Here is a 72089-nt window from a genome sequence, read left to right on the forward strand (position 1 = left end):
AGAACAGGAATGTCAAAGTCCTTGACTGGCCCAGCCAAAGCCCAGACTTGAATCCCATTGAAAATCTGTGGAAAGATTTGAAGATTGCTGTTCACCGCTGCTCCCCATCTAACTTGACAGAGCTTGAAGAAAATCTGCAAGGAAGAATGGGCGAAAATCCCCAAATCCAGATGTGCAAAGCTGATACAGACATAACCAAGACGATTCAAAGCTATAATTGACTCAGTGGTGTGAATACTTATGTAAATGAAATATTTCTGTATTTAATTTTCAATAAATGTGCAAAAAATTCAAAAACACGTTTTCACTTTGTCATTATGGGGTATTGTGTGTAGATGGGTGAGAAAAAAATATGAATTGAATCCATTCAGGCTGTATCACAACAAAATGTGTAATAAGTCAAGGGGTATGAATACTTCCTGAAGGCACTGTGCAAATCAGAAACTACGTCTTTCAGTTTCCTAATTGATTTTCAATTTAAGCCCAGATCCAATAGAATATGCATATCTGTTATTTCTCTAGTAGCCTACTGGGTAAATCAAGTCTGATCTAATGCAGTGGTTGTAGTTGTATACCCGACCCACAACCCAACCACTTTTGGGACCTTGAACCCTCCGCCCCTTTGGCCCCCTGCCCACAGGGTCACTACAGCCCTCTCAAGTCATAGGTCAGCCCCTGTGGGCATTACAGGCGTGTAGCCTGCCGGGTGGAATCCATGATTCGTTCCCCAGCTTGTCTGTAACATTACGTTGCCACGACAACACTATATTACGTGCTTTTAGAGGAAGTGGGTGGAGAAGGGCCTGACAGTAGACCTCCAAGGGACAGCAGTTCGTGGGTGTGTGTCTGAGTGTGCGTGCGTGCGTGTATGTGTTTGTGAGAGTGCATGCATGTCCGCCATGCAGACCTCCCTAAGGTCTAGAGTAGCGCAGCTCAGTTCAGCGTAGCACCGCAGCAATCTCCACGAAAAATGATTTCATCCTTATTGAGCCCCAATGCATACCTTATGCCTGCTCTGTGCAGGTTCATGTAGAGTGTGACTGTGTAGGCTGCAGGCTGTGTGGGGTTTCAGACTGCCTAAGCCCCAGCCCCACTGGCCCTAACCTGCAGTCCTGCAGCGCATGGTAAAGACATCAGGCCTTTCCCTTTGAAGGGGACCACTGAAACACAACAGCTCTCAACACGCTGTGTCTCTCTTTTCAACTAACCCTCTCCCTCCAAATTCCTGCAAGACCCTGCTCCCCTCTGCTTTTTCCATTTATTCCCTCACTTGCTCGCAGATCCCTCTTTCCCTCCCTTTCTACCTACTTCCCTGCTCTGTCACTCACTCACTCTACTTAACCCCCCTCCCTTCCTCACTTGACTTATTGCTCTCCCGCCCTCACACTCCTTCTTTCACTCCTTCTCTGGCTGTTTCCGTGAGTGCACAGACAGGTCATGAGGTACAGTATTCTCCGAGTGCTCCTAGAAAAGGTAGTGATAGGTGTCATGCAGTAGTCTGGAAACGGTGATACTGTTAAGCATAGGGAGAGAATATTGGTAAAGCATAGGAAGCATTGGTCGTTGACCAATTAGAGCCTACTTTATGACTAGACACGACCAATTTCAGTCTTTATTTCCATGATTGCTGCCCATATTAACTCTTGCGTGTGACATTGCGTGCTGTCCCGGGCTGATATAAATTGCGGTCTCTCTGTAGCAGAGAGAGTGAAAATAACTATCTTTAGCAGTGGAGGTTGCTGAGGGGAGGACGGATCATAATAAGCGGTGGAACTGCGCAAATGGAATGGCATCAAACCATGTGTTCGACGTATTCCATACTATTCCGCTCCAGCCGTTACCACAAGCCCATCCTCCCCAATTAAGGGGGCACCAACCTCCTGTGATCTATATATTCTATTAGTTGCACATCGATGACTGTCCACATTGCCCCTCTGTGACATTTTGGGTACGTCTCCCCTGCCGTAGAGGAATGCAGCGTGTCCGGCGTCTGTCAGAGACGTCACACATGCTCCTCCACTCAGCCATATGGTGCCCTGGCCTCTCCAGGAACGTGAACACTGTCACTGCACTGACCTCAGACCAGTTAGGGAAACCTATAATGTCATTGTCATGGTGGGAATGTTAATTCAGCTCTGGGGGAGGGAATCTAGGGTGTTAACTGTGGCTCTATTCCAGAGTTCGGGGTTGGGGTCAATTCCATCTCAATTAGATACATTTGAGAAGTGCCAGGCATTACCAATGCATTACCAAACAACATATAAGAGAGGAAAGGAGAAGCGATAAGAGGACAAGGAGGGATGGGGAGGAGAGGATATGATATGGTATGATATTGGGTGGAGTAGGGGGATTGGCTAGGAGTAGGCTGAGACAACAGATGGACGTGGCATCCCCTCTACTCCCTTCCTCCTCTCTTTCATCCCTTCATGTTTATTGGCTTTGTTAAACAGTTAACAATGTTACTTTGGGGATTTTTATGAGATCACGTTATGAGAGAGAGATTTTAAGTGTTCTCCCTCTAATTCTTTCTGTCTCCCTCCCCTCCCGTAGGACCTGAGCCCTAGGACCATGCCTCAGGACTACCTGGCCTGATGACTCCTGGCTGTCCCCAGTCCACCTGGCCGTGCTGCTGCTCCAGTTTCAACTGTTCTGCCTGCGGCTATGGAACCCTGACCTGTTCACTGGACGTGCTACCTTGTCCCGGACCTGCTGTTTTTGTCGCTCTCTCTCTCTCACCGCATCTGCTGTCTCGACCTCTGAATGCTCTGCTATGAAAAGCCAACTGACATTTATTCCTGAGGTACGGACCTGGTGCACCCGCTACAACCACTGTGATTATTATTTGACCCTGCTGGTCATCTATGAATGTTTGAGCATCTTGAAGAACAATCTGGCCTTAATGGCCATGTACTGGTATAATCTCCACCCGGCACAACCAGAAGAGGACTGGCCACCCCTCAGAGCCTGGTTCCTCTCTAGGTTTCTTCGTAGGTTCCTGTCTTTCTAGGGAGTTTTTCCTAGCCACCGTGCTTCTACATCTGCATTGCTTGCTGTTTGGGGATTCAGGATGGGTTTCTTGTATAGCACTTTGTGACATCGGCTGATGTAAAAAGGGCTTTACCTTCAGTGAGGTATCTGAGAAGTTATCGGTCAGATAACACATTGAGTAATGAATGAGTCTCGTTATCGAAATAATCTCCTTCGGTGGATAACTGACACTACCTATTAACAGAAAGGTGAGCTGACGGGGTGTTGCTCTCTCTACCGGACACTGTGTTCATCTGGCTCAATTGAATTTGACACACATCGTCCATCGACAGGGCAGACAGGGTTACCATCAATTCTTGTTCCATTAGAAAATATGAATATTAAATTGCATTATTATCAGAGGATGTCGCTATACTGCATTCTCTGTGGCTTGTTGAATATATCATTCACAGTGGTTTGAGATGGTAGCCTTGTGTATGATTCTCACATGTATGCTTGGGACTTCTGAAGCGTCATCACTTTATGCTCTATATCTTGTGTGTGGTTTGTGTGTGTGCGCGAGTGTGTTTGCTTGCGCATAATTGAAAAACACAGACAAGCAAGGCAGAGAGAAACTCCATAAACTCTTTGTTAACCCCCCACATACACACCTCACAGAGCAACCTCTGGTTAGGCATCCAAAGAGACCTATCCATAGAGATGTATTCCCACTCTCTCACACACACAGCCAGGCCACTAGCATGGAGGGTCAGTAGTCCGAATGGGGAACTTAAGACACATTTGTGATTTGAATCACTGGAATACTCTTCCCCGACCTCACACTATGAGCACCACTAGAGCCCATCGGGTTTCCGCCGCTCCAGGCCTTAAACCCACGCAGTCCTGTGTGACGCAATTTGCCAACTGGTGGGAACAATTTCCCGTGCTTTTGTCCGTTCCACATAAAGGCTGGACTCTCCTTCCTTGCCCCGTCTACCTCACTCCTTCGCTCGCTCTCCTTCCTATGGCATATGGTTTTTAGGTCCCGACTCAGCCCAGGGGATAAGGACTGTGTGTGTGTGTGTGTGTCTCTCTGTGTCTCTGTGTGTGTGTCTCTCTGTGTCTCTGTATTTGTGTCTCTCCGTGTCTGTGTCTGTCTGTCAGTCTCTCTGTGTTTGTGTCTCTCTGTGTCTCTGTGTTTGTGTCTCTGTGTCTCTGTATTTGTGTCTCTCTGTGTCTCTGTGTTTGTGTCTCTCTGTCTCTGTGTTTGTGTCTCTCCGTGTCTGTGTCTGTGTTTGTGTCTCTCCGTGTTTGTGTCTGTGTGTCTGTCTGTCAGTCTCTCTGTGTTTGTGTCTCTCTGTGTCTTTGTGTTTGTGTCTCTCCATGTCTGTGTCTCTGTGTCTGGCTGTCCGTCTCCCTGTGTCTCTCTGTGTCTGTGTCTGTGTGCTTGTAAAGCTGAGTCTGGTCCTTGCAGCGGCTCTCAGACTTTCACTCACTCAGCCCCTCTAATTCTCAGCAGCGGCAAGTTGCCAGGTATTTTACTGCCTAAGAACCATGTGTCTGTTGCGCTTGTAGCAGCATGGATGTTGTTAGCAAAGGAAAGATGTGAAAAGCAGCCTAAAGACGCACAGGGACCTGTGTGGATGCGCTTTGAACATGGCAATGCTTGTAGGGCATCCAAACTCATCACTCCCATGTCCCACCACCAAATGCCGACCTGACCGGGTGAACAATGCGAAGCTTGTGTGTCTGAGACATGGAGTGGTCCTGAATGCTCATGTTGTGAAACATGCTAGGCTTCTTAGCCACCACCTGTGAAACATGCTAGGCTTCTTAGCCACCACCTGTGAAACATGCTAGGCTTCTTAGCCACCACCTGTGAAACATGCTAGGCTTCTTAGCCACCACCTGTGAAACATGCTAGGCTTCTTAGCCACCACCTGTGAAACATGCTAGGCTTCTTAGCCACCACCTGTGAAACATGCTTGACCTGAGTGCTGAAGGTGTGTAAAACATGTGAACTGAACATTATTCATATGAAACATGATAGAACTCACGGCCACACGTGCGATAGGTGTGATACTTGCATGAACCGAATACTACATGTATGACAGAGGGGCAGAACTGTAGAGAGCATGTCCTTTTGCCTCGCTGAGTGTGACCTTGCATGGCTGGGTCAGAAGAAGTGAGGTTACGGTGAGGGTAGGAGCCAATATACAGGGGGGCCTGGGGAGTGTGTGTCAGAGGGCAGTGTAAAATGTGTTTTTATGGTCATATACACTGGATAGGTGCAGTGAAATTTGTTGTTTGACAGAGTTCGCCATAGTAGTACGGCACCACCTGGAGCAAATTATGGGTTAAGTACCTTGCTCAAAGGCACATCGACAGATTTTTCACCTTGTCGGTTCGGGTATTCGAACCAGCGACCTTTCAGTTGCTGCCCCAAGGCTGTAACCTAGGCTACCTGCCTTGAGAGTGTGTGTGGGTCTGTGCGTGTAATTAGAAGTGTGTGTGATAGAGTGCCGTATAATCAGGGGTCAGAGGTCACCTTCTGTCTGGTACCTCCTACTGTTCAGCTACAGCACACCTTAACACCACAAATTCTTTACCTTCTCAGAGACCACAGACCTCACAAAAACTGAGTAAACAATGAAACGGCATAGAAATTGAGTGGAATAGAGCATATAATATAAAAATAGACTAGGAATAGACTAATCTAGGGCACAGTTTGGCGAGCTGAGACAGAGCACCTCTTGTATTATTATGGTTTGTTTGTCTGGTTCGTACCCCATTTCTATTGGCATGACGAGGGAGTCTTGAAACAAAGGGCAGGCTAGATGCTAAAACCATGGTGTTGCTGGGCGCTCATATGGAATAGGTATTACTAGCATGTGTTCAGTGAAAACACATACCTGGGTGAACCCAACGGGGCTATGAAAGCACCCCTGGCTTTGAGACTGGGAATGGAGCTGCTGTCGGGGGCTCTAAATAAGTACATGCCAGGGAGAGACCTCTCGCTCTCCTCTCTCTCCAGATGGATAAACAGTTGAAAAGCACACCTAAGGAGCAAGATGCCTGAGAAAGTCACTGGGGCTGGGTGACTGCAGGTATTTAGGCAACTTCAGAGTAGATGTTGTGAAAAAGTTACTTTAATGTTGATATTGAACTCTTTTTCCACATTTCTGATTTAGCTTTGTGTGTTTTAGACCTGTTCTGTGGCACTGTTATCCTAGAGCGGATCCTCTATTACTATAGCTTATTAGTTTTTAACTATGATACTAAGGTTTGGGACACTGCAGAATGCCAGAAGGCAGGTATGACTGACAAAAGGGCTGCAATGCATATTATGACTTCGGATGACTCTGGGGAACATTTAGTACCCCTGATTGGCCACAATGATAAAACATGGATTTATTATCTGCTACCCCAGTCTACCAGCCCGGAATATATTTATCCTCTGTCATTTTATAAATAGTCTCATCAATATTTAAGTTTTAATGGAGTTTATGCTTTGTCTCAATTTCTTACGAGAAGAGAGCTGACGTGATATTTAGCAAGTGTCTAGTTTCTCTTGGGTGAATGTGGTGTTGATCTTTGTAAGAAAAACTGAGGGAAGGTGTGTTTGACATATTTCTGATCTTATAGTAACACGTCAACTTTAAGTGAGGGAAGATATGGAAAGGAAAGTAGAGGTAGTGGGAGAAGGAGGGAGGAGAGTGCTTGAGGGAGCAGAGACAGGGAGGGAGGAGAGAGAGGGAGGGAAAAATAGGCTGTGGGGAGAGTGAGGGTGAAGGTGAGGGAGAGAGGTAATGGGAGGAGAGTGAATAGGGATAGCAATGGAGGAATAGAGGTGTAGTGGGAGAGAGAATGAACGGGGAGAGAGATGGGAAGAGGGAGAGAGAGAGGGGTGGGGGGAAGGAGGGTGGTGGGTGGTGGGGGACCCCCACAGAGTTGCTGATAGATGTGGGGCTCCTGGGGTTAAGGGGAGGGCAGGCAGGCCTTGTGCCGGGCTGCAGAGTGGCAGCTACCTGCCGCTCATCACACACACACAGATAGAGAGAACAAGTAGACAATGCTAATGGTAGAGTGGGAAGGAAACATAAATACAAACCAACTAGCAACGAGAAGCTCGACAGTTCAAGACCTAGGCCTACTACTCACAAATGAATAAAGTTCAGCATTGTTAAATTGCCATCAATGAGAGATCATCAAATACATACACCCTTTCATTTTAATAGTCATTACATCTCTGTCTTGCTGCTTTTTGTTCTATGTTGCTCTGTCTGTATGCTATGTCTGTATGCTATGTCTTGCTTGTCCTATGTTGCTCTGCGTGTGCTCACTGCTCAATGGTTGTCTATATTGTAATTGTTTTTAATAACCTGCCCAGGGACTGCAGTTGAAAATTAGCCCGGCTGGCTAAAACCGGCACTTTTACTGAAACATTGATTAATGTGCACTGTCCCTGTAAAACTAAAATAAACTCAACTCAACTCTGTATAATCTTGCTGACCATTTGTTAGGGAGATTTTAGGAACTAAAGATTGCTTTAGTTCAATATAGTGTAAATGTCTGGCGTTTACTAACATAATCGTTCTTTCTTGTACCAATGTAATAGAGTATTAGACAGACACGGTGCCCTCTAGTGGTTCAGATGAGTAACTGCGGGCAGGGTGACAAGGACAATTGATCGTGTGATTTGTCAGTGACAGAGTACTGCGTCCATCCATTATTGTGTGCTTAAAAAGGTTAGTAGGCACTCACTTGCATGAGATGAGACGCATGATTGAGAGATGGATTGATGCATTTGTAGTATCTATGTAGTCCAAATAATTTCTGGCCTATTCAGTCTGTTCATTGGTTTGACAAATAACTAATCAGAACAGACAACGCATAGGCTAAATAACAATATTAGACACCAGTACAATTAAATAAGTTAAATAAGTAAATAAGTTTTTTTTCATAATATAAATTACAAAAATGGGACAATAGCCGGGGGTATAGACAGTTTGCATTTGCAGTTTTAAAGCTCATTTCCTGTAATTCAATTTTTTGTGTGTGTGTCATGGCTTATGACGTGCTCATATGATATCTGGGGATGGGGGGCGACCTCCAGGGGGCCCACAAACCGCACTGCGGGGGGTGTGGTAAGCCAGTCAGTAAAGTTAGGGTAGGTCCTACACATTCATTTAAAAGATAAACTTCAAATGATGTCAATCAAATATTAAAATGAGTGGCATGCCTTTGCGTGTCTGTCTGACCATCACGTGGCTGAAACTAAACTCTGGATCCGACCACCAGAAAGTCTGTGCTTGCTGGACCACAGCCTAATTAATTGCAGACAATCAATTAACCAGATGGTCTTCTTGGTGATGAGCATGTTCTAGGTCCCATATAATAAAGGGTGGGGTGGAGTCTGCATGTAAGGGGGCTTTGATAAGTCTCTTAACCAAAATAAAATAATTGACTGATTCATTTGAAGACATGTCCCCTCCAATGGCCCATTCACCCATTCGAGGTGAGAATGTCCTCTCACACAACTCATTAATAAATTGTTCTGTCTGGTCTCTCTCATAATTAAGTAAGTTTTCGTTTAAGAAGTCTGTTGCATTCGGGACAGTGAATGATCAATTGGATAGGTTAATCAATAGGCTATTGTTTCAGTTGAATGTAAGGTCCCATTTTGCAAAGATATACATGTACCCTTATGTTTGTTTATCTACCCTGGTTCTCTTCTCTGAGTCGTGAATAATGATGAGTGAGAAAGTTACAGAAGAACAAATATCATACCCCCAGGGCATGCTTACCACTCACCATTACAATACCAGGGGGGTTTAGCATGGGGGGGTTATTTGTGTTTCTATTAATGATATATACCCATTGCTTCTTAAAGAATATAACTTATAAATGGCCCATGAGCTTTGTTCAACTGTCGTACCCCATCAGAACCCAAAATATAAACTTGTTTTACTCCAATTTCTGTAAACAGCGTAAATGTAAACAAACACTGTATAGCCTCAAAACATGGTTAAAATTATACATTTATACAAAATTATACAGTCCTTGCATCCATAGCTCTGACTATGAATGTGAGAGTAGTTCGATTTCTCCAGCTAAATCCTTTAGCTTTTTGGTGATACAGGGGTGGGGAGTACGCTTTGTTATTGTTTCAATTATGGATTCTATCTTGAAGTAGGCTACTGGAGATTAATGCATCTCCCTTTATCAAATGCAGGGAGGGGGTGTTTTAAAAACGCTAATCGCCTGTAATCCTGTTATTATGTCAGTCTCTCACTTTTCTCAGGCAATACACAAGATACGCATTTTACAAGTCTGCACTCATCCCAGTGACACATCTGTTTCATCCTTAAAACAAAAAATCGAACAAATCTATAGGTATAATCAAGTTTGTAGCTGTAAACTATAGCAAAATCATTTGCATTGATGACATGCGGCCATTGTACTAAAATAGATTGCAAATTTGAGTTTGAATTTTTCTCTTTCAATTTGGAATAGATTTTAATATAGGATAAATTACCAGGAACGTTCCGTTAACTCTTTTTTTATTTCATTAATTCCTTCGGTAATTCGGCGCAGAAGCGTCATTGCGCACTGGGTATGTAAGACTCCTCCTGCTTCTCCCCGCAAGTGTTGACTTTTCCTCAGGTGAATATATGTTTTAAATGCAGGGGGAGGGGGGTGGCTTTTGTTCTGCAGAAAAAGGGGGCTTGTTCCTCGCAGATCGTCCTTCCATTTTAACCAGGGGTGTGAGTGCGAACAAGGGGTTGACATTGGAGCCTGCGATGGGAGGAGAGGAGGGGAGACTGGAGAGTCGCCAGTCCTGCACTACCGATCAATGAGGCAACATCACCCGCTCTGAACGCAAGGGACGCGCACGTTATCCACCACCGAGAACCCCGATATATAAACTCTCTACAACCGGCTAAACTGGAAGATAGCTACTGAGGATTCTCTGAAGGAATTACAAAGAGATAAATATTACAGCGAATGAACTGTCATCTCCATTGGCATAGGATGACCTTGTTTGCTTTTGCATTTGTATCCTTATTATTAGAAAACCCACCAGCGCTTTTGCCAAAACTTGAACGCACCTTTTCTAAGTGCACTTAAACGTTGGTAAACTAGAGGGCCGCCTGACCAACAGACAGACACTTATCAATAATCATTCATCATTGTTATCAATGATCATTTTCAGTTTCGCATTTTACTGTCAAGGTTGACGATAATTCGTGAGCGTCAGTCTTTTCAAAACAGGCTATGGACATTTATTTGACGTGAAATGTAGCCCATTTTTTACAAAGACAAACAATTACCGCGTCCTCCAGCCTTGGTCGTTTGGGATTTTAATGAAGTCTTTGAAGAGCGAGGATTGCAACCGAAACCAGTGTTTCACAAAGCTTATCTTTACCAAATAACCTCGTTTTTGGAACACTGCAAGCCCTGTCAGCTGCATTTATCGAAGGAACAATCAACACAATCAACATGAGACGCCTCCCATCCCAGTTGAGTTATCTGTGAGTATTTCCTGCAACTCTCAATTCTCCTTCTGTTGATTAATGTGTGATTTACGTGCCCTAATGTATAATAACTCATTTATGTTTCTCTTTTTCAGGTTCCTACACTTCTTTGCATTCTGCTACTATGCTCAGGTATGTCCATATGCATGATTTGAAATATAACATTTCTTTTTATGATTGATTATGATTTTAAATATCTCACGCGTTTTCGATTCATTTACAAATAATTTACAAACTGTTCAGTCTCAGTGGATTTATTCATTATTGGATAAAACTTTAAATCTCCTTGGACGACATGTCGTTATTTTAGCATCTTGAAAATTCGTAGAACATCAAATGTAAATTGTTAAAACATATGGTTTCTGTGACTGAAAGCACGGGGTAATAATAGCGAGCAGTGAGGGAGAGAGAGATGATGGATCGTCATATCGTTTGTGATATAACATATCAGCTGGGTCCCAAGGCGCAAGGGGCAGCGGGCGCGTTGCATGCCGCCCGCGTCACAGCTTGGCATGTATCTTGCGAACATACTTCCCTCGCGCAGGATGCGTGGGCACAGAAGGGGCATCGCGTGGGGAAAGGCAAGTCTGAAAAATCTCTTGGGGTTCAAATATTGCAATATTGCAGAAGTTTCCGTCATTGTTCCTTAGCTGTCGTCCCTTGAAACAGACACGAGGGCGTATGGCTAAGTGTCAAATAGGGAAACGTTTAAGATAATCATTAATATGCCCACTTGCTCCATTTTATTGTGAGTGAAATATTAAACATTTATTATGTATAGCCTATTTGATATTTTAGACATGTTTAGTATCTATCTAACACCACGCTATATGCCTACACTCACTTTTACGCACAAGCTGTTGCACCTTGCGACCACTTTTTCATTTCAAGGTTTTCCTACGTTAAAAATTATGCATACATAATTTAAGGAACTGTTGGCCTTTGCATTAAGATTAAATCATTATGGTCTATTGCATTTTATCAAGTGATGCGTTATTAGGCCTATAGCCTATAATGGCAAGTAGGCCTAAATAAAATTGGAAACATATTTCCAAATTGGCTTCTTTTGGTTTTAGAGCAAAATTAGGATATTATTGCTTAAAACATAGGCAGCTGTAATTAGCTTACTTTGAAGCCATTTTTTTCAAATACTGATTGTGATGACATTTAATTTCTGACAGGTAACCAATCAGTCCTCGCCTAATTTCACGCAGCATGTAAGCGAACAGAGCAAGGTGACGGACCGTGTGAGCCGCAGGTTAATTCGGACCTACCAGCTTTACAGCCGAACCAGCGGGAAGCACGTGCAGGTTCTGCCCAACAAGAAGATCAACGCCATGGCAGACGATGGAGACATATACGGTAAGCCCAATATACACACTTTGTGGACCTGTTTCAAATTCCTCACACTTTTTCTCAGTTTTAACTAGCCAAAATGCACTAAGTTTAAAACTCTAAACTAACTTACTAAAATAAACGTAGGCCCTATGGCTATAACAGTGTTGGGCTATGCCTATAGGCATATAGGGTCTAAAGGCCCATTTTCTTTGTATTACAATCATGTGTAAGAACCCACTGGGTAAAAACTGGTTGAATCATCATTTCATCCCCAAAAATCAATGTGATGACGTTGAATCAACGTGAAAAACGTATCAATGTAAGGGCATTTCATATATTTTTCACCCAACTTTAAACATAAATCCAATGACATGGTGACATTTTTGTTGATTTCACGGTGACAACTCAACAAAATGTAGGCCTAAATACAAACTAGACATTGAACTGACATCTATGCCCAGTGGGAGGTTAGTAACCTAATACTTATAAAGCGACTAAATTAATTAAACAGAGGTAGTTTTTCTCTCTTTTTTTACGTTAAGTAACACGCCACTGTATCTATCAGGTATGTTTGAGAAGAGGCCGCGGACCTCAAATTTAAATTGGATTGAATATTGTGCTGTAGGTGATTCTCCAGAGAAACTCATGTCTGGAAGAGCGATTATAAATAATTTTACCTTAACATTCTGAACATTTCCTGCATAGCTCTCTCTCTCTTTACTCTGACCAGCTTTATAAGAAAAATAGACTGCGCTGAATTTCCAACTAGCCCGCTTGCATTTTACGCACAGTTTCCCCTGGACAGCCAGGCTACATTTATCTATTATCTTTGCATATTCACAAAGATGGATATTTTGTTCAAACTTGGAATTTCTATTTTAAAATAAAATGTTTATTTTATTTTATTGCCATTAAATGGTTTTAGAATTACATATAATTTGGCAGCAAACTGGACCTTAGGCTCTGTGTGTATCCTGCTGTAGGCCCTGTCTAATGTGGTTTATTGAGTGTGTGTGTTTGTGGTTTGCACCAGGGGGTGTGGAGGTGCTCCGGTCACCTGTGCCTGTGCCACCTTTACCCTGGTAGCAGCTTGTATGTGTGGGTCTGCAGCTGTGGCTTGCATGAGGCGTTTATTATTTAGTCCAACCATCTGATAATAACTGTAACTCAATGACCACAGTGTGCATGAATCAAAGAGGGGTTGGAATCTCTAATAAGACACATACAAGGGGTTAACATTTTGAAATGTCAGTAGTCCTATTTGTTGAATTTTGATCTGTTTAACAAGAATAGATGCTGAGCAGTAAAACCTTCAGATGCACCATGGGTTATTTATTTCTGCCAATGTTGGTCTATGAATGTGTGTGTCATCGTCATGTAGGTAGGGGGGTGGGAATAATAACGGTTTGTAAGCCTATGAAAAGTTGATTTATAATGGCTAGGTAGGCATTGTGTACCTCCGTGGAAGGCAACAACATAATAGATAAGCAAATTTTAGTTTGATAAACCCACACCTTATTTTACAACCATAGAAGCAGCTGTGAGACTTACAGTACACATAGACACATAGATAAACCATTGAACACACTTCTATTTATGTGTTTTCTTTCTTCTGATTCCAAGTGTGATCTATGAATGTGGTGCTTATGTGTGAAGTGAGTAGAAATTTAAAAAATGTAAAAAAATAAATAAAGTTGATAGTCCTTCCAGGATGGCCTCTTCAGTTTTCAAAGAATTGAGGTACACATGTTTTTGTCATTCTGCAAGAATTTAAGCTTGCGTAAATCCTCAGGAATGGTCCCCACAGGTTTTCTGTGTGTGTGTGTGTGTGTGTGTGTGTGTCTGATGATATATAGAATTTGCTCGTATAAAAATATAAACTGAATCAACCAAACTATGTCTTCGAGCAACGTGCCATTACTAATAGTGGCAACGCCTGGTTGATAATAAAACTCCTTTGTTTCCTCAGCCAAACTCGTCGTAGAGACAGACACGTTTGGAAGTCGCGTGCGGATCAAAGGAGCAGAGACAGGACTCTACATCTGCATGAACAAGAGGGGGAAGCTGATCGGAAAGGTAGAGAGAACAGTTCCTCTGAGCACTGCAGTGAGGGTTATGATCATTTTCCATTGGCTTGGTTTTCGAGGTTCTTCGGCTGTGGTTCCGCTGTTTGATTATATTGTAGTTCTGTTTGGGGGTTCTAAGACCAGTGGATTTGTATGGCCACTCTGCAACAGTTCTTACCATCGTTCAGTGTGGCTGTGGTTCTGTTTGTTGGTTCTCTATAGCTAGGCTCCAGAACTGTCCACCTCTGGTAGGTTCTGCATGTGAGAGGGGTTAGAGTCGTTGTATGTTGTTGGAAGTCTCCTCCTCTGTGAAACGTGTTGTGGGTCTGAGGGTGTCTCTGCTCCTCTCTCGCTGTGCTGGCTAATAAACAGGGCTGCCATCTCCGCCCCCCCCTACAGAACCCTGCCAGGTGCACCATCTGCCCTGAGCTGCCTCTCTCTGCCATACCGGCCCAGCAACAGCCTGTGTGTGTGTGTGTGTGTGTGTGTGTTTAAATGACTGTATGTGTATATTTGTGTATGTTGCACTTGCTTGCTGGCTGCATAAATGCTAGATTTATTTTTAACAGCCCATTTTGTCCATTTAGGTTGAGCTCGTTGAGCTAAGTTAGTGTTGCCGGTGTGTGACGTGTCACAGACCAGTGGAGTTTGGGCTGGATGGGTTGTGGGAGGACGCAGGGCCTAGCTACTGCTCACAATACAAGAGCACAAACTCCATTCTCTCTCACTGTCGAAGCCAGCAGGAAAATAAAAAATCCACCCTGTCGGACCATTTCTCAAAACGTAGAGATAGATAGAATGGATGCTAGTCAACCATGTATTTGATTGTACCGAAGGGAGACTAGTCTAGTTTATCCACACATGAAGCTGATAAAGAATTTGAACTCCTGAGGTATTTCTCCTATGATGGTGTCTTAGGCTGCTGACCCGTGAGTGGTCCTTGGTGCACTGCCTGCGTCTCTGTGTTTACTGAGGGGGGAGACTCATCGCTTACTGTCATCCCCTCTCTCTGATCTGGGCCTGTAATGGCTGTAGCATATGCTTCATGTGTGTGGGGAGGGCTGCACGCATGTGTATTTGTGTGTGTGTGTGCAGGGACATACTGTTCAGGGTAGCCTTCATACGTCTGATATTTTCCATCTGTAAATCTTCATCGAAAGCTCCTTCAGAACCTCAGACTGACCTGGTGTGTGTGTTTGTCTTCCACAGAGAAATGGGCAAGGCCACGACTGCATCTTCTCAGAGATTGTCCTGGAGAATAACTACACGGCGCTGAGGAACGCACGCTACGAGGGCTGGTACATGGGTTTCACCAGACGTGGACGCCCACGGAAAGGCTCGCGAACGCGGCAGCACCAACGCGAGGTCCATTTTATGAAACGATTGCCTCTGGGATCCCATCCCACCCATCCGGCCCAGCACAAGCCCTTTGACTTCGTCCACTACCCCTTCAGCCCCAGGACTAAACGCACACGCTTCTCAGCCGAACACTGAGGGGGGGCAGAGAGGGAGAGAAAGAGGAGGAGGAAAAGACACTGACTGAAGCTCCAATGAACTCCTCTGTCCAAAACCTCTAGAGACATTTTTTTTGTACTGAACATTACTATACCTAACATGTAGTTAAAAAAAAAAAATCAGAAAGTAAAGAAAACAGAAACAAATAAGAAGTATATTTTTGTACTTGAGACTTTTAGTACTGACCTGTGTTAAGTTGTTTTTAGATGCACATAACTCATCAGACATTTGGGGTGCTGACTTTTTTCGTAGAGCGTGGACTTTTTATCATCTCTGTATTTTAGGTTGTGTTTTTACTTTTGTTTGACGGTTCAGAGTTTTTTGGACTCACACTTGCTGCTCCAAGAGACTTGAAGGGCCCTGATCGACCGCACTGCCAGAATATGCTGCGTTCAGAGACACATACAGTACACCCACACACACACACAAAGCATAACTGCTGCGTTCAGGAGCTCAGTATTGGGTAATGTCGCATTCAGTCTTACACACAGCCACGGCACCTCTGTTTTGAACACTGTGGTGTGCCCTTGCTACTTCTGGAATTCTATACAGACAAACACAGTTAAAGCAAATAGAGCTTTAAGTATACACAATGGAAAATGTGGCAGCTACATTGATAATCACAGGTTTCTTGCTATAGTTATAACTAAATTAGAGGTGTAAAATGTATCGACATGTAGGAAACTCCCTTTGATTTTGTTGCCCTTTTGTTTGTCTGTTTTTATACATATATAAATCTATTTTTATTTGAGGATGTGTGCAAATAATTTTAATGATGGGATATTTATTTAAAATGTGTAATAAATGTACATTAGAATACTGATATTAAACTCTTGTTTGTTAAGTGGTTGTTGTACACTCATTGAACCGCCTTGGGAAGTGGAAGTGTCATTAAGCACACACTGGAGATGGCTTAAGTCACTCCACGCGCACATGCACAGGTCACTTGGATCACATAAGCATTCTGATGATACATAACACAGGTCATCCCTTCCCAGCCTTCAAACCCTTTATGCATACATCTAGAAACCCTTGAACTCTGTTATTAATAGAGATGTCTTTCTATTTGTCGTTTCTCTGAGTTGATCTTAGAAATGTCAACTTTAAAGTGGGAAATGTTTTTGTCCTCCAACCATGCAGTAGAAAAATATTGATCTGTAAAGTTTGATAAAGAGTTGGGAATAGATTACCTCCTGCTTTGCTCTGTTTGAAATGCTACTCTTAGCCCCCTAGAAGGCCAAGCAGCAGTCTATAGCAAGCAGTGTAAGACTACAGCAGGTCACTGATGTTGGAGACCTTTAGCATATAGAAAAGTGTGTTGGTCTTCTTCTGCTTGGTCCTCCAGAGATGATATCAATCTGTTTGTTTAAGGCTTTGGTTTCTCCAGGTTCAGTAACTGTCTCAGAGATGATAGCAATGTGTTTGTTTAAGGCTTTGGTTTCTCCAGGTTCAGTAACTGTCTGTGTCGCTTTGTGTGCAGACGGCTGTTTTCCTTTCATCTCACTCCTTTAACACCTCAGGGCTTAATCTGATTGGACAGCCCCGTTGTGTGTGTTTATAATCTGATTGGACAGCCCCGGTGTGTGTGTGTTTGTTTGTGGACAGTGTCCTCATGGGTGGAGAGCTGTGCTGAGTGAGGGAGGTTGGGTTCTGACAACTCCTTGGCCACAGTGTCTCCAGGGATTCATTTCTTTCCAAGATGTCTTCTGAACCCTTCTGCTTCTCTTGCTCCCCCATATCAGACTAAGCAGAACTATCTTGCTCCAGAAGGGTCTCTTGATGCAGCTCTGCATGGCAGAACAAGACCCGGTGATGCATCTCTGTAAAACCCCACACATATCAGAATGAGGGGCAGCCAAGCGCAGCAGGCAGCTATTCAGTCTCTTGATATGGCCATTGTGTGTTACAGGGACCACCTGCCGAGGGTGTAGAATCTTCGAAAAATGAACAGAAAATGACGTCCGATATTCTGGTTAGAGGCACTCGGTTGCACTCGGCCGTCCATCGTTCTGGTGTGTGTTCTACTTAAGGCATAGTAAGGCCTTCTGCCCTCTGTATGGCAGAGCAAAGTCTAATTATGGAACTCAGTGAAGAGCAGCATGGCAGGCTTCACTGGCAACTTATACTTCAAGGAGTCTGTTCATTGTAGATTTGAATTGGTAATGTCCCTTATTTGAAAGTCCAGAGCATTTATGTCTAAGATTTACTGTATATCATTCTGTACATACAACTATATTTCGATGTTGACTGAATTCTGTTGTCTTGGGGAGGATCATTATCCCAAATGCCTTTTTTATTCTATGGTCATGATTTTACCCCCCCACGCCCCCTTTCTTACTCCTTACTATGTCTTACCGTATCTATTAACGTATCTAACCTCACATCTTAATTGTTAAGTCAGTGCTTAGGAGTTGAAATGCTCTTCCATACTTGAAGACTGAATTAAAAGGTCTATTCACAAAACTTGACATTAATCTGATTGAGTCCTTCCATGATGGATTAACAGGGTTTCTGTCCCCCTGGGCTCTCTGTAGTGACTCCCTAGTCTGCCCACTCCGTTACAGCTCTGTGTTGGTCCTATGACTCGAAAGCCCCAATGGACACTGGGGAAAGAGCAAGTTGTGGGAAAAGTCGCACCTTCTGTGTAGCCTGTGATGCCTTGCAAATGCAGAGCAATTCTGCTGCAGAAACAGGGGGTAAAATTGCTTTCTTTCGTTTTTTATTGAGCCACAACCATCGTCCTTAACCCCAGATAAACAAGAACTACCCTCTTCATTTGCTTAGGGAGCAATTTAGCCCCCCCCCCCCCCCCCCCCCCGCTGAGACAGTAGAATAGCAGGGGTGAGCAGGGAGCACGACCCTGCCTCCCTAAGCAGAACTGATGCAAACTGATGCAAACTGCCCTGATCAAAAAACCCTCATAACATCTAAATATATCTTAATTTTAAAAAAGTAAAATACTATCCTGGACAAACTGCCTTAGTTAAACTGACTTTTGTGTGAGATCAAATACCACAAACTTTCCTTTATTATCTTCCTGATCAGGAGACTCATACTGAGGTCTCAGGTGTGTTTACCATCTACTTTTCTCAATATAGAGAATATAACAAAAAACAACAGGAAAACCACAATAAGCAGCAATCAATGACCAAGTGGGTTTGAGGTTTCTGTGTGTTTGACACTGTCCAGAAATAGTGCACAGTTAACTCCCATTTTCTTCATTTCATTCTTAGAGCCTAGAATACTAGTTGTATTGATTTTCCTTCCAAGTGACAGAGATCCCCTTAACTCCATGTCCTTATTCTTCCTTCAATGTTAGGGAAGAGCCAGCAGCCAAACCAAGCTGGATAATTGAAACGCAAACACTGATCAAAGTGGAGCTCCAACTCATACGTTTCATTGTTTATACGGGCCTTACGGGAGACCTGTTGACTTTTCCAATTGGAGCTGTAAACTTTTGTTTGTCCATGCATTTCCAAGACTGATTGTCAGAATGATCTGAACAATTACCAGTTAAATGTGTTTGCCTGCTCAGGGAGAGTCCCCCCTCTCTGCCTTAAAAAGATCAAAAGGGAATACCCCCCCCCGCGTACCCCTCTGCTCCCCAGCTCTCTCCTCCCAACCTCTTCATTTCCTTTTAGCCATGTCAGTTCAGCTGGAAACCCGACCATAAATGATTTTTTTAGACGTCCCAGTGTTTGGGACATGGCCTTTCAGTGTGTGCAGCTTTCAACAGAAGACACGTCTCTAAGAAACAATCTGCATATTTCAATGATGTGCCGTTATGCACAGCTGATCAAAGACTTTTGGGGCTGCCTGTTGTAACTGAAGGCTAGAGCACCCTCATGATGTGAATGTGCACAAATTGATGCTAGTGACACTAAACTGTTAAGCTTTACGACAGTTGAATGATTGATATTAGTAGTAATTTCAACACTGTTCAACTTTTGGTACTTATTGCTTTTGGTGAATAACCTTAAATTCAAGACATAGATTCCTTAGAACAGCAGGTGAAAAGGAGCAATATTTTGCATGCAGATAGATTTAACATATGTGGTTTTCACATGATTTACAATGCATACAAACTTGTCCAAAGAAAATAAAACACTTTGAAACATTTTTGAAACCATTGTCCTTGCATTATAAGGCCCTTTCCACAGTACTCTTTTTCACAGTATTCTAGTATTTCACAGTTGGCATCATCCCAAGAACCGCAGGTGCTTTCTGTTTAGAAACTGTATTCGTCAGATACATACAGAGTCAATTATATTGTTTTTAAAAATCACAATGTTTTCTAAATCATAATGTTGATGTAGGATGTGGTCCCTATGGTCCTATAATGGTTTGACCTGGTCGCCATCCAGTTGTTGCAAGGAACTTGGTCTCAGTTACGTCACCTCTCTATGAGCAACACAGTCACAACGCGGAATGAGTTAAGGTTACGCTGCCACTTTGGTCTGAATAGAAACCGCCACCTAGAAGCTGCATTTCTGCCAATCACACACCATGACCTCTGATCAAACAGCCTATCACATACCATAACCCTTGATCAAATGGGCCCATTGTGGCTGTAATAGAAAAACATGTCAGACAATGACAGCTTTAAATACTGACAAGATGGGGGTCCGCCAGCAATGACAAGAAGCTCGCTATACAAAAAACCCCACAACAAAAACATCAGAGAGACTGGGTCAGTCAATATGCCTCAGCCCCTCAGAAGGACTGAGGGGCATTCCACAAGCATGTCTGCTGCCGGGGAACTCATGCCCATGCCAGAATAGCCAATAGAAAACAGTAAAGACAAGGAGAAACAGCCAAAGAGGCCACCTGGCCAAGCAATGACGAGCTTAAACTCAGAGTTAGTAAATAAAGCTGCAGAATAAAACCAACAATTACAGCAGTTGTTGAAATTAGCTATAGAGCACTGTGGAATGTGTGTGTAGGTTTTCAACACCTCAAAATGCCACAGTATAGCAAAGCAATACATGTCACTGTTGCTTATACTGTTGCAAATACAAGCAATATAGTAATTGGAGAGTGAGACATTTAATTTCATATACCCTAGCCTTTGCTATGTCCCCAACAGCCATTTGTTCCGGTTTTCAGAGGAATTGGAAAGAGCCTTTGATAGGACTTCCTTTGGACGTTAAACAAGGCAACACTCCATCCTTAACTCCTCATTAACATTTACTGGATTGGTTGAACATGCAGAACAGAACTTCCCCCGACAGTTTTTTTCCCTTCTCGTCAAAACCAGTACGTAGGTGATCTAGTTTCATGCGTTTCTTTCACGCCTGCTACGTTATACATGTTCCCTGACAGCAACAGGTTATAGGTGTATGACGTCATTACGTTGCACGACGTCATCGCGTGATCTGCTGTTACTGTTTTGGAATGGCTTCTTGTGTCTTCTCTATTCACGGGCTCTGAAAACATGGAATACTGTTTACCGCTATTATTAAAACTTTTTTTTTACTACCACAGAAGAGGCAATACACCTCCTAGAGAAATATACAGGGCAACACTTTAACGGAAAAGAGAAACCTTCTTCAATAAGAACTTAAAATGTTCTTATTCCAGTTACCAGATGATGTGCTCTACCACATCATGTCATATTTGGAATACAAGTCTTTGAGTCGTCTTTCTCAAGTTTGCAAAACTATTTACCATTTTGCTAATCGGGACGCAGTATGGAGGAAGATAGAGAAAGAGTTCATAAACACTGGAATGTCATGACAAGAAGCAGATGTGTAAGAAATACATTTGTTATTCGTACAGTAGGCTACAGTGGTCGTTTCATGATAAGTAAGCATCATGACTTCCCAAGTGTTGTTTACACATTTTCCCGTCTTGCTACATTCAGTTGTCAGTCACACCGCTGTCCTTGATGCAAAATTATGCAACACTGTAGCATGTAGTGCATGGGCTACAATGCTTCAGTATGGTGCCCCAGGAATACGTTTCTGTTTCTTTGTAAAAATGTATGCAGATAGCCTCGTGGTTACATGCTATAGATATAACTAACAGCGTTTATAAATCAGTTATAGCTGCATAATAACACATTCCTTATTGCGCACAGTCATGCTGCTACATAATGCTGAGAATAAAATACTCGGTCAATGATTGTAGTCACGTTGACATGACGACACTGTATTTCATGATACATTCATTGTAAGAAATAGCCTATTTCTTCCCACTTGCTGCTGTGGAGTCTAACTGACTGGTCTAGAGAACCTAACATTGTGAATTGGACCTGAGCCATTCTGGCATCACTGCCTCTTCCCCCAGCACAGCTCCATGTGCCACAGTGACAGCCACTCTAATCAAACCATGGGTCTCCTTTGAGATGCAGCCTAACGCCAGTGTAAATGAACTTGGCATTCCTGCTGAGAGCTACAGGATACCACATCCCTCAGCTCTGTGAGAGGAGCAGGCTGTTTCCTCCAGCCCGTATCCACCCCCTCTGGCACAGCCTCCTGAACACATGTGAATACATATGCTACTATTCTGTACTGGGTTTTCCCAAAAACGTTGTAGCACTAAGATAATCTTTCGTCCATTTAGTTTAAATGGAATTATGATGATCTTATTGCTACGATGCTTTTGGGAACCCAGACCTGGATGATATTGTTGAGTTGAAGTCCGACCAGTCTGGTATCTTTCTAGCTGCCTTTATCCCCTCTAGATCCTAATTGCAACATGCGTATGAACAATATGGTTCTGTTTGAGGTGTCCCACTATGCCATGTGATATTCATATCATATAATGCTGTAATTCAATGCCTTTTGGGGAATTGTTTGTGAGCGTCGTCTGTTCGGAGGTTATATTTATTTTTTATTCTTCGGGGGTTATAATTGTGTTATCACATCACTGTCCGTGTCACAGGTATCTCCACATCCCGCTGAAGGACAGAGTGAAGGTATCTCAGAACTGGAGCCATGGGTTCTGCAGAAAGGAAGTCATGCTCAAATGGAGGATTAAGTGAGTGTGTTTGTGAGTTTTGGCCTCATGGTGACATAGTGTAGATTCAGAAGTTATCCTCATCCATCTCATCTCTAGCCCAACTGAACACACGACAGGGATTGGCAGGTGAAGGGTTAGGGAGAAATAATTGACAATGAGTTCCTGTCGAGTTATTGTTAGTTTGTTTTCATAAAGCTGTATACAAGTAAATGGTATTAGATATTTAGGTGTTAATGTCTTTGGAAAATGGTTGCTGAATAGCTTATAGTTCTCGATGTTGGGGCTGAGAAGCTCATTAGGAGTACTGCTATGCCCTATCCAGAGAGTCAATGGTTGGCTTACTGTCCATCCTTAGATTACTTTAAAAAGTGTTCCCTTCTGGTTGTGCAATTGACAAGGTTTCAACTAAAGGGAGGATCATTATCTCCTTTTAGTCACCGTGTCACCTCAATCCGTGAAGTCTGAAGCGAGGTGTAGAAAAACAAATGTTTCGATTGTGTGTTCCCACCACAGCTTGTTGCCATGGATACAGCCTCGATGGGGATGTGCTGTGTCTGTCTCAGGCTGCAGACATCGTAGTGTACACCTCGTTAGTGGAGGAAGGTAACGAGCAGTAATCACCTTGACCCAAACCCCTGGAAGGAATATTATCAGTGGTTGAAGTTCAGTCCAGCATTTTGCTTCAGTACTCATATGCCATTCCTGCTGTGAACATATTTAGACTAACAAAAAAAATAGAAGCATCATCACTACTGCAGACCCACGGCCATAGAAGCACACTCACGTCTGTTATGATGAACCATTATCTGTCTCTTTCAGTGATGGTAAGATCCTGGCGCACCACAGGAGGAATGGGTTCTCTGTAGAGTACTCCGGTCACAAGCAGAAGGTGAACTGCCTGGGCTGCATAGGAGGACTGATGGTCTGCGGCTCCAGAGACAGAACAGCCCGGGTAAGACACACTAGTATGCTAGCACATAATGTGTCAGTTTCTTTAAAATGCGACTGGCTGACAGAGCTCTACTGGAGTGTCCCATTGGGTGGCAACCCAAGAGTGTGTGTCAAATGCAAGCTAGGCGAATAAATTGCCATCAGAAACTCTGTGTTCCACCCTGTGGCATATTAGCAAATTAACTGTCAACCACAGACAACTATGGTTTTATCGCATTTACAATGGTTTTAATGTGTGTATTTTCCTAATGTTTTCTTTTAGATTTGGGCTTTGTCTTCCAACTGCCCCGGAGGCACTATCCCCATGAATGACAAGGTGTGGTCTGTGGCTATTAGTTCCACACAAAGGTACGTACATGCCTAGAATGTTCCAAAATAGTCGGACAGCTACACTAACATCATATATGAGAGTCCTGCCCCACCAGGACAACCCCCATGGTCCAGTACAACACCCTGGCTTCGGTAATGCCTTTGTTATGTGAACAATTGTCAGCCACCAATTTGGGTTTAGGTGATGGTCGAGGTTGGGGCTAGATGAACCCTAGCAGTGGGTTCATTGTCCTCTTTTACTGCATAGGACGATATTTATTTCCCTCAGGTGGTCTGGGGAACAGTGAAAGAGGGATCGAGAGAGGTGAAAAAACAGGATATCAAGGCAAAGCGGGGTTGCCTTCATAGGCCCTTTGATTGCTCAGCCATGTACACACCCACACACTTAATGTTGCTCACACACACACACACACACACACACACACACACACACACACACACACACACACACACACACACACACACACACACACACATGCGCGCGCGCGCGCGCACACACACACACACACACACACACACACACACACACACACACACACACACACACACACACACACACACACACAGAAACAGACACCCTTAATGACACACAGACGCACAAGGTTGTAACAGTATCCCTGCTTCACCACTTGCCCCAGACCGGCAGGCAGCTGATCCGTCAAACTGGCCTTAAAGCCGCAGCAGAGTGGAAACACCATGAGTCACGATCACAGGGGGCAGCTCCCCTCGGCTAACAGGCCCTGGGTCAACTCTGTTCAATTTAGGCGATCAGAGACACCCATCATCTTCTGGGTGGATTGTTCAGATTCATGCATTCCATTTCCATTCATTGACTGGAATAGAAATGGGGTAGACCTGGAAGACTGTGATACTGTAGTGAGACTGGCTGTGTCTGCTCATTGACCCCTGTCCCCTCAGCCATACATTCATTCAGTATAGAAACTCAACTTCACAAACACACTTTTATTTTAGAAACACACAGACAGGGTCACGGACAATATGAACTCACTCGCTCTCTCTGTCATACACACTCCTTCAGTATATATTACTCTCACACTGACACACACTCACGCTGAGCCCCGGTGGCCTTGTCTGCTCAGCCAGGACGTCAGCTCTGAGAGTACGGGGCGATTATCCACTTCATTAATTCTCCAATTTGCTGGTCGAAATAGCAGCCGTGCCTCAGCCTGCTGCCCCCTGATAATGGATCTGCTCCTTCCACACACTGGCCAATGACCTGGTTAATTAAAAGGCCCCTTGGAATCAAGGTGTCAACTCACTGATAAACCTATAAACTCACCTACCCCTTCAAACTGATCACTCCTGGAGCTAGGGGGATACAAGGAGAGAGATGTCATAGCCAGAGTCAGTGATGTGATGCTACCGCCAATACATTTTAAATGATTGCATGACACAGGTCTTGTCAATAAGGAAATGACTCAAAATAAATATGATAACCAACTCTATATTGTACAGCTTTCCACTCTTCCAACTGTGTGGCATGACACGGTTTAACCATGGAATTTAAAGTTTGTTTAATCTTGTTTTAAAGGACAGTCGAAAGCGACGGGGTGGTTGCGCCATGTTTTTGATTTGGTGTTGTAGGGAAAGGGAGAGAGAGGGAGCCCCTTGTGTTGTAAATGTAATTGTCCCTGCTCCCGAGTGACGCAGCGGTCTAAGGCACTGCATCTCAGTGCTAGAGATGTCACTACAGACCCTGGTTTGATTCCAGGCTGTATCACAACCGGCCGTGATTGGGAGTCCCATAGAGCGGCGCACAATTGGACCAACATCGTCTGGGTTAGGTTTGGCCGGGGTAGGCCGTCATTGTAAATAACAATTTGTTCTTAACTGACTTGCCTAGTTAAATAAAGGTTAAATAAATAAATAAAATGAAGGAATCTAAAGAGTAGAGAGAGAGGGGGCAGCAGGAGACAGGGGGTTGCCATACTATTGCTAACGTGGCTATGCCTTGCTGTAGCGATGCTACCGTACTGTAGCTTCACTACTCCTCTAGAGCTGCTTTCCCACAGTATCTGTTATGCTGTCATGCTATTGAGTGTATGCTAACCAACAATGGTCATATCCACTTCTGTGGTCAATAGTACCACTACTATACTGCTATTACCCAATGGTCATCCCTCCGCTCCGCTACACTGCCACTGCTCTTTTTATATTGACCCTAGTGTTCAGGCTGGGGGCTTTGAAATGTTTCCCTCTCCCTCTCTTCATCCTCCCCGCTCCCCCTTTCTCTGTGTAATCTTCCTCTCTCGGGTGTCCCTCGTTTTCCATCTCCCTCTCGCTCGTTTTACAGTGAATATCACCTCAAGGTCTGTTAGAGGATTACAGAGAGGTGTATTGTGGCCGCAGTGAAATGCCAAGGCTGATGCGGCTCCGTGTTGTCCCTGCCTGCGCTGGACGAGATTGATCCCAGCAGTAAATCTGGCCCTGGCCTTTTCTCTCAGATTGCTTTTCTCAATCAAGTGTATCTTTCCACACCACGCTGTGGGATACTGTATGTGTCCAGAGGCCCACCTCATATGGCACATGGTTACTGGAATAGGCCTGGGCTCTGTTGGGTCCATGTCCAAGAGGTTTTCTGTCATCGATCAGCAATTGAGTAAAAGGGGTCGAATCGGGTCTTGGACTTGACTCTGACATGGTCAGGGACAGACCTACTCCCCAACCCCGTACCAAGACTACACATTAGATATGAGGACTTGCTGTATTAGTTACAGAGGATGAGGGTGAAAATGGGTTCAGTTACTGGTCTTCTCGCTCTCTGTCTCTGTCTTTCTCTTTTCCTCTCTCTTTCCCTTTCTCACCCTCTCTTTCCACTCTTGGTGATGTGCTTTTGAATTATAAAGAAGCGGGCAGGTGGTTAATAGTTGACTGAGGTGTTTCCTGACAGGCTTGGGCCAACAAGAACGAACAGGTTGAGTCTTGGGTGCTGGAGCTGCCGAGGCAGGTCACTATTCAACGGGAGAGAGCATGGCGTCACAGCTGATTGGATTTCCTACCATATGTTGTTGCATTGCGTTATGGTGCTGTTTACTGCTGCTGTATTGCTCTGTAGGAAGAGTAAGGAAATGGTCTAGGATCAATGTAATGACAGCTAGGTTTATCCCATCTAGGGAATTCTTGCCATTGTCACCTTGGCTTTTTCATTGTGGGTTTAAGTCTGACACTTTGTCACAAATATAGGCTTATTTCAAAAACTTCCGCCATACAAATACAATTTGATAAATTGATTGATTGGAACTCTGGTGTTAATCAGTTAATCAGATAACTGTGTGTCCACGAGAGAGTCACCACAAAAGCTGTCACTCACACACCCAGAGAATCACCTGTGTGCATGTGTTACAGGGTGAGCAGCAAGGGATTGCCAATAACAGACTACTCCAAAGAACCAATTAGGGTTTGACGCTCAGTGTCAAAGAGCCAATGAGATCAATCCATTTCTCAGCGCCAAAATGCAGGCACACAATGTATGTCGGGAAGACTAGGGGGTGGGGGAGGGAGGGGGGTTTACACTGACCACTCGTAAAGGAGAGGGGGCTGGAAGCCACTGGAGGGAGAAGCTACCCTGAGGAGAGGTGAGAAAGGGGCGCTTTTTCGGGGTTTGTTTTGTCTAGAATTCCTCAAGCACAACTACAAAGATGTTGCAGGGGCAATGCCTTTGAAAGTTTCCAAAGAAAATGATTGTTGGATAAACCGCCCCGATTCGCCACTTTCTCACCACGGAGGGAGGCTGACCTCTGACCTCTAGTATCAAAGTACAGGGAGACGCCCCCTCCAGCCCCCCCACTCCAATTTCACCCCCACTGCTCTGCCCCACTCAACCGCAAGAAAAAGCCTGAAATTCATGTCTTTCTCTTTCGTCTCTCTCAGGCTGGGCCTGTGGCTCAGGAGTCAAGAATTCAATTAGTTAAAAAAAGAGAAGAAAAGAGAGAGACTGCAACAATGCAGCGATAAGGGGCAGAATGTGCGTTCCCACACGCTAAATACAGGGCGCTTTCTCTAGGGCCCACAGAGCCGGAGGACCCGCACTGCAGGAGGCGAGAATAATCACAGCTCCTCTGAACCACTCATTACACACACACACACACACACACACACACACACACACACACACACACACACACACACACACACACACACACACACACACACACACACACACACACACATACACATTTACGTACATAACTCACATCTCACATACACACCTGACAGCCACAGACATATGGTACCTCAAATTTACACACTCCTAAGCTACTTCAAACACACACCCATGCGCACAATTCATACGTACCTCACAAACACACATCTCACAGGCCTCTCATTACACAACACCTCATACAGGTGTTCCTCGCGTTCACTTGCTCTACCTGAGAGACAAGGTCTGCTGTTCAATGTACAGAATGGAAACAACACTACTTGTGGTCTACATCATAGCATACATTGGGTCAATGATACAACCGCCCAGTGAACATGAAATTAGTGTATTTGGCTATTTCAGCCATACCCGCTGCTGACAGGTGTATAAAATCGAGTACACAGCCATGCAATCTCCATAGACATACATTGGCACTAGAATGGCCTTACTGAAGAGCTCAGTGGCTTTCATTGTGGCACCGTCATAGGATGCCACCTTTCCAAAAAGTCAGTTTGTCAAATTTCTGCCCTGATAGAGCTTCCCAGGTCAAGTGCTGTTATTGTGAAGTTGAAACGTCTAGGAGCAACAATAGTTCAGCCACGAAGTGGTAGGCCAAACAAGCTCACAGAACAGGACCGCCGAGGGCTGAAGCGTGTAAAAACTGTCTGTCCTCGGTTGCAACCCTCCCTACTGAGTTCCAAACAGCCTCGGGAAGCAAAGTCAGCACAATAACTGTTCTTCGGGAGCATCATGAAATTGGACACTGGAGCAGTGGAAACGCGTTCTCTGGAGTGATGAATCACGCTTCACCATCTGGCAGTCTAACGGACAACTCTGGGTTTGGCTGATGCCAGAAGAACGCTACCTGTCCTAATGCATAGTGCCAACTGTAAAGTTTGGTGGAGGAGGAATAATGGTCTGGGGCTGTTTTTCATGGTTCGGGCTAGGCCCCTTAGTTCCAGTGAAGGGAAATCTTAATGCTACAGCATACAGTCACATTCTAGATGGTTCTGTGCTTCCAACTTGGTGGCAACAGTTTTAGGGAAGGACCTTTCCTGTTTCAGCATGATAATGCCCCGTGCACAGAAATGGTTTGTCAGAGCAAAAACCAAGCCTTGAGGTCAAAGGAATTGTCCGTAGAGCTCCGAGACAGGATTGTGTCGAGGCACAGATCTGGGGAAGGGTACCAAAACATTTCTGCAGCATTGAAGGTCCCCAAGAACACATCGGCCTCCATCATTCTTAAATGGTTTGGAACCACCAAGACTCTTCCTAGAGCTGGCCACCTGGCCGAATGAGCAATCGGGGGGAGAAGGGCCTTGGTCAGGGAGGTGACCATGGACCCGATGGTCACTCTGACAGAGCTCCAGAGTTCCTCTGTGGAGATGGGAGAACCTTCCAGAAGGACAACCATCTCTGCAGCACTCCACCAATCAGGCCTTTATGGTAGAGTGGCTAGACGGAAGCAACTCCTGAATAAAAGGCACATGACAGCCTGCTTGGAGTTTGCCAAAAGGTACCTAAAGGACTCTCAGACCATGAGAAACAAGATTCTCTGGTCTGATGAAACCAAGATTGAGCTCTTTGGCCTGAATGCCAAGCGTCACTTCTGGAGGGAACCTGGCACCATCCCTAAGATGAAGCATGGTGTTTTTCAGCGGCAGGGACTCGGAGACTAGTCAGGATCGAGGGAAAGATAAATGAAGCAAACTATAGAGAGATCCTTGATGAAAACCTGCTCCAGAGCACACAGGACCTCAGACTGGGGCGAAGGTTCACCTTCCAACAGGACAACGACCCTAAGCACACAGCCAAGACAACGCAGGAGTGGCTTTAAGACAAGTCTCTGAATGTCCTTGAGTGGCCCAACCAGAGCCCGATCGAACATCTCTGGAGAGACCTGAAAATAGCTGTGCAGCGACGCTTCCCATCCAACCTGACAGAGCTTGAGAGGATCTGCAGAGAAGAATGAGATAAACTCCCCAATACAGGTGTGCCAAGCTTGTAGCGTCATACCAAAGAATACTCAAGTCTGTAATCGCTGCCAAAGGTGCTTCAACAAAGTACTGAGTAAAGGGTCTGAATACTTATGTAAATGTATATTTCCGTTTTTCATTTTTTTTTATATAAATGTGCAAACGTTTCTAAAAACCTTTTTTAGCTTTGTCATTATGGGGTATTGTGTGTAGATTGATGAGGAAAACAACAACAATTTAATCAATTTTAGAATAAGACTGTAACCTAACAAAATGTGGAAAAAGCTCAGTTGGTAGAGCTTGGCACTTGCAGCGCGCGGAAAGTATTTCGTATTTTATTAGGATCCCCATTAGCTGTTCCCGAAGCAGCAGCTACTCTTCCTGGGGTCCACACAAAACATGCAGCATGACATAAAACAGAATGTCAATAGACAAGAATAGCTCAAGGACTGAACTACACAAATGTTTAATAAGTACAACAGAACCAAAACAGGTCCTACTGACACAACACTGAGAAAAACAGAGAGACCCATTACTTTAGGCCTCCATCCAAATACGTTCATATATTACATTTCCATGTTCATATATTTAAGTTACATTCAGTAGCATCTATCAGTTGTAAACATACATACATCAGTACAGATACATATGCATATGAGTTATTTAGGTCAGATAGGGGAGTTTTGCTGTGATGTGTTGTTCTATTTGATAGTGGGTTCTATTACCGGGACCACCCATATGTAAAATATATGCACGATGACTGTAAGTCTCTTTGGATAAAAGAGTCTGCTAAATGGCATAGTCTATTGTTGTAATCCATTATAGAAATCCACTTTGCTCATAATCGGCATAATCTGAAATGTAATGTTGAGCTGTTGTTAGTTAGAGGATAGCCGTTACTATAGCGAGACTGGATGGTGTTTTGTGTTTTCAATACATGTTGGCGGGCCGTTCTGTTCCGTTCCAGCTGGCTGAGCAGAGCAGAGTAGAGGGGCTGTGTGTGGAATGCCCTGGTGCTGTCCTGGTGACCTCAGACAGAGGGGACACAAACAGAAGCCAAAAGGGCCAAGAGGGGGGTATTGGGGGGTGGGGTGGGGCTTGGGGACAGTGTGTGTGTGTGTGTGTGTATGTGTGTGTGTGTGTGTGTGTGTGTGTGTGTGTGTGTGTGTGTGTGTGTGTGTGTGTGTGTGTGTGTGTGTGAGAGCAGAGGGGGGTGTGGGGTGGGTCAGGGCGAGCCCCTGCCATTGTCCCCCTCCCGGGTGATATAAAAGCATCATAACCCTTTGAGCTCAGACATATTTAGAGAGCAGATAAAAGCACTTTTTTACAAACTAGATACACAGTGGGCACAATGCCGGGGGTCAAGCGCAACAAAATAACAACCTCTTTTGGCTAGAGGAGGGAGGAGGAGGGGGGCAGGGGGCATAGCTAAATTGCCCCTGGAGTCCATCGCCATGCCTCTACATTCCCAGCGCCTGCATGGGTCTGTGTTCGTCTCTACTATTTAGCCTATTCTTCTGTAATTGGCTAGGGCTTAGTTTAAATAAATGGTGACTTACTTGTTTTGTTTGGAGTATTCCTTTTCATGGGATAGGTTTGTGTGGGATTCTTTGAATTTCACAGAAGTGGTGCCAGTCCTTTACATCTTTGGCAATAACGAAAGGATTGGAGTCAGGTCAAATGTAACATTTTATTTTGCTGTCAGATAGCCACATACCATTTTAAACTATACGTTTAACTGTATTTATTTTGCATGAAGCTTCAATTTTTTATTTTGCCATAAGCTACAATACTGCGAAGGATAAATTGTCCATCTGTTTCCCTTGTAGCCCATCTCTCAGAAGGTTTAGGTAGTAAGCTGAAAGTCATACACATGGAAATGGTATACTTTTGTCGTGACTTGTGATGCAAGCCAAATGCTAAAGCCACGCTGGTGGCTTAGAATGTGCAGCCTGACACCAACGAACACCACTAACCCACAGCGATGTAGAATGGACATGTCATTAGAACACTGAGTCACTGAGCCAGCGACCAGAGGGTGAATAGATGAAATGCTGCTCCCTAAGTCCATACATTGACTTTATGGTGTTTGACACAAAGTTTACATTTTGATGTGTTTGACTTTCAGACTTCATTTAGATTTCCTGTATTTTGACTCCGAGCGGGTTCAAATAGGTTACTTTTTAATTTCCAGGGGGGGGGGGGGAAATCGGAGAATCCCCTATTAACTGAGAAATAATTCTCATAACATTTCATTTGTTTGAATAGATTCCTAGACCAGGATTTTGTCCAGTTCTTTGTTAGGAAACTGAAAGTGATGTTGTGGCTAAGAATGGGGATGGGTTACCACAAGTGGAGCTTTTGCGGTGGTCTTAGGAAGGGGTGGAGCGCCCTGTGCAGTCAGCTTGTTGATTTGGAGCTAACATTGTTGGTACTGTTGGGATCGTCTCCCAGCAGGAGAACACGCGTGTGCCTGTGCGAGTGCATGCATGCTTGTGGCAATGTGCACATGTGCGTGCCTCTGTGCTTGACCGTGTGATTGTGTGTGTGTATATTAGTTTGGCTGAGTTCCCAGCAGGAGCTAAGTTAGTTTGTGTGACCCCTCCACACAGGTCCTTAGATAATGCAGCCAGCTGATGAGTCTACCCAAACGGCAGCAGAGACCCAGCATGTCCTAATGATGAGAAGCGGACTGGGAAGGAAAGGGAGAAGGGTTGGGGGCCACAGAGATGGGGGTGGGCTATGTGAGGATTTCAGGATGGAGTGGTAGTAGCAGCTCAGGGAGGTGATTGGGGATTGAGGGGTTTTAGGGAGGGGGCTCCTGTCCCACATCAGGTGAGAGAGGCTTTGACCTTAGCAGCTATAATATCAGTGAGTGGTCTGACCCTACATCAGGGCAGTGCTCGGAGGGACAGAACCGGTTCATTGTATTTCTGTGCTGTTTGTCCCCCCCTTCCTGCCCCAGCAGAGCAGCCCAGTGAGTGGTGAGTAATGTGAGTAATGGAGAGTAATAAGGGCCAGGCAGCGAGTGTGACCTTAACCCTATTGTATCCTGTGTCACCAGGGGTCAGAGGTCATACTCGCTGAGGGCCCGCCACCCTGATTGGACCAAATTAGTTTACCCAACACTAATTAACATGGGATTCGCTAACGGGCCTCTCCGCTTAACGGGCCTGACAGCTGCCCCTGTGCCTCAGTACCCCCACCATGCTACGCCCCTGTCTCAACGCCAAACCATTAGACATTAAAACCAGCAGATAGTGATAGCGCTGGCGTCATCCTAAAGAAAACTCCCGATGGCATATGAAGCCGGAAGTATTTGAATTTGAAGCGCGCCATGTTGCTGAATGGAGCTAAGCGGCACCAAAAAATTGCTAAGGTTCATGATGAAAGTGGCCGTAACTAGCAAAGGATCATGGTCGATGTAGTCATTTTCATCCTGCCGGAGAGAGTCAACGAAGATTAGACTCTTTCGAGTGACGATTAGTACAGTTAAATACAGAACATGCCGGCACGGTCACTCTCTTTGTAAAATCAGACTCAAAATAACTAAAGTTAAGTGCGTGCGAGTACCTTATCTAGTCTGGATATCATATGACCATGATCATTCCACCTGAAAACAAAAAGTTAATGGGCTACCATCACAACAACCGATCACAACTCGGTTAGGCTAGATTGGATTACCCCATGAGAAAAAAGTGGACTATATTATTTTATCTCTATTTTTATATGATTATAGACTATCTTTATCATTTGTGCAACTGCATCATTTTGTCATCATAAAAAATAACCTTGGACATACGATGTAGTTTTGGAATTGATATTTAATTTACCTATTCAATTATAATTGCATACCAAATTGATATTTCGAACATAGTGTGAGGACAATCCTCCATCTCCATGACCATCTTCTGTTCTCTGCTCTGTCATCCTCTGTCAGCCCCGTAGACATTGGTCAGCCCCTCCATCTCCACTTGACAGGCTCGTTGACTCCGCGCTGTCATCTGGATAGCACACCACACCCCCTTAAGTGCACGTGCAAAGATGTGTGCATGAGGGCGCGAACCTCCTCGTAGCCTCCCGGACCATGATTGGTCTGTGTCAGCACGTGGTCCTGTGTGACGACAAATGTAGTAGTCGGAATGGATCACTATATAATTAAATATCTCGATTTGTAGCGAACTTTAAAATAATTCCCAGTAGGGATTATAAAAAACAACATTTTGAGCCCAAAACGGTCATCTACATTTTTTAGGGGGGGGGGGCGTTCTGGCAATCGTAATTTACATAGGCTTTCTAGGGCAGACAAGGGCTTTTGGCACCGCTAGGTTGCTACGTAGTAGCTGACCAGCAGAGCTAGTGACTTCACGCCCCAGACCGGACACTGGGGGCTTGTTGCCAACCCACCCAGCCGTCAAGAGGAAGAAACGCCAACCAAACCACCTAACATTGCATCAGCACAGTTATCTGTCGACTTCTCTGTCCATCTCTCCTTCTCTCTGGCTATTCTGTCTCATTGTTTTTCATTTGAGATCTGCCGCGTTTAGTTTGACATTGTATGCCAAAGCAGTTGATTCTGAAACTGTGAAGTAAAATGGAAAAATAGTAAATTAATTAGTGGTACAAAAGAAAGAAAAAAGATAATCAAATGGTAGTTGTGCCCCAGGGTGTTGGACCTCCCCCTGTCAGTCAAATCTGCAGGAGGCCCTAAGCCTGAGACCTGGGCAGAGCCCAACAGAAGCCCCCCTACCGGCCCTCTCCCCTTGGGTCCACCCCACCCTCTACACAGACCCTACTACACCCCTTCACCCCACCCTCTTCTCTCCTTTCACCCCTGTCCCTCCCATGCATCACCATGCATACCTAGGCCACTAATTCCGACCCGTCAATCCAATCAAAGGAGCACATGTATTTGAGTTTTTCCTATTTTTTTCTTCCCCACTGAAACAATAAACCATCAGACCTCCTCCTTCATGCTTCACGGTGGGAACCACACATGCGGAGATTATCCGTTCACCTACTCGGCGTCTCACAAAGACACGGCAGACACGGCAGAACCAAAAATCACAAATTTGGACTCATCAGACGAAAGGACAGATTTCCACCAGTCTAATGTCCATTGCTCGTGTTTCTTGGCCCAAGCAAGTGGTGGTTTCTTTGCAGCAATTCCACCATGAAGGCCTGATTCACGTAGTCTCCTCTGAACGATTGATGTTGAGATGTGTCTGTTACTTGAACTCTGTGAAGCATTTATTTGGGCTGCAATCTGAAGTGCAGTTAACTCGAATGAACATATCTTCTGCAGCAGAGGTAACTCTGGGTCTTCCTTTCCTGAAGAGCCAGTTTCATCATAGTGCTTGATGGTTTTTGCAACTGCACTTGAAGAAACTTTCAAAGTAAGGATGGACTGTCGTTTCTTTTTGCTTATTTGAGTTGGTCTTGCCATAATATGGACTTGGTCTTTAACCAAATAGGGCTATCTTCTGTATACCAACCCTACCTTGTACAACACAACTGATTGGCTCAAATGCATTAAGAAGGAAAGAAATTCCACAAATTAACTTTTAACAAGGCACACCTGTTAATTGTGGGCTCCCGAGTGGCGCAGCGGTCTAAGGCACTGCATCTCAGTGCAAGAGGCGTCACTGCAGTCCCTTTGGCCGTTGTAGGCCGTCATTGTAAATAAGAATTTGTTCTTAACTGACTTGCCAAGTTAAATAAAGGTTAAATAAAATAAAAAATTGAAATGCATTCCAGGTGACTAACTCATGAAGCTGGTTGAGAGAATGCCAAGAGTGTGCAAAGCTGTCATCAAGGTAAAGGGTGGCTACTTTGAAGAATCTCAAATATATTTGGATTTGTTTAACACTTTTTTGGTTACTACATGATTCCATATGTGTTATTTTGATGTATTTACTATTATTCTACAATGTAGAAAATAGTAAAAATATAGAAAAACCCTGGAAGGAGTAGGTGTGTCCAAACTTTTGACTGGTACTGTATATTGACACGGTTACAAGGTGTACCTGAGCTCGTTCTTGCTAGACAACATGTTACGCTCGTCGATGGAAGGAGTAGACCAAGGTGCAGCGTGGTAGGCGTACATCTTTATTTTATTGATGACACCGAAAAAAACAACACATACAAAATGAAACGCACAGTTCTGTAGGGCTGGAAAGCAACAGTACAAAAACAAGATCCCACACTCTACAGGTGGAAAAAGGCTGCCTAAGTATGATCCCCAATCAGAGACAACGATAGACAGCTGCCTCTGATTGGGAACCATACCAGGCCAACAAAGAAATAGAAAACATAGATTGCCCACCCTAGTCACACCCTAACCTAACCAAATAGAGAATTAAAAGGATCTCTAAAGTCAAGGCGTGACACAACATGCCCTTGTATGGTACATACATGTAGTATAGTATTCAGGTCTTTTGTTTTGTGGTTTGTGCTTTTCTCTCAGTGGAGGATTAAAGATCCCAGTCCTGAAAAATATGATGTTTTTACTGTAGTGTGATGATTGGCACCAGTGGCCTGGCTGATCTGTGTCCCCCATAGTTACTTCCTGTCTGGTAATCAGCTGAGGTACACAAAGCAGTCTGGGAGAGGGCAGGGTGAGGGTTATGGTGGCACTCTGTGTATCTGCAACTGTCTTTTATTTCCCATATCTCAGATGCTTTCACACACACACACACACACACACACACACACACACACACACACACACACACACACACACACACACACACACACACACACACAAAACACCTTCAACCTCTCCAGACACACAACCATAACTATCCACCCCCCTCCTCCACCCCAAACTAAGACTACCAGCATCAGCCCACCCCAACCCTGTGCATTAGCGTGACCACACTCCCTTTGACAGTAGACACATCAGAGAGAAAACATCATAACTAAGACAATGTTACACCTGCAGCACCAAACATAGCCAGTAAAGCAGCTGGTGCATCAGGATCTGAACAAGAAAGGAACCAAAATATATTGCTGATTCCAGGAATGACTTGTCTTCCGATGGTGGAAAATAGTGGCACAGGATGTGACTGAGATCAAATATGCTGATGCTCAAGTCATGGGCTGCCACAGTGTTTTTAAGAGAGGGAAAGAGGTGAAGAAATATAGATGCGGGGAAAGGGTGAGAGATAGGAGGGGGAAAAAAGGTGAGAGGAAAGGGGACAGAGGAGAGAGTGAGACCGGCGGAGGAAGAGAGGGAGCAATTTGTTCTGTCTATTACAATGGTAGGTCTGATTTATTCTAGTTTCATAAATCAAGAATTGTACTCTTTGTTTTTCAAGAAATCAGGACCTTTTTATGACAGATACATGCCTTTATTCTATAACAGTCTCATTAAAATCAGTTCCTCTTTCTTGAATCAGTTCCTCTTTCTTGACACGTCTAGTGTTGCCACTAGAAGTGGGGCAAAGGAACAAAGGAACCTGGGGCAAAGGAACCTTTACCAGTCACCCATTGTGGCTTTGATTTTAATTTAATTTAACACATTTCTTTTATCACCCATTGCAATTAATTCTGTGTCTTTTTCATCTCAATGGCACAAAGCCTATGATCAGCCATACAGATGGATCCCACACAAGTGGCGCTTTCGAGCGCACCCCAACTTTTCATGGTGCCTTCTCTCATGGATAAACAGGGAAAAAGCATCAAAGGATCCCAACCATCCCTCCGAGATTCCCGTCAAAGGAGCCCCACAATCGCCTGGCTGATTCCTGGCATTCCACTCTGAAAAGAGGGGGTTAAATGTCTGCGTTGGGAGGTCGGTCTGTCATACAAATTGCACGGGCATTGTTTTTGGAGAGAACGCGTGTGACATTTAAAGGTGGCCATTGTTCCACCCGTACATTCCTGCCCAGTTCTGTGCCCCACGGTTCTCCCAGCTCCGGGGCTAAATTAGGTGGACGTGCAGCGGGTTGCATGGCTCCCTGAGTCCCCTCTGTTTGTTTTAGGGCTTGAAAACCCCAGCAGGACTCTTTCTCTACCTGTCTGACGTTCTTTCAGAGGAGTGGCTGTTTCCCAGCGCGGACGTCCCCAGGCCCAGTTTAGACTCCAGACTTAACCTTACAAGAGCCCCCCCTACCCATACTGCTTTTCAATAGTCCCCCGACACCAAGAGAGAATGCCCTTAGCTTCTCCTTTTTAAAAGTCTGTCAATTCATTAATGGTTCCTTTCACACACTGGGTGCGTGTATGTGTGTGAGTGTGTGTGGCCCTATAGCCAACCTGACTCCTGCAGTGAGACCATACAGGCCCTATTCCCACTACGAGAAATGAAGGAGAGTCTGAGGAGTGGCAAAAGAGATTTCTACTTTTCAATTCATATGACATCTTTGCCTTACCTTTCGTTGTGGCTGGCAATGCTACGTTCTTGGTCCGCAGCTCAAATTGTCCGTAAATATCACAGTATTAAGCAAAAACTATTTAACAATCCAACCAACTTTTCTTATAAAACATATTACACTATTGAATAATGCAACCAAACCATATTACACTGTTGAATAATACAATAATTCACAAGCATGTGCAGACAATTAAAGGTTTTATTTTCTTGTCCATACACATTAAATTAGCTGACAATAAACAGATAACTCCCGCTAGCTAGCTAACTAACAACATGCAGGATCAAGTAACGTTAGAGTAAAAATAATGAACGTTTACCCCTCCAATACGAATATAAAAGTACAGTAAAAACGTTATCATACAGTGTCATTCATATTATAATATAGGCTGCACAGCTAGGTAACGTTAACTAGCAAGCTAGCTAACTAGCTAACCATAATTTCTGCATCCTCACGTCAACGTGCTGGCTGTTAGCTGAATGCTGATGTTTAGCTGAACCATAGCTAGGCTTAAACTAGTGTATTAAAGTTACCTTAGAACAAACCAGGCTTCAATTTATCAATATCATGGAAGTCATTATATTAGGTAAAAGCTAATTGTGACTGTAAACCATGGTAATTCCCTGGGGAGATTTAAAGCTACGGCGACAGTTTCAGAATGTAACAGTTTACTACAATTTCAGGTAAAAAAATCAAAAATAAATAAAACAAGTCTTAAAAAAATAAATAAAATGTCTGTACATTTCAGCTGTTTCAAAAACATTGCTCTGGTATTAACTGTAAGAGTGTTGTCTCAACGAGACAAGTCTGTTTACTCTGCCTTGCTTAGAGGGGGGCAACAGTCGGCCTATGCGCTACTCGAGACGTGACAAGTTCACAAGTTTACATTGCAGTAATATGTGTAGCCGAGGGTATTTTTGTGAAAAGTCTAGTAAGTGTGAGACCCTCTACTACAGACAGTCACTACCGTCTCATATCAATCAGTCAGTCCCCCCTATGGTGGACAGTCAACTCACCTCTCAAAATAACTGCACTGTTGGGGTTCATTTTTTCTCAAATGTATTGACCCAGAAACCAAGGTCAGTAGCACAAGCTGCTATGTAGTTTTTGAGTAGGGTCACAGTCACAGAACATTGGTGTGAGAGCAGCAGGTCCCTCTATCCACTTTCTGGGGTATACTGCCCATGCGATCTCTTTTGCAGGTTGCACGCCTCCCAAGTGTCCCTTACTGATCTCTGAACTCCCATGTGCCCAAACCCAGTCCAAATCTTAGACATCACCCTTGGCGGCATGCTATAATGACTCACCTTGTGATTTCACAGACTCAATAATGTGACAGGCTACATTCGGACAGACTCAGGTGGGTTGTTACACCACTTCGATGCCTATATGGATAATTTAAACATTCTGTTATGAAAAAATTCAAACTTAATAAAAAACACGTTTTCCCATCTCAAGAGGTTCAATCAGTTTGTAAAACCTTACTAAGTGCCTATTAAGTGCCAAATAAAGTAACAGGGTTGACTGTAACATGGTTGACAATTTCATCTTAAATCAGCCCTAAATCTCTTTGTGACAGAGGAAATGGAAGCTTGTTGTGTGTAACAGGGAAGGGCAATTGAATGCAAATTGTTAAAACATTTGTAACCTGTCTATCTAATAGGTATCAAATCAAAGTTTAATTGTCGCAATACACACAGATTAGCAGATTTTAAAGCAGGTGCAGCGAACTGCTTTTGTTCCTACCTCCAGCAGTGCAGTAAATGGCTAACAGTATAATAATAATACACAAATAATCCCAACAAAAATAAAAGAAAAAAATGAGAAAAAACAAGAGATTAAGAAATATCAGAACCAGTGATGTCAGAGTACGGGATATAAATATGTGAAGTGTATAGATAGTATGGGCAGAATATAAGTAGAAAAGGGTATGTACAGCAGTAGTTACACTGAACAAAAATATAAACTCAACATGCAACAATTTAAAAGATTTTACTGCGTTAATAGTTCATATAAGGAAATAATTAAATTGAAATAAGTCATTAGGCCCTATTCTATGAATTTCACATAACTGGGAATACAGCTATGCATCTGTTGGTCACAGATCCCTTAAAAAAAAGGTTGGGGCGTGGATCAGAAAACCAGTCAGTATCTGGTGTGATCACCATTTGCGTCATGCAGCACGACGCATCTCCTTAAATTAATATATAATCGACTTCAGTGGGCAAATGCTCACCTTCAATGGCCACTGGCATGCTGGAGAAGTGTGCTCTTCACGGATGAATCCCGGTTTCAACTGTACTGGGCAGATGGCAGACAGCGTGTATGGTGTTGCGCCCCATGGGGGCGGTGGCGTTATGGTATGGGCAGGTATAAGCTACAGACAACAAACACAATTGCATTTTATCGATGGCAATTTGAATGCACAGAGATACCGTGACGAGATCCTGATGCCCATTGTCGTGCCATTCATCCGTTGCCATCACCTCATGTTTCAGCATGATCTGGACACAATTCCTGGAAGCTGATAATGTCCCAGTTCTTCCATGGCCTACATACTCACCAGACATTTCACCCATTGAGCACGTTTGGGATGCTCTGGATCGATGTGTACAACAGCGTGTTCCAGTTCCCGCCAATATCCAGCAACTTCGCACAGCCATTGAAGACAGCTTGATCAACAGCCTGATCAACTCTATGTGAAGGAGATATGTCGCGCTGCATGAGGCAAATGGTGGTCACACCAGATGGTTTTCTGAGCCACGCCTCATTTTCTTAAGGTATCTGTGACCAACATATGCATATCTGTATTCCCAGTCATGTGAAATCCATAGATTAGGGCCTAATACATTTATTTTCATTGACTGATTTCCTTATATGAACTGTAACTCAGTAATATCGTAGAAATTATTGCATGTTGCGTTTATATTTTTGTTCAGTGTAGTTAAATCAAACTACGTTTCAGCAGAATAATGTTGCAGGAATGCTAACCTTATCTGTTTCTAACTAAAGAAACGATTTCACAACAATAAACATTATGTAAACATTAAAGTTACCAGTGCTCAATGAGAAAGTATTCATACCCTTTGACTTATTACAAATTTAGTTGTGTTACAGCCTAAATTCAAATTTATTGAAATTTAAATACAGAAATATCTAATTTACATAAGTATTCACAGTCACACCCCTGAGTCAATACTTGTAGAAGCACCTTTGGCAGCTGTGAGTCTTTCTGGGTAAGTCTCAGAGCTTTCCACACCTGGATTGTGCAACATTTGCCCATTATTATTTTCAACATTCTTCAAGCTCTGTCAAAATATGTTGATCATTGCTAAACAACCATTTTCAGATCTTGCCATAGATTTAAGTCAAAACTGTAACTCGCCACTCAGGAACATTCACTGTCTTCTTGGTAAGCAACTCCAGTGTAGATTTGACCTTGTGTTTTAGGTTATTCTCCTGCTGAAAGGTCCAATCAAATCAAATTTTATTGGTCACATACACATGGTTAGCAGATGTTAATGCGAGTGTAGCGAAATGCTTGTGCTTCTAGTTCCGACCGTGCAGTAATATTTAACAAGTAATCTAACAATTTCACAACTACCTTATACACACAAGTGTAAAAGAATGAATATGAATATGTACATATAAATATATGGATGAGTGATGGCCGAACGGTATAGGCAAGATGTAATAGATGGTATAGGATACAGTATATACATATGAGATGAGTAATGTAGGGTATGTAAACATTATATAGTGGCATTGTTTTTAAAGTGACTAGTGATACATTTATTACATCCAATTTTTTATTATTAAAGTGGCTAGAGATTTGAGTCAGTATGTTGGCAGCAGCCACTCAATGTTAGTGATGGCTGTTTAACAGTCTGATGGCCGTGAGATAGAAGCTGTGTTTCAGTCTCTCGGTCCCAGCTTTGATGCACCTGTACTGACCTCGCCTTCTGGATGATAGCGGGGTGAACAGGCAGTGGCTCGGGTGGTTGTTGTCCTTGATGATCTTTTCTGCCTTCCTGTGGCATCGGGTAGTGTAGGTGTCCTGGAGGGCAGGTAGTTTGCCCCCAGTGATGCGTTGTGCAGACCTCCCTACCCTCTGGAGAGCCTTATGGTTGTGGGTGGAGCAGTTGCCGTACCAGGCGGTGATACAGCCTGACAGGATGCTCTCGATTGTGCATCTGTAAAAGTTGTGAGTGTTTTTGGTGACAAGCCAAATTTCTTCAGCCTCCTGAGGTTAAAGAGGGGCTGTTGCGCCTTCTTCATCACGCTGTCTGTGTGGGTGGACCATTTCAGTTTGTCCGTGATGTGTACGCCGAGGAACTTCCAACTTTCCACCCTCTCCACTATTGTCCCATCGATGTGGATAGGGGGGTGCTCCCTCTGCTGTTTCCTGAAGTCCACGATCATCTCCTTTGTTTTGTTGACGTTGAGTGTGATGTTGTTTTCCTGACACCACACTCCGAGGGCCCTCACCTCCTCCTTGTAGGCCGTCTCGTCGTTGTTGGTAGTCAAGCCTACCACTGTAGTGTCATCTGCAAACTTGATGATTGAGTTGGAGGCGTGCATGGCCACGCAGTCATGGGTGAACAGGGAGTACAGGAGAGGGCTGAGAACGCACCCTTGTGGAGCTCCAGTGTTGATGATCAGCGGGGTGGAGATGTTGTTTCCTACCCTCACCACCTGGGGGTGGCCCGTCAGAAAGCCCAGGACCCAGTTGCACAGGGCGGGGTCGAGACCCAGGGTCTCAAGCTTAATGACGAGTTTGGAGGGTACTATGGTGTTAAATGCTGAGCTGTAATCGATGAACAGCATTCTTACATAGGTATTCCTCTTGTCCAGATGGGTTAGGGCAGTGTGCAGTGTGATTGCGATTGCGTAGTCTGTGGACCTATTGTCGTCGTCTGTGGCGGTAAGCAAATTGGAGTGGGTCTAGGGTGTCAGGTAGGGTGAAGGTGATATGATCCTTGACTAGTCTCACAAAGCACTTCATGATGACAGAAGTGAGTGCTATGGGGCGATTGTCGTTTAGCTCAGTTACCTTAGCTTTCTTGGGAACAGGAACAATGGTGGCCCTCTTGAAGCATGTGGGAACAGCAGATTGGGATAGGGCTTGATTGAATATGTCCGTAAACACAGCAGCCAGCTGGTCTGCGCATGCTCTGAGGACGAGGCTAGGGATGCCGTCTGGGCCGGCAGCTTTGCGAGGGTTAACACGTTTAAATGTTTTACTCACGTTGGCTGCAGTGAAGGAGAGCCCACAGGTTTTGGTAGCGGGCCGTGTCAGTGGCACTGTATTGTTCTCAAAGTGAGCAAAGAAGTTGTTTAGTTTGTCTGGGAGCAAGACATCGGTGTCCGCGACGTGGCTGGTTTTCTTTTTGTAATCCGTGATTGTCTGTAGACCCTGGCACATACGTCTCATGTCTGAGCCATTGAATTGCGACTCTACTTTGTCTCTATACTGACGCTTAGCTTGTTTGATTGCCAAGGCGGAGGGAATAGCTACACTGTTTGTATTCGGTCATGTTTCCGGTCGCCTTGCCATGATTAAAAGCAGTGGTTCGCGCTTTCAGTTTTGTGCGAATGCTGCCATCAATCCACAGTTTCTGGTTGGGGAAGGTTTTAATTGTCACCGTGGGTACAACATCACCGATGCACTTGCTAAAAACTCACTCACCGAATCAGCGTATACATCAATGTTGTTGTCCGATGCTATCCGAAACATATCCCAGTCCACGTGATCGAGGCAATCTTGAAGCGTAGAATCAGATTGGTCAGACAAGCATTGAACAGACCTGAGCACGGGTGTTTCCTGTTTTAGTTTCTGTCTATAGGCTGGGAGCAACAAAATGGAGTTGTGGTCAGATTTGCCGAAAGGAGGGCGAGGGAGGGCTTTGTATGCGTCGCGGAAGTTAGAGTAGCAATGATCGAGTATTTTGCCAGCCCGGGTCGCGCATTCGATGAGCTGATAAAATTTAGGGAGCCTTGTTTTCAGATTAGCCTTGTTAAAATCCCCAGCTACCATAAATGCAGCCTCAGGATATGTGGTTTCCAGTTTACATAGAGTCCAATGAAGTTCTTTCAGGGCCGTCAAGGTGTCTGCTTGGGGGGGATATACATGGCTGTGATTATAATCGAAGAGAATTCTCTTGGTAGATAATGCGGTCGGCATTTGATTGTAAGGAATTCTAGGTGAGGTGAACAAAAGGACTTGAGTTTGTGTATGTTGTTATGATCACACCACGACTCGTTAATCATAAGGCATACACCCCCGCCCTTTTTCTTACCAGAGAGATGTTTGTTTCTGTCGGTGCGATGCGTGAAGGTGAATTCATCTCCCAGTGTCTGGTGGAAAGCAGACTGAACCAGGTTTCCCTCTAGGATTTTGCCTGTGCTTAGCTCCATTACATTTTATTTTTAATCCTAAAAAACACCCCAATCCTTAATGTTTACAAGCCAACCCATAATATGATGTAGCCACCACTATACTTGAAAATATGTAGAGTGGTACTCAGTACTGTGTTGTATTAGATTTGCCCCAAACGTAATACGTTGTATTCAGGACAAAAAGCGAATTGCTTTGCCCATTTTTGCAATATTACTTTATTGCCTTGTTGCAAACATGATGCATGTTTTGGAATATTTGTATTCTATACAGGCTTCCTTCTTTGCACTCTGTCAGTTAGGTTAGTATTGTGGGGTAACTACAATATTGTTGATCCATCCTCAGTTTTCTCCTATCACAGCCATTAAACTCTGTAACTGATTTAAAGTCACCATTGGCCTCATGGTGAAATCCCTGAGTGGTTTCCTTCCTCTCTGGCAGCTGAGTTAGGAAGGATGCCTGTGTCTTTGTAGTGACTTGGTGTATTGATACATCATCCAAAGTGTAATTAATAACTTGGGTCTTTGGCCTGGTTTGCTAACTACCTCTCTCAAATAGTGCAATGTGTACAGTCAGCAAATGTACTGTCTCAGCCACTGCCTGTCACCAAGGCTCGATCCTAGGCCACATGCTCTTCTCAATTTACATCAACAACATAGCTCAGGCAGTAGGAGGCTCTATCATCCATTTATATGCAGATGATACAGTCTTATGGCCCCTCAACAGATGTTGTGTTAAACGCTTAACAACAAAGTTTTCTTAGTGCCCAACAATCTTTCTCTAACCTTGTTCTGAACATCTCCAAAACAAAGGTCATGTGGTTCCCCCCTCACCCCACTGGTGTGATTACCTCTGAGGGTTTAGAGCTTGAGGTAGTCACCTCATACAAGTACTTGGGAGTATGGCTAGACGGTACACTGTCCTTCTCTCAGCACATATCCAAGCTGCAGGCTAAGGTTAAATAAAGACTTGGTTTGCTCTATCGTGATCGGTCCTCTATCACCCCAACTACCAAACTAACCCTGATTCAGATGACCATCCTACACATGCTCGATTACGGAGACTTAATTTATAGATCGGCAGGTAAGGGTGCTCTTGAGTGGCTAGATGTACTTTACGATTCGGCTATCAGATTTGCCACCAATGCTCCTTATAGGACACATCACTGCACTCTATACTTCTCTGTGAACTGGCCATCTCTGTATACCCAGTGCAAGACCTCTATCTGAGATGCCTACTGCAACCCTCATCCTCCACATACAACACCCATTCTGTCAGTCACATTCTGTTAAAGGTCCCCAAAGCACACACATCTCTGGGTCACTCCTCTTTTCAGTTCGCTGCAGCCAACGACTGGAACAAGTTGCAAAAAACGCTCACACTGGACAGTTTTATCTCCGTCTTTACATTCAAAGACTAAATCATGGACACTTACTGACACTTGTGGCTGCTTCGCGTGATGTATTGTTGTCTCTACCTTTTTTCCCTTTGTGCTGCTGTCTGTACCATGTTTGTGCTGCTACCATGTTGTGCTGCTGCCATGTGTTGCTACCGTGTTGTTGTCATGTCGTGTTGCTACCATGCTGTGTTGTTGTCTTAGGTCTCTCTTTATGTAGTGTTGTGGTGTCTCTCTTGTCATGATGTGTTTTGTCCTACATTTTTATTTCTAATGCCAGCCCCCATCCCCGCAGGAGGCCTTTTGCCTCTTGGTAGGCCATCATTGTAAATAAGAATGTGTTCTTAAAACTTCTTGTCAATAGGGGGTGCTGTTAGCACTTTGTAATAATTTCGTTCCCAAATTAAACTGCCTCGTACTCAATTCTTGCTCGTACAATATGCATATTATTATTACTATTGGATAGAAAACACTCTCTAGTTTCTAAAACCGTTGAATTATATCTGTGAGTGAAACAGAACTGGACTTAGAGCAATTTTCCTATGTGGATGTGAGATTGCAGAATTCTGCAAGCTGTTCTGAGATCTGTTTATAAATCTGCCTGTCTTCTATTGGTTGAGATGCACTGCATACGCCTTCCCCTGGATGTTAGCGAATAGTGAGACTTGAAATGGAGTCTCTACGCAGATCTGAAAGGTTATAAATAGCTTGGGAAGGAAGGGTCTGGTCTTTTCCCTCTTCGCTCTGACGCAGGGAGGACCTTGGCATATCGTACTAGAACCTTCGGTTATAGCTCTTAGAAATATCCGGCTGTGTTTTTATTCGATATAGGCGTTAAAGACATCATAATGTTGTTATTTTAAACCGAATTATATCAGTTTATGTCAGTATATTGCGATTTTCGGGTATTTATTTTTGTGGCGTTCTAGGGAGTTGGGTATCTCTGGCTCACATGCTAATGTTTACTGCTAATTGCAACGTTGAAGACGACATTCTACAACCGAGCAACGATTCTTTTGGACAAAGGACACCTTTCCCAAGATTCTGATGGGAGTTCATCAAAAAGTAAGAACTATTTATGCTGTTAATTCGTTGTTCTGTTGAAAAATGTAAAATACATAAGCCGCCATTAATTTCAGTGCAGCCTCGCTTTAACGCACGCTGTATGTTGTAGTAACGTTAATTTTAAAAATGTAACACAGCGATTGCATTAAGAACTAATTTATCTTTCATTTGCTGTCCAACCTGTATTTTTTTGTCAAGTTTATGATTATTTATTGATTAGAATAGGTGCCTCTCCCAAGATTTCTCCCGACATTTTCTTGGCAGCTTGGCTACTTTTCTCATTGTATAACCACGATTTGTGCCGCTAAATATGCACATTTTCGAACAAACTCTATATGCATTGTGTAATATGATGTTATAGGACTGTCATCTGAAGAATTCTGAGCAGGTCAGTGAAAAAATTAATATATTTTGGTGGTTTATACGTTATCGCTATTTTTGGCTTGAATCAATGCTGTTGTGTGGTTTGCTATTGTGGTAAGCTAATATAACGCTATATTGTGTTTTCGCTGTAAAACACTTAGAAAATCTGAAATATTGGCTGGATTCACAAGATCTGTGTCTTTCATTTGCTGTACGCTGTGTATTTTTCATAAATGTTTTATGACGAGTATTTAGGTAATACACGATGGTCTCTGTAGTTATTCTAGTTGCTTTGGTGAGAGTTGTGATGGTGGCTGCAATGGTAAACTATGATTTATACCTGAAATATGCACATTTTTCTAACAAAACATATGCTATACAATAAATATGTTATCAGACTGTCATCTGATGAAGTTGTTTCTTGGTTAGTGGCTATTTATATCTTTATTTGGTCGAAATTGTGATAGCTACCTATGCAGGAAAAAAATGGTGGAGTAAAAAAAGTGGTGTCTTTTGCTATCGTGGTTAGCTAATAGATTTACATATTGTGTCTTCCCTGTAAAACATTTTAAAAATCAGAAATGATGGCTGGATTCACAAGATGTGTATCTTTCATCTGGTGTCTTGGACTTGTGATTTAATGATATTTAGATGCTACTATTTACTTGTGACGCTATGCTAGGCTATGCTAGTCAGCTTTTTTACTGATGGGGGTGCTCCCGGATCCGGGATTGGGAGGAATTAGAGGTTAATTGACTTACCTAGTTAAATAAAGGTTCGAAAAAATATATAAAAAATCACCATGCTCAAAGGGACATTCAATGTCTGCTTTTTTTTTACCATCTACCAATAGCTGCCCTTCTTTTCGAGGCATCGGAAAACCTCCCTGGTCTTTGTGGCTGAATCTGTGTTTGAAATTCACTTTTCAGCTGAGGGACCTTCCAGATAATTGTATGTGTGGGGTACAGAGATGAGGTAGTCATTCAAAAATAATGTTAAACACTATTATTGAACTATTATTGAACACGAGTCCATGCAACTTATGTGACTTTTTAACCAAATTTTTACTCCCTACTCCCTAGGTTTACCATAACAATACTTATTGACTCAAGACATTTCAGGTTTGAACTTTTCATGAATTTGTTTATGAATTTGTAAAAAAAAAAGTTAAACATAATTCCACTTTGACATTATGAGGTATTGTGTCTAGTCCAGTGACAATTTCTGTTCAATTTAATCAATTTTAAATTCAGGCTGTAACACAACAAAATGTGGCAAAAGTCAAGGGGTGTGAATACTTTCTGAAGGCACTGTACCTAGGGAATCCGTCTCTAAGGTGCAGGGTAGATTACCAGGTGGTAGCTGGCTAGTGACAGTATCTAAAGAGCAGGAAAGGGTACCGAGCGGAGGCCGGCTAGTGATGACTGCTTAACAGTCTGATGGCCTGGAGATAGAAGCCATCTTCAATTTTCTCTGCCCCGGCTTTGATGCACCTGTACTGTCTTCGCCTGCTAGATGGTAGAAGGGTGAACAGGCTGTGGCTCGGGTGGCTGATGTCCTTGATGATCTTCTTGGCCTTCCTGTGACACCGGGTGCTGTAGATGTCTTGGAGGGCAGGCAGTGTGCCCCCGGTGATGTATTGGGCTGACCGCACCACCCTCTGGAGAGCCTTGCGGTTGCAAGCGGTGTAGTTGCTGTAGCAGGTGGTGATACAGCCTGACAGAATGCTCTCGGTGGTGCATCTGTAGAAGTTTGAGGGGGTCTTAGGGGCCTAGACAAATTTCTTCAGCCTCCTGAGGTTGAAGAGATGCTGTTGCGCCTTCTTCACCACAGTGTCATTGTGGAGGGACCATTTCAAGTCCTCAGTGATGTGCACACAGAGGAACTTGAAACTTTTAACCTTTGATGTGGATGGGGGCGTGCTCTCTCTACTGTCTCCTGTAGTCCACGATCAGCTCCTTTGTTTTGTTGTCGTTGAGGGAGAAGTTATTTTCCTTGCTCCACTCCGCCAGGGCTCTCCCCTCCTCCCTGTAGGCTGTCTCGTCGTTGTTGGTAATCAGGCCTACCACTGCTGTGTCGTCAGCAAACTTGATGATTGAGTTGGAGACTTACGGAGCCACGCAGTCATGGGAGAAAAGGGAGTACATGAGGGGCTGAGCTGAGCATGCACCCCTGTGGGTCCCCCCTGTTGAGGATCCCTGTGCCTACCTTCAACACCTGGGGTCAGCCCGTCAGGAAGTCTAGGACCCAGTTGCGCATGGAGGGGTTCAGACCAAGGGCCCTGAGCTTAGTGATGAGCCTGGAGGGAACTATGGGATTGAAGGCTGAGTGTAGTCGATGAACAGCATTCTCACATCGGTGTTACTCTTGTCCAGGTGTGATAGAGCAGTGTGCAGTGCAATGACTATTGCGTCGTCCGTGGATCTATTGGGGCGGTATGCAAATTGTAGTGGGTCTAGGGCAGGGATCATCAACTAGATGAGCGGATGGTTGGGGGGCCGGAGTGTAATTACAAATAATCAGACCCCTTCCCCTTTTTTACATTTAGTTGCGTTACAGCCTTATTCTAAAAAAATTTTTTTTTAAAGTGTCCCTCATCAATCTACACACAATACCCCATAATGACAAAGCAATGAACATTTTGTGGGGTGCAAATTTATTCAAAATAAAAAACAGAAATACCTTATTTACATAAGTATTCAGACCCTTTGCTATTAGACTCGAAATTGAGCTCAGGTGTATCCTGTTTCCATTGATCATCCTTGAGATGTTTCTACAACTTGATTGCAGTCCACCTGTGGTAAATTCAATTGATTGGACATGATTTGGAAAGGCACACACCTGCCTATATAAGGTCCCATAGTTGACAGTGCATGTCAGAGCAACAACCAAGCCATGAGGTCAAAGGAATGGTCCGTAGAGCTCCGAGACAGGATTGTGTCGAGGCACAGATCTGGGGAAGGGTACCAAAAAATTACTGCAGCATTGAAGGTCCCCAAGAACACAGTGGCCTGCTACAAAGGCCTCTGTGTTCAAATTGCTGCAAATAAACCAGTACTAAAGGACACCAATAGGAAGAAGAGACTTGCCTGGGTCAATAAACATGAGCAATGGACATTAGACTGGTGGAAATCTGTATTTTCGTCTGATGAGTCCAAATTTGAGATTTTTGGTTACAACCGCCGTGTCTTTGTGAGGCGCAGAGTAGTTGAACGGATGATGTCCGCATGTGTGGTTTCCACCATGAAGCATGGAGGAGGTGTGACGCTGTTGGTGATTTATTTAGAATTCAAGGCACACTTAACCAGCATGGCTACCACAGCATTCTGCAGCAATACGCTATCCCATCTGTTTTGCTCTTAGTGGGACTATCATTTGTTTTTCAACAGGACAAGGACCCAAAACACACCTCTAGGCTGTGTAAGTGATATTTAACCAAGGAGAATGATGGAGTGCTGCATCAGATGACCTGGCATCCACAATCATCCGACCTCAACTCAATTGAGATGGTTTGGGATGAGTTGGATCGCAGAGTGAAGGAAAAGCAGCCAACAAATGCTCAGCATATGTGGGAACTCCTTCAAGACTGTTGGAAAAGCATTTCTCATGAAGCTGGTTGAGAGAATGCCAAGAGTGTGCAAAGCTGTCATTCCATTTTTCTTTTACCTTTATTTAACTAGGCAAGTCAGTTAAGAAAAAATTCTTATTTACAATGACGGGTTACTCCGGCCAAACCCTGACGACGCTGGGCCGATTGTGCGCCGCTCTATGGGACTCCCAATCACGGCCAGATGTGATACAGCCTCGATTCAAACCAGGGACTGTAGTGACACCTCTTGCACTGAGATGCAGTGCCTTACACCGCTGCACCACTCGGGAGTCACAAGGCAAAGGGTGGCTACTTTGAAGAATAAAAAATGAAAAAACTTTTTTGGTTACTACTGTACATGATTCCATATGTGTTTTTTCATAGTTTTAATGTCTTCACTATTATTCTACAATGTATAAAATACAAAAAATTAAGAAAAACCCTTGAATGAGAAGGCGTGTCCAAACTTTTGACTGGTACTGTATATCAAAGGGACACAAAAGGCACTCATTTCATGGACCGACTCTGTTATGTGACGGTAATGACTCGTCAGTATTATTTTATAGACTCAACCATGTGACTTCCACTCAGGCATGCTTTGGGCCAGACTCAGGTATGTGACGGTGTTGACCCAGACATGAGATGGTCAGATCACACAATCAAGCCGCAGCTCAAAGGCAAGTGGCAGCCCCACTTGCAGATACAGTCATTCTGACAGATTATATGGTTATGCTCCATCCTGTAATCTTTCCTAGGCTCATAAAAGTGGTGACCTAACAATTTGAGAATCCCGTTTTACAGTGCTATTACGGGCTTTAATATACTGACGCAAATGTGAAGAGCGCTTTCATGGATCCGGGTTTTTATCATCTCACCTTTTGGTGTCTGACGTTTCAGAGGGCCACGAAGACCTTCAGTGCAATCAGCTCAATTGTGTCTGCGAGACGTTGTATTCAGGCTATGAATTGAATGGCCTATATCCTTGTGGGTTGAGTGATGTAGGGGGCTCTCTACAAGACACATTTGAGTTATGAGTCAATTATTCACGTGTGACTTGAGTGGTATAGGTGTTCTTTGTCCGGCATGCATTAAGCCCTGGGTTTTAGCAGTAAAAAGAAAATGAGAGGTCGGTACCCCACACAGACACATAGCCCAGAGAGAGAGCCTCATCACAGACTCCCCATTGGCCAGGCTTAGACCCCAGGGCTGAGAAAGCTCTCATCCAATAAGACGCCCCGTGAGGAAAGCCCTCGTCCAATAAGATGGCCCCCTGGGGTGAGGCTGGCGGATTACCAGTCTGCCCCTGGTGTTTGGGGCAGTGGGGGCACGAGCGAGGAGGGGGAGGGAGTGCGGTCACCAGGGCCAGCGGGCACCTTTAAATGGTTGCTAGGGAGCAGGTATCAAAGATCTGTGATTCGCACACAGTCACGGTCATGGAGGAATTAAACAGTAACAAAGAGACAGTTATTCTGCAATAATCCGCACTGCGGAGGGCAAGTTATTCTCCAATAATCAGAGCCGCTGAGGGGGCAGCCAACAGAGGACTGTGATCACAAGAGCATGGTACTGCTCATACACACACCCATACACACACCCACCCATACACATCCTTTGTGTACCCATACACACAAATATATATTTTTTACACACCGTGCCGTTTTCTCTCTCTCTCTCTCTCTCTCTCACACACACACACACCTCCATCCCGCACAGTGTCGTAGCGTGGGAGGATCCCTGTAATCGGCCTCAGAGCCCTCTCCCAGATAGAGAGGTGTTGACTTTGATCTCCTCTGGGTGGTCTGGAGCCGGTGGAATTGGGAATATAGAGATGGAGAGAGAGGGCTGTCTGTGGGAATATGAAGATATACACAGAGAGCTTAGGGGTGAATCAAGGATCAACTCCAAGAAAGACTTAGACCGGTGACAAAAGTGTGTTGTCTTCCTCTCACGTTGAGATAAGAGGAGTTATACCTAGTAGGGACTACATTGATTATTCGTGGCTGCTTATGGGTGTAAGTGAACACTGTACATCCTCATTTGAAGCACTAAGGACCTCCTTTATTCGACGTAAAGTAGCCAGTAGCCAGCAGGCATTTGTTGATACAGATGGTAGTGTGTAACATGTCTGTGATCTTAGGTGCAGAACGGAACTGTCTCTCTTCATCTTTCTTCTTTTTCCTACTTTCTCTCTATTTCTCCCTCCTCCCTCTCGCTGTCTCTCAGGTGTGAGTTGCTGTGTTGTCTAGGTTCAGAGTTCCAGTGGGATGCAGGTGTGTTGGATATAGTATATGAGTCGCCCTTCCAGCAGCTCACCTGTGGCTACGACACCTACATCCGCTCTTGGGACCTCCGCCTCAGCCCCAGGTACGCCGTCCGTCCATCAAGCAAGCTGTCAATCAATACTATTTTTTTTCGTATTCACGTATGTATAAATTGTCAATGTACTATGGCACATATTGTATGGCAAAATGTACCGCCACCAATATAGCACATGCAGCAATATACATTATAAAACTGTTCATTATGGCCAAGCATTATGATTTGCAAAGAAGCGTTCTGAGCCATGCCAAAATGAGAATAACGTCACGGCTACATCATACACTTCAATACACGTGCTATGAGTCAGCACAGCACACATAAGAGCACTAGCAACACAGTCTAGTCATTCTCCCTCCCCTCCATCTTCCAAAGAGAAAGAGCGCAGTATGTCCCTATCCAGTCCGCTCTGGGCGGTGCCCGTTTTGATGCGGAGCTTTGCAGATTTCCACAACAAACCAGGTCCTGCTATCAAAGGAGACGGGGCCATTTGATTTGGGTGGTGTGTGTGTATGTGTGTGAGGTGTTTTTGTGGGGAGGGGTCCAGTCAAGTAACACAAATAAAAGCTGATTGTCAGCTAGCTCTGGGGAGTTGAGTGGAGGGTTGGGCTGGGATGGGGGTCCCTCTTTAGACATCAATAATTCACACACACAGCACCCCCAGGAGGCTCCCTGGGACAGTGAGGGGTGTCTGGACGTTGGGTTCTCGCTGAAAGCAGGACTTTGAGTTTTGCAGATGCCTGGAGGGTATCCGACCAGCGGACAGCAACACACACACAGTTCATTCTCTGTCTGATATACACTGTTGTCTTGGTGTTGTGAAGCTCCTGTCTCTTGTTATGTGTTAATGTTGTGTAGTGTTGTTGTGTATTTTATCAGATTGATCTATCATCTCATGGTCTTGTTGAATATGTGAGGTTTGTGTGTCACGTTGTTTCATCATATTTTTGGGGTTATTTCTTTATATTTATAGTATGTTTTGGGGGGGAATTGGGTAATGGCAAATAGTTTTCTCATGTGATGTTGTAACGAACGTCGTCGGGAGAAGGAGAAGAGGACCAAGGTGCAGCGTGGTAAGTATTCATAATACGTTTAATAAATATGAACACTCGAACAAAAACAACAAAACGACCAACGAACAGTTCTGAAAGGCGCAACAAACACTAAACAGAAAATAACTACCCACAAACACAGGTGGGAACAGGCTACCTAAGTATGGTTCTCAATCAGAGACAACGATAGACAGCTGCCTCTGATTGGGAACCATACACATAGAAATACAAAACAAGGACAACATAGAACACCAGACATAGAATGCCCACCCAAACTCACGCCCTGCCCAACCAAAATAGAGACATAAAAAGGATCTCTAAGGTCAGGGCGTGACAGTACCCCCCCCCCCCCCCCCCCCCAAAGGTGCGGACTCCGACCGCAAAACCTGAACCTATAGGGGAGTCTGGGTGGACATTTCACTGCGGTGGCTTCTCTGGTGCGGGACGTGGACCCCGCTCCACCTTAGTCTTGGCCCACTTAGGTGGTGCCTCTGGAGCAGGGACCCTTACCGCCGACCCCGGACTGGGGACTCTCGCAGCGGGCCCCGGACAGGAGGACGACTCTGGCTGCTCTGGACAGGAGGGAGACTCTGGCTGCTCCGGACAGGAGGGAGACTCTGGCTGCTCCGGACAGGAGGGAGACTCTGGCTGCGCCGGACAGGAGGGAGACTCTGGCTGCTTCGGACAGGAGGGAGACTCTGGCTGCTCCGGACAGGAGGGAGACTCTGGCTGCTCCGGACACGAGGGAGACTCTGGCTGCTCCGGACACGAGGGAGACTCTGGCTGCTCCGGACAGGAGGGAGACTCTGGCTGCTCCGGACAGGAGGGAGACTCTGGCTGCTCCGGACAGGAGGGAGACTCTGGCTGCTCCGGACAGGAGGGAGACTCTGGCTGCTCCGGACAGGAGGTCGCTGGAGGCTCCGGACTAGAGGGCGTCGCTGGAGGCTCCGGACTAGAGGGCGGCGCTGGAGGCTCCGGACTAGAGGGCGTCGCTGGAGGCTCCGGACTAGAGGGCGTCGCTGGAGGCTCCGGACTAGAGGGCGACGCTGGAGGCTCTGGACTAGAGGGCGTCGCTGGAGGCTCCGGACTAGAGGGCGACGCTGGAGGCTCCGGACTAGAAGGGGACGCTGGAGGCTCCGGACTAGAAGGCGACGCTGGAGGCTCCGGACTAGAAGGCGTCGCTGGAGTCTCCAGACTGACGTCCTTCGTTGGGGGCCTCGTGCCATAACTCCTCACTGGAGGTTTCGTGTCATGGATCCTCACTGGAGGCTTCGTGCCATGGATCATCACTGGAGGCTTTGTGCCATGGATCATCACTGGAGGCTTCGTGCCATGGATCATCACTGGAGGCTTCGTGCCATGGATCATCACAGGAGGCTTCGTGCCATGGATCATCACTGGAGGCTTCGTGCCATGGATCATCACAGGAGGCTTCGTGCCATGGATCATCACTGGAGGCTTCTTGCCATGGATCATCACTGGAGGCTTCGTGCCATGGATCATCACTGGAGGCTTCGTGCCATGGATCATCACAGGAGGCTTCGTGCCATGGATCATCACTGGAGGCTTCGTGCCATGGATCATCACTGGAGGCTTCGTGCCATGGATCATCACTGGAGGCTTCGTGCCATGGATCATCACTGGAGGCTTCGTGCCATGGATCATCACTGGAGGCTTCGTGCCATAGATCATTACTGGAGGCTTCGTGCCATGGATCATCACTGGAGGCTTCGTGCCATGGATCATCACTGGAGGTTTCTTGCCATGGATCATCACTGGAGGCTTCTTGCCATGGATTATCACTGGAGTGGAGAGACACACAGGAGGCCTGGCTCTGGGAGCAGGTACAGGACTCACCAGGCTGGGGAGACATGCAGGAAGGTTAGGGCTAAGCACAGGCACAGGACTAACCAGGCTGGGGAGACATGCAAGAGGCCTTGTCCTTGGCCGAGGCACCGGATACACTGGGCCGTGGAGGCGCACTGGAGGTCTCGAGCAAAGAGCCTGCACAACCCGTCCTGGCTGTATGGTGACTTTGGCCCTGCACGTGCGGGGCGCAGGCACAGGACGCACTGGGCTGTGCAGACGTACTGGAGACACAGTGCGGAGGGCTGGCGCAGGATAACCCGGGCCGAGGAGACGCACTGGAGACCAGATGCGCTGAGCCGGCATCATCCCTCCTGGCTCGATGCCCACTCTAGCCCGGCAGATGCGAGGAGCTGCGATGTAGCGCACCGGGCTATGCATGCGCACCAGGGACACCGTGCGCTTCACCGCATAACACGGTGCCTACCTGGTCACTCTCTCGCCACGGTAAGCACAGGGAGTTGGCTCAGGTCTCCTACCTGAGTCCGCCAATCTCCCCGTGACCCCCCCCAAAAAAATAATTCTGGGGCTGCCTCTCGAGCCAACTCGTTACCTCGAGCCAATTCCTCGTAGTGTCGCCGCTCCGCTCTAGCTGCCTCCAGCTCCTCTTTCGGACGGCGATACTCTCCCGGCTGTGCCCATGGTCCCTTGCCGTCCAATATTTCCTCCCATGTCCAGGAGTCCATCCTTCCACGCTGCTTGGTCCTTTGGTGGTGGGTAGTTCTGTAACGAACGTCGTCGGGAGAAGGAGAAGAGGACCATGGTGCAGCGTGGTAAGTATTCATAATACGTTTAATAAATATGTACACTCGAACAAAAACAACAAAACGACCAACGAACAGTTCTGAAAGGTGCAACAAACACTAAACAGAAAATAAATACCCACAAACACAGGTGGGAACAGGCTACCTAAGTATGGTTCTCAATCAGAGACAATGATAGACAGCTGCCTCTGATTGGGAACCAGACTAGGCCAAACACATAGAAATACAAAACAAGGACAACATAGAACACCAGACATAGAATGCCCACCCAAACTCACGCCCTGACCAACCAAAATAGAGACATAAAAAGGATCTCTAAGGTCAGGGCGTGACAGATGTGGTATTGTTTTATTTAGTTTTATGTAGAGATGTCTGTTTTTGTGTCGTGGCTGGGACATTCTCTGGGTGAGATGGTCAGAGTGTGTATGCATTCTCTACAAACTCTGCTGCACTCTCACCACGTCGGCTATAGGTTCGGCAGAGAGGGGGAAAACGAGAGAGAAAGAGGAGTCAGCCCAATTGGCCTTGTCTACCTCATGCACTCTTGACTCACATTGTCCCGGAAAAACACACTCCGAGAAACCGACACAGCTCAAACTCTATCAAAGACACACAATAGTAAGTTACTGCTTGACTTTAACCTCAGATGCCAAGACAGGTAAAGTAGTCTGGTGATAGGGACACTCCTTTGAGTCTGGTCGAATCAGGGCTATATGTGGATATATCTGGTGTCTCTCAACACTTTAGGACCCAATGACAGTGAATTGACCTCGCGCTCATTGGATTGCTAAAATTAGGACGAAGAAACGGTGTGTGCCCTGTGTGTGTGCACGCCTGTGTGTGTTTGCGTGTGAGAGTGACTCCAGACGCCTCTGTTGCCCTGCTGTCTGCTCCCGGTCCCTGTGCATCACTTATTGATGAGGCTCTAATGGATGATCGATCTCCATTGGCAGAACTCCTAAAATATTTCCCCTACCACCACCTCCTTCCCCACCGCAAACCCAGCCAGCGCTCCCAACACCCCAGCGCCTTTCCGTAAACAACAGATGAAGTTTCAGCATCCTCAGAAAACTCACACACAAACCTCACAACATGCACCCTACTCAAAACACACACCAACATACACAATCTAACTTACTCAAAACATGCACACACACATTTGCCTTCTTAAAATTCTTCAAAGTACACTCTCCAAAATCCAGTCACATTCTGCAGTGTGAAGTAGTGGTCCTCGCCTAGGTCATCAAAGTAAGTTGAACGAATGAATGCTGTAACGCTGTCATTTTGGACTATTTCACATCCTGCAATTCATAGTATTTCAAATGAAACAGATGTCTACTTTTTCACAAACATCTTCCTGTCCAACAGGAAGTGTGTCATGGAGTGGGAGGAGCCTCACGACAGTGCCCTCTACTGCATCCAGACATACGGGAATCACGATTGCCAGTGGCTCCTCCTACTACGGCGTCATAGGGATGTGGGATAAGTGGCAGACCCGCTGCGTAGAGGTATGTGTGTGTAAAGTCAGTTTGTGTGTGGGTGACGGCCATTTATGACTTGTTTTCCTTGCCACAGATGTTGCAGTTATCCTTTGCTGTGAGCAGCCCAGTGTGGTCACCTGATGCAGCACTCCATCACTCTTCTTCTTGGTCAAATAGCCCTTACACAGCCTAGAGGTGTGTTGGGTCATTGTCCTGTTGAAAAACAAATGATAGTCCCACTAACCAGATGGGATGGCGTATCGCTTGCGAATGCTGTGGTAGCCATGCTGGTTAAGTGTGCCTTGAATTTAAAAATAATCACAGACAGTGTCACCAGCAAAGCAGCCCCACACCCCCACACCATCTCCTCCATGCTTCACGGTGGGAACCACACATGCGGAGAGCATCCGTTCACCTACTCTGCGTCTCACAAAGACACGGTGATTGGAACCAAAAATCTCAAATTTGGACTCATCAGAACAAAGGACAGATTTCCACCGGTCTAATGTCCTTTGCTCGTGTTTCTTGGCCCAAGCCAGTCTCTTCTTCTTATTGGTGTCCTTTAGTAGTGGTTTCTTGGCAGCAATTTAACCATGAAGGCCTGATTCACGTAGTCTCCTCTGAACAGTTGATGTTGAGATGTGTCTGTTATTTGAACTCTGTGAAGCATTTATTTGGGCTGCAATTTCTGAGGCTGGTAACTCTAATGAACTTATCCTCTGCAGCAGAGGTAACTCTGGGTCTTCATGAGAGCCCATCACACCTCCTATTTGAGCTGTTCTTGCCATAATATGGACTTGGTCTTTTTCCAGATAGGGGTGGTATACTGAAGATAGCCCAATCTTGTCACAGCACAACTGATTGGGTCAAACACATTAAGAAGGAAAGAAATTCCACAAATTAACTTTTAACAAGGCACACCTGTTAATTGAAATGCATTCCAGGTGACTACCTCATGAAGCTGTTTGAGAGAATGCCAAGAGTGTGCAAAGCTGTCATCAAGGCAAAGGGTGGCTACTTTGAAGAATTTCAAATATGAAATATATTTTCATTTGTTTAACACTTTTTTGGTTACTACATGATTCCATATGTGTTGTTTCATAGTTTTGATGTCTTCACTATTATTCTACAATGTAAAAATAAGGGAAAAACCCTGGAATGAGTAGGTGTGTCCAAACTTTTGACTGGTACTGTATATGCGGATACTACACCCTGAAACCAACATGGAAACCTCTGCCAGGGCAACACAGATCCTGGACTAGAGGGCATGCAAGAACATGTTGTTACAGGACTAATCCAGTGGCCTGGAGGCTCTCTCTCACACACACACACACACACACACGATAAAGCCTAGATAACGCTTCCATTGAAGAACACACAGGGAGGTGTTTCCACCTCACACTTTGAGTGACTATGGGCTCTGTCGGATGCTTTGAGGGGATAAAACCATATTAGCCACTGACAGTAACATAGGAAAACAGTGTTTGGGTTTCCATTCATTTGACCTCAACACCTGCAGTCAGTCAGGATTGAAGTGTTTAACCTTTGAAAATCCACGTTATAATGTGAGGATGATTTGACGGACAAAGATAAAATATACTCACATCTGGCATATCAAAGTTCTAGACGCATATCCAAACCCCACTTACACCTGGCGGTGCGTCATACATTGTAGATATAAATAGGTCTCATTTCGACGTTTTCTTCGGATTCATTTGGTCAGTGGGGAGAGATAGTTGGGGGTTTATTCTATGTTGTGCTTGGGGTTGTGAGGGAGGGTGGTTTGGGGGTTGTGGTGTGTGTGCATTTGGTTCCATTGTGAATTCCCGGAGACCCTCCCTGCTTGCCATTAATGGCATATATTAGATCATATTCCATTAGCTAATATTACGGTAGCAGATAAGAGGAATGGCCACGCTGCGTAAAGGCATTGCACAACCATGCAGGAGATGTGGCCCCCAGGGACTGTGCAGAGTTGAATTAATCATATGGACCCAGGGAGGGGCCCCACAGAAGCTGTTCAGTCGTGTGGCCAGTATTTTGTTATCTGTAACACAGTAGACTGAAATACAGGTTGTGCACTGATGATGATTTGATTGTGTAGAACGCCGTCCTTCACCTACTGTGTGGCTTGGTATGAAATGCCTGACCTTGCATGTGTGAGGAATCACACACTGAGGATGCCACGGACTGAAGTGTCATCAGGCCACACTACTTGGTACCAACGATGCAGTGCTGTTGTCTGAGGTTCTGTCACAAGGTCAACACAGTGACTCACACAACCCCACCACCCAACTAACCCTCTCAGGAAAAGGCTGAAATTAAGACTTCCGTTTGGGACAGAAGTGGTAGAGGGGGGGGGGGGCTGGGTTGAGGGTTGCAAGAAGGGTATTTGTGGTGCCCCTCGTCACACCTAAAGAGGCCACTCACACCCATACATACACCACACTCACCTAACAACACTTGCACACACCATGGTCTCACAGACTCAGGAGTGAGTGATGTGGGCCTTGCCTGTACCTGCCCCTCTCCCTCAGTAGTGTCAGTTTGGCGGGAACGGATGAGGAAGAAGGGAGGGGGGTGCAGAGGGCACCTGTACAAACCTCTCTGTCACACAGGTGATGGGAGCTTAGCAGGGGGACAAAGGATTTCACCTCACCCTCTGCCACAATGCCTTCATTTTTGTGACATTAACTCGGTTACATCATTAATATGATTCCCGTGTCAGACATGCAGAGATAAATTATGAAATCAATGGTTTGTTCTTGTCATATCAGGTCTATTAGATTTAGCTAAATGTTCTGGCATTGGTGGCTTTTTGTTTGTTTATCCGGATCTCTAAATGAAGAGTCAGTGGCTAAATCTGGCATGTTGCAAGTGTGAAGAGGGCAAACCATCGAGACCTCAACTGAAACACAGCCAGCTGAGACACACAGGGTATATTTAGCTGAGGGATCCATGTGAAGAGCATCAGGGTGGGTGCGTCTGGGTTAGTGGCGACCTGGTTTAAGACGTAAATCACACACACTTGGATCATGCAGATGATGGATGAGGAAATAAAGGTGTCTGGTACTGCCACTACCTTGCAGTGGAGCATGACTTGCACTAAAATGCATTAGCTTTATGCCAAAACGTGTTAGCAGATGACAGCTGATGGAACAAACCAGGCTGTGTGTGTGAAGGTATAATGGTTAACTGTTTTCAACACAATATGATTTGGCCAATTAGAATTGTAATTTCCGTACCACTACTGTTACTGTTCACGCTAGATCAACAGAGTAACCCACTGGCACCTGTCTCAGAGCAATCCACCATCCTTTGACTTTGTTTTCTCTCACAATGGATAACCTGTAATTTACCCTTAGCACTTAGCAAGACTAGCAGAGTAACATGAGAACATGTGAAGAATCACACAGTGTTTTCTTTGGCCACGTTCATTGGACTTGAATAGAAGGAAGGGCTTCCCTTTCAGTGGAGGTGAGCCCTGTTTCCGTGGGCTCGGTGGGCTGTGGTACAACTATGGAGAGGATCAGATATCAGAGCAATGCTGGGCTGAGCATCAGAGCATCATACCAGGTTTGAGATTGGTTTTGGGGAGGTGTTTGAACTGTGTTATAAATGAGCTGGCAGGTTTTTACACTGATTTACCAGTGTGCCGTTATGTGCCAAAAGGTGCTGGAGCTTTGAATTCTTGTACCAATGCTGCCATCTACAGATGATGAGAGTAAATGCATGCAAGACACCACTACCAGACTGCCACTACCACTCACATCTGCCACCATTTCCACAATTCACTCTAACTTGTGTTATTCTTACAGTGGTTGCAGACAAAATACAGGTAAGTGCCAAAAATAAAGGAAACCCCAACATAAAGTATCTTAATAGGGCACGTGTCTGGGACTCCATCATTTTGATAAATTCCATCATTTTGTGTTTTGTTGATTGTGGTGGAAAACGTTGTCTAAGCTTTCGCTCCAGAATCAATTGAGATCTGGTGACTGAGACACACACACACACTTTAAACCGCTATGCTCCTTTGGGACCCCTCTTTCAAAGTCACTGAAATCTTTTCTTCTAGCCATGGTAGCCAAAATAATGGGCAACTGGGCATTTTTATGTATGACCCTAAGCATTATGGGATGTTAATTGTTTAATTATCTCAAGAACCACCCCTATGGAAGCACCTGCTTTCAATATACTTTTTTCGCTCATTTACTCAAGTGTTTTTTTGGGTGGGCAGTTACCTGGCACGATGAAAATATCTCAAATATCTCAATTCATTTTATTTTCCCACAAACTTCCACCTTTTAAAAGAAAAAAGGACATGCATGTTTTCCCAAAACACTGCAGTAATGGAAGAAAACTGGATCAAAAGATATCCCCCAGACCAGCTGTCTTTTTTTGTGTTTTTTGGGGGATGGGGCCCAAACCAGCCTTGATTTCAATGTCTACAGAAGTTTCATTTTGGTCCGGATCAGACCAAATCTGAACAAATCATAGACGTCTATATTTGGTTCAGATCTGCTCCAGTCTGGACCAGCCTTGATTTCAACATCCACAGACGTCCGGTACAGACCAACCTATATTTGGCCCAAACATAGATGTCTATAATTGGTTCAGATTTGGTCCGGTCTGGACCGCACCAAATCTGAACTAATCATAGACATCTATGTTTCACAAGTTTGGACAGTAGAGTGCAATACACTAGAGTACAGTGTAATGTACTGAATTAAACTCTACTGTACCGTACTGTATTCTACTGAATAAAACTCGACTGTCCTATACGATACCGTACTGTACAGTACTCTACTGTGATAATTGTTTGTGATGTTCAAACTTGCCAAATGTGTACTTGTTTGGGGGCAGAGCTCATTAGAATAATACACAGCATGCTTTGCGAGTGTTTGTTTTTACATTTCGGTCATTCAGCAGACACTCTTATCCAGAGCGACTGACAGTCAGTGCATTCAACTAAGGTAGATCAACAACAACATATCACAATCGTAGCAAGATAATAAACAAATCTGTAACCGTCCTTTACTGCAAATGGTATTGTTGTTCAAAGTGGTCTGTTGGCTTATTCTGTAGGTTGGACTACTTTAAACATCATTACTGTCAGTTTTAAAGCTTTTGAATGTGACAGATAGGAACAATAATACATATTCTGCTGCAATCTTCAGTTGTCTCCTCTTTCCTATATTATTGTGATATAATACTTACTTCATTGAGAATGTATGTGCAGTTGAAATTTGTCCATAGAGTCGATGACCAAAAAATACATATTTTCATCATCCGCATAAGACTTATTTTCAACGTCCATATAAGACATTGCTTCGACGTCCAGAAAATACGTATTTACAATGTTCTGAAAATACATATTTTTGATGTCGGAAAAATATGTTTTATAACCTTTCATTCAGCACCTGTAATCCACTTGATGTCAACGTCTGGAAAAGTCATAATTTAACTTACTGAGATTGTATATTTATATATTTTATTTGTTATAGAACATTTCGGTATTATTTGTCTAACTATGTGATTGTGAAATTGTCTCAGCTGAAGACCAAAAAGCTGCAACACAGCAAGATTGAGCTAATTGTGTTAATTGTGAATGTATGCGTGTGTGTTTACCGCTGTTTGTACCAGAATGTGAATCAAGAAAGGCAACCATTACCTCCCCACCCCACTCACATACAACCCCTCCATCCACCCCACACACCCCCAACTCTAACTCCACCCTCATCACCTGTCAGTCATCCACGGGTCCCTGGGTTGAGGAACACAGGCCTGTCAGAGGGACCTCCAGCAGCCCTCAAAGAAAGAACCCCCCCCCCCCGCCAAAATAAGTAAAATTTAAGAAAGTCGGCCCTACTTTGCAGATCAGTCAGTAGATACCTGATTGTCACTCTGAGAGTCACAGCCTAATCCTATTGTGTCCTCTATAGGATTACTCTCTGTGGTCCCTCTCTCCCTGTGGCTGCGTGCGGGAGAAAAACCAGATTAAGGGGATTAGCTTGTATCCTCCTGACTTGTCAAGCTGGGATGTAAGGAACCATTGACTTCTGGGATATGAATGAGAGAAGTGCCTAAAAAAGAGGCAATGAAAGGCAGTGAACAAGAAAAATTCCTGAAAGAACAATGTGATTTGTTTGCTTTTGTTCCCTTTAACTGGGCTGAAAGGTTCAAAGGGCTTCCCCTGAGGAAAGGAAACCACCAAGCGCAGAGAGCGGGATAGAGAGAAGGAGAGGGAGAGGGAGGGAAAGATGGATGGAGGTAGAGAGAGAGAAAGAAAGGGAACTAGGGCGGGAGAAAGAAAAGGAGTGAGGGTGGGAAATAGAGAGGGGGGACAGAGGAAAAGAGAGGAAGAGATTCACATCTCACTTCTATAACAAGCATGTAGGGCTTTCTTGTTTTTTGTACAATATTACATTAATGTATTGCCTTTATCATGTTCCTAGAATTGCACTATGCCAATTTTTCTTCTCCAGCCATTGATCATCATCCAGTATACACTTCCTATAGATTCCAGGAGAATGAGACATGGAATCAATCTCCATCAAGTCATCCAGAAATGAACCCTAAGCTCCATTCATAAAATGTTTTCCACACACAGCTACGTGTAGCCTACTTGGACACTGGTTCCCCACATTTCCCACTCTCCCACGCCGAATAGCTTGAAGCCACAGAGCTCTTCTCGAAGGCTCTATTTCCCTACGTGGGACCATTTTGACCTGGTTACATGTACATTGGACAACAGAGCAGCTTTTCAGAATTTGTTGTTATTTTTGTATGAGAAAAAATAGACAACGAAGTTTGCTCTTTTACGATGGGGGTCAATGGGAAATAATGTTTGTTTTCCCCAATTTATGGGCATGGTCGGGGGGAATTCCCTCTTATGACATGAATACCAACTCGAGTATGCGAATGTGCCTCAACCAATGAAAACGTGTGATGGACAGGGCCTGCCCGGGAAGTTATATAAGGTTATAGGGTTATCATAAGGTTTTCCATTCTCTCTGACATTTGTTTCTTTGTATAATCTAGCTGTGGAAGACCATCTCCCATGAACTGGCAGCTTTTTGAAGCTTTGAGATTCTGTATGAAAGTTAAATATATTAGTATTAATAACATATATGCCTAATATTATAATAAACATGTAATAAACAATATAGATATAACCAAAGGATAGTTTACAGCTATCTACTCTGGTACAACTATTCTACAGGTATCGAGAAAGTTTTAAAGAAAGTTTTAAACCACCATTTCCTAGTTGCTAAAATTCGAATAGTTCGCCTATTTTCAGTTTATGTGATAAAACAAGCAAGTATAGTGTAGAGAACCATTTTACCATCTAAACCAAAGTGAAATATATTTTTCCGAAGCCAAAATATTGTATTTTCAGCCTTTTGAAGCTGGTATACAAAACCTAAATTAAAGCAAAAACTAAACTTAATGGAAAACTCCACCCGAAAACTATCTTTTGGTACAGTATTTGTTTCATTAGTCCATTGTTGATATAGTCCCAAAATGTTTTGCCTGTCAGCAATCACGTTTTCAAGATATGTAACTTTCAAAATACCGAAATGTGGCCCATATGATGCAAATTACATTATGTGATGCAAAATGCATCATACTGGCCAGATTTCTGTATTTTGTTACACACAGTTTTTGAGTCATTCATCGGTGGAAAATCAATATGCTGCAAAATAAATAGGCAAATAATGAGACCAATTTATTACATCAGAAAAGGTCTCTTAGGTAAACATCAATCTGGCTCTTTGCTCCGTAAGGTGAAACTGCATCCGAAACAGAAGGCTGGACCACAAGGGAAGGTGCAGTTTGTGGATGGGACATTTTACCCTTCACTGCAGTAGTTTGCATTCTCCTGTGCTTTCTGGACTTCCTCATGCCTTCACTCAGCTCCTCCTTGGGTTTGAAAGCACTATATGGTGGAAGCATGGCAGCGGGAAGATGTTTTGGGTTGGGGGTACTGAGGAGTATTTTTTTCTGCTAATACAGGAGTAATAAATGCCGATTTTTTTCATACATTTTTTTCAGGGGGTGCTGCAGCGCCCACAACATCCCTACTCCCCGCAGCTATGGGTGGAAGGTGCTTCTCCTGTGGGCGAGACATAACAATTCTAACGTAGTAACTTTTATTGGATCGCCATGAACACATATGTACACACAAAATATTTCATTTGTTTACAAATGGCGACAATAAAATTAACCTAACACAAAAATAAGTGATCCACATAACAAATCTCTTGATTGACCATTGATTTACTGTAATTTATGAAATAGAGTGTAAACAGTGATTAACAAATATAACAAGGTATAACAATATGAGCACTACTTACCCAACACCTCGTCAAGTGTAGATCTCTTGGCTTAACGGCTAAGAATACCCCCCCGAATTCGCTATTCGTGTCAGTGGTGGGAGGGCACCCATAAGGCCATCGGAGAGGCGTGTACGTGTACACTTAAGAAGGAAGGAGGTAGTGCTCTTCAGAAGGAAGGAGGGAGTGTAGTGACCTTAACCCAACACCTAGCAACCTCATCAAGAGGTTCCAATTCTCTTGGTGTAACTGCTAAGGTGTTGGGATGTCAGTCGCTGGACACACGTTTGAGTCCTAGTCAGGGCTACCCCTCGAATTCACTATGGTGTTATTAAATGGGCACCCTATTCCCTATGGGCCAGGTCAAAAGCAGTGCACTATGTAGGGAATTGGGTACCATTTGGGACACAGATAGAACTTTGTAATGGAGAAAATGTGCTTTTAATTAGCTGAATTCATTGATCACATACACACACCCTGACTGACACATCCCGTGTCTGACACAGCTCACTAATTGGTCTTTTCACCAATCAAATCTGGAAAAGATCTGATGTGAAAGATCTGATGTGATTGGTCAAAATACCAATTAGTGGAAAAAATATCAGAATTGGGCTGCCTGTCTAAACAAAGCCATAGTGTACCACAACCAGAAACATACAATATTATACATTCAAAAAGTTGGCCCAACTAAATACAGTGCATTAGGAAAGTTTTCAGACCCCTGGAGTTTTACACATTTTGTTACGTAACTGCCTTATTCTAAATTGGATATCTATGCTGCAATAGTCTATGTGCCGGGTGGCGAGGGTCGGTTTGTTATATCTGGTGTATGCTCCCTCTAATTCTCTCCCTCTCTCCCTCCCCTCCAAGGAGGACCTGAGCCCTAGGATCATGCCTCAGGACTACCTGGCCTGATGACTCCTGGCTGTCCCCAGTCCACCTGGTCATGCTGCTGCTCCAGTTTCAACTGTTCTGCCTGCGGCTATGGAACCCTGACCTGTTCACTGGACGTGCTACCTTGTCCTGGACCTGCTGTTTTTGTCTCTCTCTCTTTCTCTCTCTCCCGCTGTCTCGACCTCTGAATGCTCGACAATGAAAAGCCAACTGACATTTACTCCTGAGGTACTGATCTGTTGCACCCTCCACAACCACTGTGATTATTATTTGACCCTGCTGGTCATCTATGAACGTTTGAAAATCTTGAAGAACAATCTGTCCTTAATTGACATGTACTCGTATAATCTCCACCCGGTACAGCCAGAAAAGGACTGGCCACCCCTCAGAGCCTGGTTCTTCTCTAGGTTTCTTCCTAGGTCCCTGCCTTTCTAGGGAGTTTTTCCTAGCCACCGTGCTTCTACATCTGCATTGCTTACTCTCTGGGGTTTTAGGCTGGGTTTCTGTGTAGGACTTTGTGACATCTGATGTAAAAAGGGCTTTATAAATACATTTGATTGATGAAATAGTTTTTTCCCCTCATCAATCTACACACAATACCCCATAATGACAAAGCAAAATTCGGATATTAAACTCAGCAAAAAAATAAACGTCCTCTAAACTGCGTTTATTTTCAGCAAACTTAACATGTGTAAATATTTGTATGAACATAACAAGATTCAACAACTAAGACATAAACTGAACAAGTTCCACAGACATGTGACTAACAGAAATGGAATAATGTGTCCCTGAACAAAGGGGGGTTCAAAATCAAAAGTAACAGTCAGTTTCTGGTGTGGCCACCAGCTGCATTAAGTACTGCAGTGCATCTCCTCCTCATGGACTGCACCAGATTTGCCAGTTCTTGCTGTGAGATGTTACCCCACTCTTCCACCAAGGCACCTGCAAGTTCCCGGACATTTCTAGGGGGGAATGGCCCTAGCCCTCACCCTCCGATCCAACATGTCCCAGACGTGCTCAATGGGATTGAGATCCGGGCTCTTCGCTGGCCATGGCAGAACACTGACATTCCTGTCTTGCAGGAAATCACGCACAGAACGAGCAGTATGGCTGGTGGCATTGTCATGCTGGAGGGTCATGTCAGGATGAGCCTGCAGGAAGGGTACCACATGAGAGAGGAGGATGTCTTACCTGTAAAGCACAGCGTTGAGATTGCCTGCAATGACAACAAGCTCAGTCCGATGATGCTGTGACACACTGCACCAGACCATGACGGACCCTCAACCTCCAAATCGATCCCGCTCCAGAGTACAGGCCTCGGTGTAACACTCATTCCTTCGACAATAAAAGTGAATCCGACCATCACCCCTGGTGAGACAAAACCGTGACTTGCCAGTAAAGAGCATTTTTTGCCAGTCTAGTCCAGCGATGGTGGGTTTGTGCCCATAGGCGACGTTGTTGCCGGTGATGTCTGCCTTACAACAGGCCTACGAGCCCTCGGTCCAGCCTCTCTCAGCCTATTGCGGACAGTCTGAGCACTGATGGAGGGATTGTGCGTTCCTGGTGTAACTCGGGCAGTTGTTGTTGCCATCCTGTACCTGTACCGCAGGTGTGATGTTCGGATGTACCGATCCTGTGCAGGTGTTGTTACACGTGGTCTGCCACTGCGAGGACAATCAGCTGTCCGTCCTGTCTCCCTGTAGCGCTGTCTTAGGCGTCTCACAGTACGGATATTGCAATTTATTGCCCTGGCCACATCTGCAGTCCTCATGCCTCCTTGCAGCTTTACTAAGGCACATTCACGCAGATCAGCAGGGACCCTGGGCATCTTTCTTTTGGTGTTTTTCAGAGTCAGTAGAAAGGCCTCTTTAGTGTCCTAAGTTTTCATAACTGTGACCTTAATTGCCTACCGTCTGTAAGCGGTTAGTGTCTTAACGACCGTTCCACAGATGCTTGATCATTAATTGTTTATGGTTCATTGAACAAGCATGGGAAACAGTGTTTAAACCCTTTACAATGAAGATCTGTGAAGTTATTTGGATTTTTACGAATTATCTTTGAAAGACAGGGTCCAGAAAAAGGGATGTTTCTTTTTTTGCTGAGTTTATAGATACATTTCTTTTAAATTAAAATATTAATTTACAAAAGTATTCAGACCCTTTGCTATGGGACTCAAAATTGAGCTCAGGTAAATCTTGTTTCCATTGATCATCCTTGAGATGTTTCTACAACTTGATTGGAGTCCACCTGTGGTAAATGCAATTAATTGGACATGATTTGGAAAGGCACACACCAGTGGAGGCTCCTCAGAGGAGGAAGGGGAGGACCATCCTCCTCAGTGAAATTTCATAAAAATAAAATAGTGAAACATAATTTTTTTTATCCTTTCAGATAAAACTATACTAAATGTATTCATATGTCACGAAATAATTGGTTAAAATACACTGTTTTGCAATGAAGGACTACAGTAACTTCAACAGCACTGTCTGGGCTAGCACCATGGTTTGGCCGGAGGACAGCTAGCTTCCATCCTCCTCTGGCTACATTGACTTCAATACAAAACCTAGGAGGCTGGTATGCCTCACCCCCTTCCATAGACATACATGGTAATTATGACCACTTCCAGAGGACGTCCTCCAACCAATCAAAGCTTTTGCGGTATGAACTGACATGTTCATCCAATCATAGATGTAGGATCAGAGAATGAACCTAGTGAGTTGTATTGGGATTGTGCCACAGAGCATTATGGGCGTTCTATGTGTTGAGAATCTTGGTGACATTGTTGGATAGAGATTAAGAGTGAAGAGTGATAGTTGAGTATTTTTGGGACATTATTCAATTCAAATTAGTTTTTTCAAATTACAGGAGATGGAGGAGGTATATTATACATTGTTTTCTTGGGTTTAGAACTTTATTTTATTTGTTTTAAACCTTTTCTCAATAGGGGGGCGCCATTTCGACTTTGTAAAAATTCGTTCCCAAATTAAACTGCCTCGTACTCAATTCTTGCTCGTACAATATGCATATTATTATTACTATTGGATAGAAAACACTCTCTAGTTTCTAAAACCGTTTGAATTATATCTGTGAGTAAAACAGAACTCATTTTGCAGCAAACTTCCTGTCAGGAACTGAAAATCTGAAATCGGGGGCTCTGTTCCAGGGTCAGTTTATAAATTTGCATGTAATCTATGGGTCTACATGCACTGCATACGCCTTCCCCTAGATGTCAGTAAGCAGTGAGAATTGGAATGGGGTGTCTGGGTAGTTCTGAGGCCGTATAAAAGCTCTTGGAACCGGGGGTGCAATCTTTTCAATGTTTGTCATGACGCAAGACAGACCTCAGGATTGCATTCTGAAAAGCTCTCGTTATAGGCTTTAGATATATCCGGCTCTGATTTTATTCGATATAGGTGTTAAAAACATCATAATGTAGTTATTTTAAACCGAGTTATATCAGTTTATATCAGTATATTGCGATTTTCGGTATTTCATTTGTGCTGCGTTATAGTGAGTTGGACACGTCTTCGCCACATGGCTAATGTTTGCTGCTAATTCCAAAGTTGAAGACGACAATCTACAACCGAGCAACGATTCTTCTGGACAAAGGACAACTTGCACAAGATTCTGATGGAAGCTCATCAAATAGTAAGAACTATTTATGATGTTAATTCGTTGTTCTGTTGAAAAATGTTAAACTCATATTCCGCCATTAATTTCGGTGCGGTCTCGCTTTAACGCACGCTGTATGTCGTAGTAACGTTAATTTAAAAAATCTAACACAGCGGTTGCATTAAGAACTAATGTATCTTTCATTTGCTGTCCAACCTGTATTTTTTAGTCAAGTTTATGATTAGTTATTGATTAGATTAGGTGCCTCTCCCAAGATTTCTCCCGACATTTTGTTTGCAGCTTGGCTACTATTCTCATTGTATAACCACGATTTGTGCCGCTAAATATGCACATTTTCGAACAAACAATATATGTATTGTGTAATATGATGTTATAGGACTGTCATCTGATGAAGTTTTGAGAAGGTTAGTGAAAAATGTAATATCTTTTGCTGGTTTATTCGCTATCGCTAACGTGCATGAATCAATGCTGCTGTGTGGTTGGCTATTGTAGTAAGCTAATATAATGCTAAATTGTGTTTTCGCTGTAAAACACTTAAAAAATCTGAAATATTGGCTGGATTCACAAGATGTTGGTCTTTCAATTGCTGTACGCTGTGTATTTTTCATAAATGTTTTATGATGAGTATTTAGGTAATTCACGTTGCTCTCTGTAGTTATTCTAGTTGCTTTGGTGAGAGTTGTGATGGTGGCTGCAATGTAAAACTATGATTTATACCTGAAATATGCACATTTTTCAAACAAAACATATGCTATA

At 44.3% G+C, this 72089-nt stretch overlaps 2 protein-coding genes across 2 annotated transcripts; both read left to right on the forward strand.

Annotated features, from left to right (window-relative positions):
* The first annotated feature begins 10470 nt into the window (after positions 1–10470).
* Positions 10471–15403, forward strand: LOC120045864 (fibroblast growth factor 8-like). The gene is made up of 5 exons (XM_038990798.1): positions 10471–10502; positions 10601–10637; positions 11687–11867; positions 13813–13919; positions 15119–15403. The coding sequence occupies exons 1-5, from the start codon at positions 10471–10473 to the stop codon at positions 15401–15403; spliced, it is 642 nt and encodes a 213-aa protein (XP_038846726.1).
* A 5423-nt stretch (positions 15404–20826) lies between these two features.
* Positions 20827–58689, forward strand: LOC120046535 (F-box/WD repeat-containing protein 4-like). Its single transcript, XM_038991854.1, has 8 exons — positions 20827–21174; positions 22310–22405; positions 22901–22990; positions 23207–23339; positions 23601–23686; positions 53212–53352; positions 58355–58494; positions 58562–58689. Exons 2-7 carry the CDS (start codon positions 22386–22388, stop codon positions 58470–58472), a joined length of 588 nt encoding a protein of 195 aa, XP_038847782.1. The 5' UTR covers positions 20827–21174; positions 22310–22385; the 3' UTR covers positions 58473–58494; positions 58562–58689.
* The last annotated feature ends 13400 nt before the right edge of the window (positions 58690–72089 follow it).

Source organism: Salvelinus namaycush, chromosome 4, assembly GCF_016432855.1.
Source record: "Salvelinus namaycush isolate Seneca chromosome 4, SaNama_1.0, whole genome shotgun sequence".
NCBI classification, from domain to species: Eukaryota; Metazoa; Chordata; class Actinopteri; order Salmoniformes; family Salmonidae; genus Salvelinus; species Salvelinus namaycush.

What these genes read in the sequence shown, in the direction of transcription:
- LOC120045864 (XM_038990798.1), top strand. Translation starts at nt 10,471, where the DNA reads ATGAGACGCCTCCCATCCCAGTTGAGTTATCT. An exon ending in CATTCTGCTACTATGCTCAG is followed by an intron (nt 10,638 to 11,686) that starts GTATGTCCATAT and finishes AATTTCTGACAG; the next exon opens with GTAACCAATCAGTCCTCGCC. An exon ending in GGGGGAAGCTGATCGGAAAG is followed by an intron (nt 13,920 to 15,118) that starts GTAGAGAGAACA and finishes TGTCTTCCACAG; the next exon opens with AGAAATGGGCAAGGCCACGA.
- LOC120046535 (XM_038991854.1), top strand. Translation starts at nt 22,386, where the DNA reads ATGCTCAAATGGAGGATTAA. An exon ending in ATGCTCAAATGGAGGATTAA is followed by an intron (nt 22,406 to 22,900) that starts GTGAGTGTGTTT and finishes TTCCCACCACAG; the next exon opens with CTTGTTGCCATGGATACAGC. An exon ending in GACCTCCGCCTCAGCCCCAG is followed by an intron (nt 53,353 to 58,354) that starts GTACGCCGTCCG and finishes CCTGTCCAACAG; the next exon opens with GAAGTGTGTCATGGAGTGGG.